At 40.3% G+C, this 71,861-nt stretch overlaps 5 protein-coding genes and 1 non-coding gene across 8 annotated transcripts; 4 read left to right on the forward strand and 2 right to left on the reverse strand.

Moving 5' to 3' along the window:
- The first annotated feature begins 3,967 nt into the window (after nucleotides 1-3,967).
- On the forward strand, nucleotides 3,968-6,210 carry LOC138881886 (uncharacterized). The gene is made up of 4 exons (XM_070162182.1): nucleotides 3,968-4,034; nucleotides 5,394-5,515; nucleotides 5,627-5,905; nucleotides 6,049-6,210. Exons 1-4 carry the CDS (start codon nucleotides 3,968-3,970, stop codon nucleotides 6,208-6,210), a joined length of 630 nt encoding a protein of 209 aa, XP_070018283.1.
- Nucleotides 6,211-17,474: 11,264 nt separating this feature from the next.
- Nucleotides 17,475-25,557, forward strand: LOC138881887 (uncharacterized). The gene is made up of 6 exons (XM_070162183.1): nucleotides 17,475-17,999; nucleotides 18,059-18,515; nucleotides 18,633-18,995; nucleotides 19,484-19,657; nucleotides 20,174-20,352; nucleotides 25,465-25,557. Exons 1-6 carry the CDS (start codon nucleotides 17,475-17,477, stop codon nucleotides 25,555-25,557), a joined length of 1,791 nt encoding a protein of 596 aa, XP_070018284.1.
- Nucleotides 25,406-25,512, forward strand: LOC138882427 (small nucleolar RNA R71). Its single transcript, XR_011404031.1, has one exon. It is a non-coding gene; the product is annotated as a small nucleolar RNA R71 (small nucleolar RNA).
- A 5,597-nt stretch (nucleotides 25,558-31,154) lies between the features above and the next one.
- LOC104221440 (zinc finger A20 and AN1 domain-containing stress-associated protein 8-like) lies at nucleotides 31,155-34,647 on the forward strand. 2 transcript variants are annotated; one of them, XM_009772511.2, is made up of 2 exons: nucleotides 31,155-31,349; nucleotides 33,799-34,647. In XM_009772511.2, the coding sequence occupies exon 2, from the start codon at nucleotides 33,812-33,814 to the stop codon at nucleotides 34,328-34,330; it is 519 nt and encodes a 172-aa protein (XP_009770813.1). In that variant the 5' UTR covers nucleotides 31,155-31,349; nucleotides 33,799-33,811; the 3' UTR covers nucleotides 34,331-34,647. The 2 variants fall into 2 exon arrangements, with proteins under 2 accessions (XP_009770813.1, XP_070018466.1); XM_070162365.1 differs by having other exon boundaries at nucleotides 31,211-31,349; nucleotides 33,784-34,647.
- A 1,318-nt stretch (nucleotides 34,648-35,965) lies between these two features.
- On the reverse strand, nucleotides 35,966-38,635 carry LOC104221441 (uncharacterized). Of its 2 annotated transcripts, XM_009772513.2 has the most exons (3): nucleotides 38,502-38,635; nucleotides 36,860-36,977; nucleotides 35,966-36,777 (listed from the first exon to the last, which is right to left on the reverse strand). In XM_009772513.2, the coding sequence occupies exons 2-3, from the start codon at nucleotides 36,881-36,883 to the stop codon at nucleotides 36,196-36,198; spliced, it is 606 nt and encodes a 201-aa protein (XP_009770815.1). In that variant the 5' UTR covers nucleotides 36,884-36,977; nucleotides 38,502-38,635; the 3' UTR covers nucleotides 35,966-36,195. The 2 variants fall into 2 exon arrangements, with proteins under 2 accessions (XP_009770815.1, XP_009770816.1); XM_009772514.2 differs by lacking the exon at nucleotides 36,860-36,977 and having other exon boundaries at nucleotides 38,502-38,624.
- A 5,139-nt stretch (nucleotides 38,636-43,774) lies between these two features.
- LOC138881888 (uncharacterized) lies at nucleotides 43,775-44,389 on the reverse strand. The gene has a single exon (XM_070162185.1). It carries the CDS (start codon nucleotides 44,387-44,389, stop codon nucleotides 43,775-43,777), a length of 615 nt encoding a protein of 204 aa, XP_070018286.1.
- Between the last annotated feature and the right edge of the window lie 27,472 nt (nucleotides 44,390-71,861).

The raw sequence follows: 71,861 nt of genomic DNA on the forward strand, positions 1-71,861 counted from the left end.
GGCAAAAGGTCCCAAGTGATGAATTTACGCTCATGTATCAATTTCCTCTCGGGCCACCATTCTCTGAACTTGTGGTAGGCGACCTCGCTCACAAATCTGTCCTGCCATGCCTCCGAATTTCTGGTTCTCTCTACCCCTCCTACTTGGGGCTCACCCCCTCCTACTTCTTCCCCTTCTTCTACGGGCCCCTCCCCGGATAGTGAAGCTGTAAGAGAGGTGGAATATTCATTGCCACTGCCTGCAGCTGAGCCCTCAGACGACTTAGAAGATATGTGCATTGATGCTTGGGCAGTGTGAGAGATCGGAGGTGTATCCCTCAACCTGTTCCTCTCTGGCCAGTCAGGAACATACTCTGGCATGGAGTCTGATGATGCCTCCCGGGAAGGCTCATATTCACTCCCAGATTGGTCAATAGCTCTATCAATAACCTTTATTAGCCTCTGGGTGTTTTTGATGTTTTGCCGAGCTTGCGAGGTCAATATTATCATGCCCCGTCCCCTACCCCAGGAGGACTCTCCTTTCCCTGATTGTTTATCGCCTTTGCCTTGTGATTTCACCATGATCTGCAAAGAGAATACAATTGAACTTTGTTAGTATCAGTAGAGTTAGTAAAGCACTTGCAGAAATAATGCAGACATTCAGAAGTTACAGACCGCGGACCGCACAAAATGCACTGTGGTCCGCACTGAGATGGGGTTCAGACTACCCACTCTCTGAATCTATACACCGTGGACTGCACAAAATTCATTGTGGTCTGCATTGAGGCACTGCGGACCGCACAAAATCCATTGCGACCACGGTCCTCAATTATCAGCTTTCAGAACTTCTACCACCGTGGTCCGCACAAAATAGTATTGCGGACCGCACAAAGGCACCGCGGACCGCACAAAATCCACCGCGGTCTGCGGTGAGTACCTAACAACAACACCAACCTAAGGTTCAAGTTTTACACATTTTTAGTCCAATGTTTCACCCATTATTGAGTCCCTAAGTGTTGGATCGGTGTTTTAACTAATTAGTCCTAATTAAACAGGATTAAACAAACCTATGCTACAAAATTGATAGAAAAATGAGAAGAAAAGGATGAACAACTAAGAAAAATAAAAGCTAAAAGAAAATGACAAAATTAAACAACTAAGAAGGAATTAAAGTTACCAGATGTGAGATGCAAACTTGATTAATTGAGACTTAGCTGTTGAATTCGTGCAATTAGAGTGATGAACAATAATTTTTAAGCTTTGAGAGTAAAAAGGTCAAAAAGTTCAAAATGAGGACCTCAGTTCCTATTTATAGAAAAAGGACCTGGGCTCATCTCACTACTCATGGTGGACCGCACAAAATGGCTCCGTGGTCCGCGGTGCTCAGCAACAAATGGCACTGGGGAAAAGTCCACTGCGGACTGCAAGAAATGCAATGTTGCCGCAGTGGTCCACCGCGGACCGCATAAAATGCATTGCGGCCGCGGTGGCGAACTTTAGAGACTCCCCATTTCTGACCAAATACTCTGCGATCCACATTGAATTGTTGCCCCCACAAAGAGCCTTTGCAGCTGCACAAAATGAAGTGCGATCTGCATTGCAAACTTTAGAGAGTGATCATTTTTCCAAACTTGGTCCTGCACTGCATCAAAACAATCCTACAACATCTCACAACCAGTCAGTCCAAAAATAAATCCTATACTACAAAGAGAATCAAAGAAAAACAAAAAGAAAGACACTTGGGTTGCCTCCCAAGAAGCGCCTGATTTAACGTCGTGACACGACGTAGGTTACCATCAAATCATTTTAGATGAAGAAGTGCCAACACGTTGGTTGTCATCAATCTTGCCCAGGTAGTGCTTGACCCTATTCCCATTAACTCTGAAAACCTCCCCATTTCTGTTCTTCAAGTCAAGTGCACCAAACAGAGTCACAAACACCACTTCAAAAGGTCCACTCCATTTCGACTTAAGCTTTCCCGAAAACAGACGTAACCTAGAATTGAACAAGAGAACCAAATCACCCACCTTGAACTCCTTGCCACGAGCATATTTATCATGAAGGTACTTTATCTTGTCCTTGTACAAGGACGAACTGGAGTAATCATGGAATCAGAATTCATCAAGTTCATTAAGCTTCTCCACTCGAAGATTTGCTGCCACATCCCATTCAAAATTCAGCTTCCTCAAAGCCCACATGGCATTGTGCTCTAACTCAACCGGTAGATGGCAAGCTTCCCCAAACACCAATCGATACAGAGACATACTAATCAGAGTCTTGTAAGCAGTCCTATAAGCCCATAAAGCATCATCCAACTTCTTTGACCAAGGTCCTATTTGCATTGACTGTCTTTGACAATATACTCTTTATTTCCCTGTTTGAGACTTCAACTTGGCCACTCGCTTGAGGATGATAAGGAGTATAAACTTATTGACACCATATTTTGCAAGCAAAGTATCAAAAGCTCTATTGCAAAAATAAAACCCCCTATCACTTATGATTACACGAGGAGTGCCAAACCTTGTAAAAATGCTCTTCTTGAGAAACACAACAACACTCTGGGCCTCATTGTTGGGTAAAGCCACGGCTTCAACTCACTTTGAAACATAGTCAACCGCTACAAGAATATATGTGTTCCCACACGAGCTAACAAACGGGCCCATAAAATCAATGCCTCATACATCAAAAATATCAACTTCAAGGATGGTATTGACAGGCATCTCATCTTTCTTCGAAATTCCACCCGCTCTTTGACATTCGTCACACCTCTTCACAAGTTCACTTGCATCTTTATGCAAAGTTGGCCAATAAAACCCACAACTAAGAACTTTTGAAGCCGTCCTCACCCCACCATGATGGCCACCATAGGGAGAGGAATGACAAGCCTCTAAGATACTCAATTGCTCCTCCTTTGGGACACACCTTCGGATCACACCATCCGTGCAAATCTTGAACAAGTACGGCTCATCCCAATAGAAATCCAAACTATCCCATTTGAGCTTCTTCCTTTGGTTAGAAGAGAGCTCATAAGGGATTATACCAGTCATAAGGAAATTAGCAACGTCTGTAAACCGTGGCATACCATTCACCGACACCGAAAGGAGTTGTTCGTCGGAAAATGAATCATTGATCTCTAGGCCATCACAAGGCCTCCCCTCCTCCTCTAAACGGGACAAGTGGTCCATCACTTGGTTTTCACTACCCTTTTGGCCCACAATCTCCAAATCAAACTCTTGAAGTAGCAAGACCCATCGTATTAGTCTAGCTTTGGAATCCTTCTTCGTCATCAAGTACAGGAGTGTGGCATGATCGGTATGGACTATGACCTTGGCACGCATAATATATGGCCGAAATTTCTCCATCGCGAACATAATAGCTAAAAGCTCTTTCTCGGTCGCTGTGTAGTTCACTTGAGCGTCATTCATTGTCTTGCTCGCATAGTACACCGGATGAAACATTTTGTTCATTCTTTGACAAAAACCGCCCTAACCGCAACATCGCTCGCATCACACATAAGCTCAAAAGTCAAGCTCTAATTAGGTACGGTAATGATAGGAGCGATGGTCAACTTGTGCTTGAGAAGTTCAAAGGCTTGCATACATCTTTCATTGAACACGAACTTGGCATCTTTTTCCAATAACTTGCATAAGGGATTCACTACCTTCGAAAAGTCTTTGATAAATCTCCGGTAGAACCCTGCATGCCCAAGAAATCTTTGAACTACCTTGACAGAGGTAGGGGGAGGGAGCCTTGAAATCATATCAATTTTAACTTTGTCCACCTCTATACCATGCTTTGAAATTTTATGCCCAAGAACTATGCCCTCTTCCACCATGAAGTGGCATTTCTCCCAATTAAGAACAAAATTGGTTTCTTCACAACGGGCCAACACTCTATCAAGATTATTCAAACATTCCTCAAATGAATCACCCACAACACTAAAGTCGTCCATGAACACCTCCAATATATCTTCCACCTTATCGGTGAAAATGGAATACACGCTGGAATGTAGCCGGTGCATTACACAACCTAAAATGCATCCGAGAAAAAGCAAAGGTACAGATGAATGTGTCCGAGGATGCTCTTAGGTTGAGACTTTTCCCATTCTCACTTCAGGGGAAAGCATTAGATTGGTTCAAAAGACTCCCTAACCATTCCATCACAACTTAGGATGAGTTGGCGGATAAATTCATTTCTAATTCTTTTCACCCGAGCATATGGTGACACTTCGAGATGAGATATTGGATTTCAAGCAAGAGCCCACGGAACCTTTGCATGAGATTTGGGGGCAGTACAGAACGATGGTGAAGGAATGCCCCAATAATGATATGACTGACGCTATGATCCAACAAACTTTCTACCGGGGCATTAGTACAACAAATCAATGTATAGTGAACCAACTTGTCGGGGGAAACTTTATGAAGTTGTCATATGATGAGGCATGTGATATACTTGATGAGATGGCTGACACTTCTTCTGCATGGCAAAGTAGAGCCAATGTACCTCAAGGAGACCCTACGGTTATTCATTTGCACAAGGAATTACATGACCATGGGCAAACTATAGCGGAGTTGACAACTACTATGAATCAATTGGCTAAGGCACAGTTACAAAAAGTCCAAAATCCTCGCCAAGTGAATGCCATGGAGGGTGCTAATATGCTTGTCAACAAGAGAAGGCAAAGAAGGCAACAAAACCAAGGGAATTCTGAGCAATTTGATGATGTATGTGATGGTTTTCAAAATGATGGTTATGATGACCAAAGTGAAGAGGTTCAATATGTAAACAACTATCAAGGCCAACGGGGCAACTCTTCCAACCAACAACAGTGGAAACCTCAAGGCAATTGGGGCAATCAATAACAAAACAGTGGCAGTTGGGGGAACAACAACCAAAACAATAACTGGGGCAACCAAAACAACAATCAAGGCAACCAAGGGAATTGGAATAGTAATAACAATAATTGGGGTGGCAATAATAATTAAGGAGGATGGAACAATGGAAACCAAGGAAACCGGGGGCAAGGCTTTCAAAGGCCCCCAATGTACCAACAACCGAACAATCCACCACCATTTCCATCTCAAGGTCCTAGTTCTTCGGGTAATGATATGGGTAGAATTGAAATGATGTTCGAGCAGATGATGAAGAGGAATGCGGATTCTGATGCACAGTTAGCTTCTCACAACACCTCTATCTGAAACGTGGAGGTGCAATTAGGCCAAATCTCCCAGTCATTGAATACTCGCCCGAAAGGTGATCTACCAAGTGATACGGTAGTGAACCCAAAGGGTGGGAACAATCATGTTATGGCGGTTACAACAAAAAGTGGGAGAGGCGGTGATGTGAATGCCTCTAAGCAAAAACAAGTCGTGGATGATGATGTTGAGTTGCAAGATGACGAAGTCCCTTTGGTAGTTGAAGATGTGGTTGATGAAAATGTGAACAATGAAGTGAGGATTAATATTCAAGAAGTCAAGGTGGAAACTCAAAATGATGTGAACCCGTCTAGGGAACACATAATTGACATGCCGGAGCTGGTTGTGCCAAAAGCCAAGGCTCCTTTGCCAAGGCCACCTTTACCTTATCCTCAAAGGCTCGCAAAGCAGAAAAATGATAATCAGTTTAAAAAGTTCATTGATATGATGAAGAGCTTATCTATTAATGTACCATTGGTGAAGGCACTTGAACAAATGTCAGGTTATGCAAAATTTATAAAAGACTTGGTTACAAAGATGCGTTCTATGGATTGTGAAACTATGAAGATGACTCACCAAGTTAGTGCTCTAGTGCATTCAATAACCCTGAAGCTTGAAGATCTTGGTGCTTTCACCATTCCTTGCACCATTGGGAGTGCGGATTTTGCCAAGGCTCTATGTGACTTGGGAGCTAGTATCGATTTTAACCCTTCTCGATTTTCAAAACTTTGGGTATCGGGCAACCTAGGCCAACCTCAATGAGACTTCAAATGGCGGATCGATCGATGTAGCGACCTTTGGGCATTATTGATGACATGCTTGTTCGAGTGGAAAAATTCATATTGCCAGCCAACTTTGTAATTTTGGATTGTGAGGTGGACTATGAGGTTCCTATTATCTTGGGAAGGCCTTTCCTTGCAACGGGGAAAGCATTGGCTGATGTTGAAGCGGGTGAGCTCACTTTCCGAGTGGGAGATGAAAAGGTCGTCTTTCATGTGTGCAAATCTATGAAGCATCCCAATGGTACTGAAGTGTGATCTTTTGTTGACCTCGTCACAGCAGTGATAATTGATGACACCAGTGCAATGATCAATGTGGAGGACCCATTGGAAGCCGTATTGTTAAATCTTGATGTCAATGAGGATGCAAGTCGAGTGGAGTGCGTGAATGCTTTACATGGAATGGGCTCTTATTATTATGAGCCTAGAAAATTGTCTTTGGATCTTGAAAACCGAAAAACTCCACCAATAAAACCATCAATTGAGGAGCCACCAGTGTTGGAGTTGAAATCACTTCCTCCACACCTCAGGTATGAATTCTTAGGCTCAAATTCTACTGTACCATTTATTCTTTCTTTTTTCCTAACTAACATGCAGGTCGAGGCCACTTTGGCGGTGCTTCAAAAGTGGAAAAGGGCAATTGGATAGACTTTGGCTGACATTCGGGGAATAAGCCCCGCATTCTGTATGCATAAAATTATCTTGGAGGATGATGCAAAGCCTTCCTTGGAGAATCAAAGAAAATTGAACGAGACAATGCAAGAAGTGGTGAAGAAAGAAGTGATCAAGTGGTTGGATGCCAGTGTTGTGTACCCCATATACAATAGCTCATGGACTTCTCCGGTGCAATGTGCACCTAAAAAGGGTGGTATGACTGTGGTAACAAATGATAACAATGAACTTATTCCCACTCAGACAATTACCGGATGGAGGGTATGTATGGACTACCGAAAGCTAAACAAGGTGACCCGAAAGGATCATTTCCCATTTCCATTCCTTGACCAAATGCTTGATCATCTTGCAGGGCGTGCTTTTTATTGATTTTTGGATGGATACTCGGGGTATAATCAAATCTTGATTGCTTCGGAAGATCAGGAAAAGACCATATTCACTTGTCCGTATGGCACATTTGCTTTCTCTAGGATGCCGTTCGGGTTGTGTAATGCTCCAACGACCTTCTAACGATGCATGATGGCTATTTTCGCCGACATGGTAGAAGATATCTTGGAGGTCTTCATGGATGATTTCAGTGTGGTTGGTGATTCCTTTGAAGAGTGTTTGAGAAATTTGGATAGAGTATTAGCCCGATGTGAAGACACAAATCTCGTGCTTAATTGGAAAAAATGCCATTTCATGGTGGAGGAAGGCATAGTGTTGGGCCACATGATTTCAAACCGTGGAATTGAAGTTGACAAAGGCAAGATAGAGGTAATTTCAAGGATTCCTCCCCCCATTTCCGTCAAGGGGGTGAGGAGTTTTCTTGGGCACGCGGGGTTCTACCGGAGGTTTATAAAAGATTTTTCAAAGGTGGTAAACCCCTTGTGCAAGCTACTAGAAAAGGATGCAAAGTTTGTGTTCGATGAGGGATGTATGCAAGCATTTGAGCTTCTCAAGCTTAAGTTGACCACTACCCTAATCATTACCGCACCAAATTGGAGCTTGCATTTCGAGCTCATGTGTGACGCAAGTGACGTTGCGGTTGGGGATGTCTTGGGTCAAAAGGTTAACAAAATGTTTCATCTGATGTACTACGCAAGCAAGACCATGAATGAGGCTCAAGGAACTACACAGTTACAGAGAAAGAGTTGTTGGCTATAGTGTTTGCAATGGAAAAGTTTCGGTCGTATCTTATGGGGGCCAAAGTCATAGTGCACACCGATCATGCCGCTCTTAGGTATTTGATGACAAAGAAAGACTCCAAGGAAAGATTGATGCGATGGGTGCTATTACTTCAAGAGTTTGATCTAGAAATTGTGGATCGGAAGGGTAGTGAGAACCAAGTGGCGGCAGATCAGCTGCCTTTAGACTTGTTGCTTGAGGACCCAATGCTAGTAGCTCACCCACAGCCAGAGCAGACTCAGAGGCCTCTGAAGAGGAGGAGGAGGATTCCTAAAGCTGATAATGCTATCATCCAGTTGGCGGACCCACCGGAGACTTCCTCCAATCAGCCACAAGATGTACCAGTTCCAGAGCCTGTCGAGGTCCAGGCCTAGGTCCCAGTAGTAGAGGAGCAGACCACCGGGAACCAGTCTGAGGTTCCCGAGCACACAGAGGACCCAGGGACCACCCATGATGCTATGCAGACAGATAAGGCTTAGGGAGTCTTTTATATCCTTTTTCTCTATCTTTTTTGTGCTTATTTAGACTAGTTGGAATTGGGGACAATGCCATCTTTCATTTGAGGGGGTAGGCCCTACTATTCATTTGATGGATGACTATATATATACTAATACATTTTTATGCTTTCTTGATTTTTCATCTTTGGTCTGTATATAATTTGATATTTAGTCACATTTATTGCACTTTTATTTTACTTTGGGTCTGTATATAAAGTTATATCACATTATATATATTCATCCCATCCGTTGTATATTCAAATCCCTTTTTGTATATATTCATTCTATTTTCTGCAAAAAATTTCGTTGTTAGCTTCTTATTTACGTTCGTAGCCTTTTGTTTTGTTTTGGATGTTTTCAATAAGCCTTTGGTTTTTTTAATGCCACGGTTCTTTCTAAAGGTGGAGTGTTGTGTGAACCGGGTGGCTCTTCCCAATGATGGATGGCGTGACAAACTTCTTAAGGGTTTGAGTCTGTTTCCCTTTTTGTTTTTAGTAGTTTGTAGTTAAGGATACCTCAAGCAAAGCTTCACTTGGGCGTAGCACATTTGCCTTTGATCTCATGATCAAAAACAAGTTGTTGTATTTAGGATGGTAAAAGTCATGACCTTGAGATCTTGTGTTGACCAATAATCATCAAATGGTTTTTCGGGACTATTGTGAGCGCAAATCGTATCTAAGGTTGTTGTGGTCCCCCTACTCTATGTCTTTAGTAATCCCTTAGCTTGTGTGGTGAGTAATTGAATAGCGAGTCCAAGTCCCGAGCCGTTAGTCTAAAACTTGCCCTGAATGTTTGTTGAGGCGAAATCATAAGTGAATTTTGACTTGAGACGTGATTATAGGCTCTCCTTGATCCAAATGATAGTTTGAACAATTCCATAGCCTACCAATGATATGATCCCTAGTTAACCTTTTGAGCCTTAGACCTTTTTCTTTCAAGAACCATGATACAAGCCTATATGCGTTCTAAAAGATATCCTCTCTTGGCACCCGATCTTTCCTTTAGCATATGGCAAAAGTATAATTTTGGGGGGGGGGAGATGAGGATTACAACAAAGTGGTAAAAGGGCACAAAAATGAAGAAAAGAAAAGGCAATGAAAAAGAAAGAAAAGGAAAAAGACAAAAAAAAAGAATGTTCAAAGTGAAAAAGAATAAAAAGGGATTCAAGAAAAAGCAAAAAATGAAAGGTGTGGAAAGTTTAGAAAGGAGAAAAAGGTTTGAAATGCATAAGATAGAGTGACAGTATGTCTCTCTAACCCCTTAAAAAGAAGTGAAATGACTTAAAGAGTCAAGAGAATGTGTGCCAAATGAATCAAAAGAAGTGTTTACGGGAAGATGGAACCTACTTAGACCAAAACATGTCCTACCCTGAAACCAAAGCCTTCACAATATCTCCAAAAAATCCCTATATGATCTTGAGTTGAATGAAGCTTACATTAGTGGATACTCACATAAGAGGCAAGCATATGGTACTTAGAGCCGGACTTGTGACTTTTTCTTGAGAAAGATGAGTGAATTTCCATTAGCCTCATTTTGCGTGCCAATATTCTAAAGGTGAGGTTTGCTTAGGGAGAGTTGAGGATGTGTGAGTTTGGGTTCCACAATGACCAAAGTAATTGAGAGAGTTCTTTGATGTGTTGAGTCAACTCTTGAAGCTCTTGTGTCGCACTTGATCCATGGTTTTTCAAAGGTTAAATGTTGCTATTGACTCATTTGTATTGAGGGCAATTGTTAATCTCAATTGATACTAGTAAGGTTGCTTTAGGATAGCTGAAATTTTTTTGGATTTTCCCTTAAGGGGTGGGTCTTATTTTGTTTGCTTGAGGACAAGCAAAAGCTTAAGTTTGGGGGAGTTGATAACTAGAGATTTTGACGCATTTTATACTCCTTCTTGCTTACGCTTTGATTATAAATTCATACAAAATAGTCCCAAAAGGCTCATAAGTTGTGCTTGATTGCAGGTTTGATCAATAAAGTGACAAAATATCAAAGAGTAGCTCAAAAGGATTGAAACTTGCATAAGTACCAAAGACAAGACAAACTCAGGAAAAACAGGCCTAGTGCAATCGCACTACACTTTGTGCGGTCCACACTAGGGAGGTTCAGAGAGATGGTACTTCAGGCATTAAGGTAGTGCGGCCGTAGAAGGTTTTGTGTGGTCCGCACTGAAGGCAATGCGGCCACACTACCATTCTGTGCGGTCCGCAGAGCCAAGGTTCAGAAAGGGTGAAGTTGGAGCTTTCAAGCCTGGGCGGTCCGCGGTCCAGTTTGTGCGGACCGCACTAGAAGCCTCCGCGGCCGCGGTCCATTCTGTGGAGTCCGCGGAGCCTGAGTTTAGAGAACCAAGTTTTCAATTTCAAGAGCCTAATGCGGCCGCACACCATTTTATGCAGTCCGCACTGACCCCGCAGGGGCATTTTTGTCCAGTTTTTTCATCTTAGTATAAATAGAATATTTTTCCATTTTTAGGGTATCAGACATTTTAGAATAGCTGTTGTTCTTGTGGGAACATATTTTGTAGCCATTTTGGGCATTTTTACTTACTTTTTATCATTGAATCTTTGTATTTAGCTTAGTAATTAATTACTATGTGTTCATCTTCATCTATTTCTCTGTTTTTCTCTTCAAGTATGAGTAGCTAGACCCATTAGCTAGGGTTGTGGCTCAACCCTAGTGTGGGAAATTGATGGGTGTTACAATTTAGGGCTAGATTGACTATGGGTGTTTGCTATTTGGGTCAATTTCATGGTTTAATTACTGAATTAGTGGTTGCAAACACTAGTTGTGCTAAGTTGACTTGGGCTCTTCTTGGAATGGATTCAAGAGAATTGATAGTCCCAATTAAAGGGTTAAACTTCGAGAGAGTAATACCCGACTTGAACCCTAGTTTCTTGAGCAATTATGCATACTCAATTGCTCTTGAGAAAGTCAATTGGGCAAAATTATTCTTTCTACCGAGAGGTGTGAGAGTGGGTAATATTGAGCAACGTTTATAACATATTCCCCAATCATGTCAATCGTGTCTTAGACACAATTACCTGTCAATTGGCCACCTAGGCGAAAGTTACTACCCTATTGCCTTTTAGAATGTTTGAACAACTTGTAGCATTTTACTCTTAGCTTAATCTAGTTGCAATTATAATTTGTAGTTTGATAATAGTAGAATTATAAAAGAAAATCCAAAAATGAATAGAAGTGCAATTTGGAACCAATACGCAATCCCAACCTAAATAGATACTCAATTCCAATTCTAGCTCTCTGTGGAAATCGATCCCGACCCAAAATCGGGTAAAAGCTATTGCGACCCTCTCTCGCTACTTATTAGTGGTGCGGAGTAGGCAGCGATCAGTGGTCGAAGCAGCTTTTACCCAAGAAGGTCGGGATTGATTTCCACAGGGAGCTAGAAATAGGAATTGAGTTTCTATCTAAATTGGAGATGCCTAATTGCTCTTAATTGCACTTCTAATCATAGTTGGTTTTGATATTACTTCTAAATTTTTACTAATAAGATGCTAAATTAAGCTAAGAGTAAGATACTTGAAGGGTTGTCTAAATAGTTAAAAGGCACTATGGAAGTGACTTTCTCCTAGATGGATACTTGACGGGTTCTCGAGTCTAAGGATAGGTTGTCATGTTGGGAATTACGATATAACCATTGCATGATACTTCTCACTCTATACCTCTCGGTGGTTTGAGTGATTTTGCCCTAATTGACTTTCTCAAGACCAATTGGGTATGATAATTTGTGCAAGCAATTTAGGTTCAAGTCGGATATTACTATATCTAGGTTTAACCTTTTAATTGGGGCTCTCAATCTCTTGAATACGCCCTAATTCCTTGTTGGGCTAATTTTCCTAGACTCAAGTTCTCTTTCTCAAGAAGAACCCAAGTCAAATAGGCACAAATTAGTGTTTTGCAACCACTAATTCAACATTAAAACCATAAATTAGTCCAAATATCAAACACCCATATCCATTCAAGCCTTAAAACACAAGACCCATCAAATACCAACACTAGGGTTGAGCCACAACCCTAGCTAATGGGTCTAGCTACTCATGATAATAGAAGAAAACAATGAAATAGATGAAGAAAAACACATAATATTTAATTACAAGCTAAAACTTGAAGATTCAATGATGAAACTATTATAAAATTACTCAAAATGGATAAGGAACACTGTTCACGAGCGCAGCTGCTAGTTAGAATACAACTAATCACCTAAAAATGGAAAAAGAAACTATTTATACTAGGCCAAATTTTCTGGACAAAAATACCCCTGCTGGGGTAGTGCGGACCGCACAAAATCGAGTGCGGCCGCAACGAGGCTTCTTAGTTTAAAAGTCTGCTCTCTGAACTTGGCCACCGCGGGCCGCACAAAATGCACCGCGGCTGCGGTGGCTTCTTTTGTGGTCAGCATAAAAAAGACCGCGGACCGCTTTGGCAATTAGCTCCAAATCTTCAACTCTCTGAACTCTTCCTTTGTGGACCGCACAATATCAAGTGCGACCGCGGTGAGTCCATTGTGGTCCACATGAAATGCTTTGCGGTCACATTGCTTGAATGTCTGAAATGAGCACCTTTCTGAACTTTCTCATTGCGGACCGCACAGAATGGAGTGCGGTCGCAGTGGACCTGTTGCATTGTGCTTGGACTTGTTCTTGGTACTTAAGCATGTTTTACTCCTTTTTGAGCTGGTTTTGACGAATTGTCACCTTGTTGACCAAACACTGTAAACAAGTACATCATGTAAGCCTTTGGGACTATTTTGTACACATTTTTAATCAAAACTCAAGTAAGAAGGAGTGTAAAATGCCTCATAATCCCTCGTTATCACTGTCCTCACTCCCCCGAAGTGCCCACCACATGGTGATGCATGACAAGCTTGCAAAATAGAAGACTGGTCTATCTTAGGAATACATCTACGGATCATGTTATCAACACAAATCCTGAACAGATAAGGCTCATCCCAATAATGCATACGACAATCATGAAAGAACTTTTTCTTTCTCAACCACACCGTCTCACTTTCTCAACCACATCTTCCCTGTTGGTGTTTTCTTGTGTACCGTCACCTCAGTTAAACCTGCTGAATCATCTATCTCAATGGGTACTGGCACCAGTGTCTCAGTCGGCCTGCTTTCGCGAACAATTTCTTGCTTCAAATCTAAGTCCCTACCATTTCGGAGACTCACTTCTATCAGCTGCTTCGGGCCTTGCTCTTTTGGATTGATTTGGGTGTCTGTAGGTTACGTCCCACGAGGATGATTATTTAGGGTCATGGAAATCTGTCCTAATTAGATCTCAATATTTTTAATCAATGACTCATGTGAGTCTACTCTGTCAGCTAGCTTTCCAGTGGACCCAATCACTTGTTGCATCATACCCTTGAGTTTAGAAAACCCATCTTTATGTCTCACAATCTATTATTGTGGAGGTTGTTGATAAGCTTGCTGCTGATTTTGCTGGATGTACCCTTGTTGCCTTTGGTAAGGCACCATTTGCCGCTGTGGTCGCATAATACCATGATTATTGTTGTTATTGTACTGTTGTTGAGCTGGTATATATTATTGATTTTGCTGACCCCAATTCTGACCACCTGGTCTCGGTCCCCCGTAGTTAGCACATAATTCATGTTCTCCTGATATTGTTGATTATCACTTTCATCACTCCATGAGCAGACATATGGCTGATTAATGCATGATGTGCATAGACCCTCATTAGTTGCATCAACTATGTGTACCTTCTGCTTCTGGCCTAATTCTTCCATCTTTTTGGTGAGGATGCTCATTTGTGTCATCAAAGTAGCCATATTTTCAGCTATGGAATTAGCTGGGTCTAGAGCCACTGAGTGAACCACTGGAGTGATTGGAGCGTTCCTTGTTGTCCATTCTGAGTTTTGTGCCATCTTGTCAAGCAAGATCTTTCTCTCTCTGAATGTATTGCTAAAAAATGCTCCACCTATTGAAGCATCAACATTATATTTCAAAGTATCTACTAAACCCATGTAAAATCTCTGCCTCAACATCTGCTCCGGAATACCATTGTGACGACCCGACCCGTCGTCTCATGAGTTACCGCCCCGTTTTCCCCATTTTTATGCTTCTTCATGTTTCGTTATTGGTATTCGGTGTTAGAGTTAAATCAGATTGGCTTTGATAGGAAATGAGACACTTAGTCTCTTTAAGGAAGGCTTGTTTTGGAAAAAGTCAATCGGATGTTGACTATTGAGTTAGAGGGCTCGGATTTGATTTTCGGTGATTCGGTTAGCTTTGGGGGATGATATGTGGCTTAGGAGTGTGATCAGAATTTATTTTGGAGGTCCGGAGTAGAATTAGGCTTGAATTGGCAAAGTTAGTATTTTGGCGAATTCCGGTTGGCAGGTGAGATTTTGATACAGGGGTTGGAATGGAATTCCGAGAGTTGCAGTAGCTTTGTTAGGTGATTTTGGATGTGTGTGCAAAATTTCAGATCATTCGGAAATGTTTTGGTCGGTTTTTTGATCAAATGCGTATTTCAGAAGTTTTTAAGAAATTAGGCTTGAATTCGATGAGTTTTGGGTAATTTAATGTTGTTTGAGGTGTTTTGATGATTGGAAGAGGTTTGAATAATGTTATGAATTATGTTGGCATGTTTGGTCGGGGTCTCATGAGGCTCGAATAAGTTTTGGAAGAGTTTTGGAAGATTTTTGCCGTTTGAGCATAAGCCTGTAATGATTCAAAGGTCCATTTTTAGTTCTAGAGATCCAAATTTTATTTTAAGATTTCCAGAATTTAAATAATGAATTATAGGAGTGATCTGGAAAGTTTGGTCTAATTTCATCAAGTCGCGATTGAGTTTTTGACACGAAACATAAGTTAATTATTTAACGAGCGAAATGGATATCGCACTGAGCAAAAGAGCTCCGAATTGAGTTTCGACTGAAGGACTATGTTTGTATCATTATTTGTGACTTATAGGAACAAGAATCATCGAATTCCGAGTTCGTATGATGGAGTTAGAGCCATTTTAGTAAAAAGAAAAGTGCTGCAATTTCTTTGGCTGCTGCTGTATTTTTTTTAGCAGCGTGAACAGTAACTGCGCGGGTGAAAAGTAACTGCACGCGTGAACAGTAACCGCACGCGTGAACAGTACTTCCAAAAAATTCTGGGCAGTGCGTTTATAAAATACTTCATCCGCGATTTTGGGTCGTTTTTCCTCCATGGTTGATCATTTTGAGAGCTTCTTGGTGGAGATTAAAGAGAGATTCAAGGGGGAATGACTTGAGGTAAGTTTCTTGGACTTAGAACTCGTTTTTATTGTGAATTCCACCTAGAGATTCATGAAATATAAGCCTACAAATCAAGAACTAGGGCTTCAATTTTGAAACCAAACAATTAGGATTTGATGGGTCATTTGAACTCGGATTTGGGAGTTCTTGGTATGTATAGACTCATGGCGAGACAAGGAATCCGGTGATATTAATTTTATGATTTTTCGAGACGTGGGCCCGGGGCTCGGGTTTTGTCAAATTCGTGAATTTTGATATTTTTCGATTGCTTTCGATTGGGTATTGTCTCTTTAGCATAATGCGACATATTCGTTGTGATTTTGGGCAGATTCGTCGCACGAGGAGGGTAATTTGAGAGGCAAGGGCATAGCGAGCTAGACTTTGACCGTCTTGAGGTGAGTAATTGATGTAAATGATGTCCTGAGGGTTTGAAACCCCGGAATTTCACATCGTAACGCTATATTGAGGTGACTTGCACGCCGGATAACGGGCGTGGGGTAGAGCACCATTGGGGATTGTGACTTGGTCCGTCCCGAGAGATGTTTTTACCGTGTTTTCTACTTGAACTAAATTGAGAATCATCCTTACTTGGATTTAATTGTTACATTTGGGCTTCTTGCCAATTATTTGAATCCTTCAGGGATTGATATCACTGCTTTCGCATATTTTGCATATCATTTGACCTCAGTCCAAGGTTTTAAATATTGTTTTGCAAACTCAGTCATCTTTCTAAGATTTAAAAACTTAAATGATATTTCTAAATGATATTTCGGGCTGAGACTACTGTTTTACAAATGCCCAAGGGGCTTATGATGGTTTCTGGACTGAGCATGGATCGGGCTGCGCGCCGCAGCAGTATAACATTGATATTGAGGCCGAGATCCTGGTTGAGTACATTGATATTGAGGCCGAGAGCCTGGTTGATTATACTGATATTGATATGAGGTTGAGGGCCTAGATTTGATGCCACGAGATGGCTTGATATTGCGCTTGGGTTGTAGGAGCCCCTCCGGAGTCTGCACACACCCCCAGTGAGCGTCGTCGATGATAAATAAATGGATGGCTCGGGCTGTACGCCGCAGTGGGTACTAGAGTGTACCATCATATGCATTGCATTGCACTCATGCATTTGTTTTTGTCGATTATACCTGTCTCAGTATTTGGTACTCTGATTTAATTGACTTGTTGCTTCACTATTTGTTGTTCTAAACTGCCAGTTATAGTTTACTTTGTATTTTTCCATGATTTCTTATTCTCGGCCTTTATTTATGTTTATTACTCACTGGGTCGGAGTACTCACATTACTCTCTGCACCTTGCGTGCAGATCCAGGTACACCACAAGCTGAGTGAGGATTTGTTTAGCTGAACAGCAGTATCCGGGAGTATTGAGGTAGCTACATGGCATTCACAGCCTTGATCTCTCCCCTCTATCTCTATCTTTTATTCCGCATTTTTCCCAGACAAACTTGTAAAAGGTGAATATTCTGTATTAGAGGCTCATATTCGTGACACCGGATTCTATTGGGCTATGATGTGGTATTTTAATTGAACTTCCGTAGATTTTATTATTAATTATACACTTGAATGTAATAACTTAGTAAATTCTCTGTGATATTTATCTATAATCTGAATAAGAATTTGGGTTAATGTTGTTGAATGGTCGGGCTTGCCTAGCAGTGTGTCGGGCGCCATCATGACCGGGGTTGGGGTCGTGACAGGTTGGTATCAGAGCCTAGGTTAATTGGTCTCGCGAGTTATGAGCTGGTTTAGTAGAGTCTCGCGGATTGGTGCAGAGACGTCTGTATTTATCCTCGAGAGGCTGCAGAACCTTTAGGAAAACTTCATATTCTTGAAATTCTTGTCGTGCGACTTTGTTGATCCGAACACTAAAAATTTCTATCATTCTATTCTCTCGCAGATGGCGAGGACTCGTGCTACTGGACGAGGCGAACGACCACCAGTTCCACCCACTGATGCCACCAGAGGCTGTGGACGCGGTCGTGGGCGTGGCAGAGGTAGAGTAGCGCGGGCAGCACCTGTTAATCCACCAACTGCCCTAGTTCCAGATCAGGCTCCAGCAGTTGTACCAGTTCAAGCACCAGCTATGCCTATTGTGATTCAGGGTCTTCAGGAGCCCTTGGCTCAGATTTTGACAGTTTGCACTGGCCTAGATCAGGCGGTCTCATCCACTACAACCGCAACTACTTCACAGGCCAGGGAAGGCACCCAGACTCCTATTAATCGCATAGCTGAGCAGGTTGTGCAGGGATTGCAGACACTGGAAGTTGTTCCAGCTCAGCCGGTTGCACCAGTTCAAAACCTTGTGGTCCCAGCTATGCCAGACGATGAGCAGCGTCGTCTCGAGAGATTTGGTAGGCTCCAGCCTCCGACATTCAGTGGTGCAGAGGGCGAGGATGCCAGGGTTTTCTCGACAAGTGTCAGCGTATGCTTCACACCGCAGGGATTTTGGAGTCGAGTGGTGTATCTTTTACTACATTTCAGTTCCAGGGAGCTGCATTTACCTGGTGGGAATATTTTGAGAGGCGTAGACATGTTGGTGCAGCGCCCCTTACTTGGCAGCAGTTCTCCACTCTATTTCTGGAGAAGTATGTACCTCAGTCCCGCAGAGAGGAGCTGCGTAGGCAGTTTGAGTGGTTGACTCAGGGAGATATGTCCGTGACCCGGTACGAGATGAGATTTTCACAGTTGGCTCGTCATGCTACTTGGATGATTCCGACGGATCGTGAGAGGATCCGAAGATTCGTGGATGGTCTTAACCACTCTCTCCATATTTTGATGACTAGAGCGAGAGTATTGGGTGTTTCGTTCGAGGGTGTGGTTGACATTGCTCGTGATATTGAGATAGTTCGCCGCAAAGAGAGAGAGGAGAGGGAGGCCAAGAGGCCCAGAGGTTCAAGCAATTTCAGTGGTGCTCCGTTTAGGGGCCAGTTCCAGCGTGGTAGAGGTCGTTCCTTCAGACCTCCCCAGCCGGCCCGTCCAGAGTATAGTAGGACATCTTCAGACCGTGGTCATCAGGGATTTCAGTAGGGCCAGTCTTTACTTAATGCTCTCCCAGCTCAGAGCTCATCCTATGCCCCTTCAGTTCAGGGTTCATCTGCGCCAAGTGCATCGGCTGGTCATTCAGGTGCGAAAGGTTCCCTCCAGTTCGCTTCTCCAGTACCTGGTAGTTGCTACGAGTGCGGAGAGTTTGGTCATATAAAGAGGCAGTGTCCTCGACTTCGTGGTGGTCAGTTTCAGCAGAGGGGCCAACCTTCATCTTCTGCTCCAGTTTCTTCAGCACCCGCCCAGTTAGCTAGGGGTGGAGGTCAGGCATCCAGGGGTCGCCCCATAGGGGGAGGTCGATCAGGCAGTGGCCAAGCTCATTTCTATGCTATTCCAGGCAGGACAGATGCTATTGCTTCACATGCTGTCATTACAGGTAATTTTCCAGTCTGCCACAGAGATGCCTCTGTATTATTCGATCCCGGATCCACCTATTCTTATGTGTCCTCATATTTTGCTCATCATTTGGGTACGACCCGAGTGTATCTTGTTTTACCTGTGCACGTATCTACCCCGGTAGGCGATACTATTATTGTAGACCATGTGTATCGGTCTTGTATTGTGACTATTAGGGGTCTGGAGACCCGAGTTGATTTATTGTTGTTGAGCATGGTAGATTTTGATGTTATTCTGGGCATGGATTGGCTATCTCCGTGTCATGCTATTCTAGACTGTCATGCTAAGACAGTTACTTTGGCTATTCTGGGTGTTCCGAGGATCGAGTGGCATGGTATGACTAATTATGTTCCTAGCAGAGTAATTTCCTTCTTGAAAGCCTAGCGTATGGTTGGTAAGGGTTGTCTATCATATCTACCTTTTGTGCGAGATTTGGAGCTGAGACTCCTAGTATTGATTCTGTCCCAGTTGTGAGGGATTTTCCTGAAGTATTTCCTGCAGACCTGCCGGGCATGCCGCCGGACAAGGATATCGATTTTGGCATTGACTTGGTGCTGGGAACCCAGCCCATTTCTATTCCTCCATATCGTATGGCACCAGCAGAGTTGAAAGAATTTAAGGAACATCTTCAGGAGCTCCTAGGCAAGGGGTTCATTCGGCCTAGTGTGTCACCGTGGGGTGCGCCAGTTTTGTTTGTGAAGAAGAAAAATGGCACAATGAGAATGTGCATTGACTACAGGCAGTTAAATAAGGTAACAGTGAAGAACAAATATCCTTTACCTCATATTGATGACTTGTTTGATCAGCTTCAGGGAGTGAGGGTGTTTTCAAAAATTGATCTCCATTCAGGCTATCACCAGTTAAAAATCAGGGACTCGGATATTCTTAAGACAGCTTTCAGGACTAGATATGGTCACTATGAGTTTCTAGTCATGTCTTTCGGGCTGACCAATGCCCCAGCAACGTTCATGCATTTGATGAACAGTGTATTTCGGCCTTATCTGGATTCTTTTGTTATTGTATTTATTGATGACATTCTGGTGTACTCGCGTAGCCAGGAGGAGCACGCCAAGCATTTGCGTGTAGTGTTGCAGAGATTGAAGGAGGAGAAGCTTTATGCAAAATTCTCTAAGTGTGAATTTTGGCTAAGTTCTGTAGCATTCTTGGGACATATAGTGTCCAGCGATGGTATTCAGGTTGATCCAAAGAAGATAGAAGCAGTGCAGAGTTGGTCTCGACCGTCCTCAGCCATAGAGATCCGTAGTTTTCTCGGATTAGTAGGCTATTATCGTCGGTTTGTTCAGGGGTTTTCATCCATTGCGTCGCCCTTGACCAAGGTGACTCAGAAAGGTGCTCCATTTGTATGGTCAAACGAGTGTGAGGAGAGCTTTCAGAAGCTCAAGACAGTTTTGACCACAACTCCAATATTGGTTTTACCATCAGCTATAGGTTCATATATTGTATATTGCGATGCTTCGAGAGTTGGGATTGGCTGTGTGTTGATGCAGGAGGGTAGAGTTATTTCTTATGTTTCTCGTCAGTTAAAGACCCATGAGAAGAACTACCATGTTCATGACCTAGAGTTGGCTGCTATAGTTCATGTCTTGAAGATTTGGAGGCAATATTTATATGGCATATCTTGCAAGGTATTCACTGATCATCGCAGTCTTCAGCATTTGTTTAAGCAAAAAGACCTTAATTTGAGGCAGCGGAGGTGGCTTGAGTTGCTAAAAGATTATGACATCACTATTTTGTATCATCCGGGAAAGGCCAATGTAGTGGCAAATGCCTTGAGCCGAAAGGCAGTCAGTATGGGGAGTTTGGCGTACATTCCAGTTGGGGAGAGGCCCTTTGCAGTTGATGTTTAAACCTTGGCTAATCGGTTTGTGAGACTGGACATTTCTGAGCCCAGCCGGGTGTTGGCTTGTGTGGTTTCTCGGTCTTCCTTATATGATCGCATTAGAGAACGCCAGTATGATGATCCGCATTTGCTTGTCCTTAAGGACAGAGTTCAGCATGATGATGCCAGGGATGTGACTATAGATGATGATGGCGTATTGAGGATGCAGGGCCGTATATGTGTGCCCAATGTAGATGGGCTTAGAGAGTTAATTCTGGAGGAGGCCCACAGCTTGCGGTATTCTATTCATCCGGGTGCTGTGAAGATGTATCAGGACTTGAGACAGAACTATTGGTGGAGAAGAATGAAGAAAGATATTGTAGGTTATGTAGCTCGGTGTCTCAACTGTCAGCAGGTGAAATATGAGCATCAGAGACCGGGTGGTTTGCTTCAGCGGATGATTATCCCAGAATGGAAGTGGGAGAGAGTTACCATGGATTTTGTGAGTGGTCTTCCTCGGACTTTGAAGAAATTTGATTCTATTTGGGTGATTGTGGATCAGCTAACCAAGTCCGCGCACTTCATTCCGGTGTGTACTACTTATTCTTCGAGCGGTTGGCAAGGATATTTATCTGAGAGATTGTGCGATTGCACGGTGTTCCAGTTTCCATTATCTCAGATAGAGGTACTCAATTTACTTCCCAGTTTTGGAGGACTTTTCAGCGAGAGTTGGGTACCCAGGTGGAGTTGAGCACAACATTTCATCCTCAGACGAATGGACAGTCCGAGCGTACTATTAAGATATTGGAGGATATGTTGCGTGCCTGTATGATTGATTTCGGAGGTTCTTGGGATGAGTTTCTGCCGCTTGCAGAGTTTGCCTACAACAACAGCTATCAGTCCAGCATTCAGATGGCACCGTATGAGTCTTTGTATGGGAGGTGGTGTAGATCTCCAATTGGTTGGTTCGAGCCCGGCGAGGCTAGGCTATTGGGGACAGATTTGGTTCATGATGCCTTAGAGAAGGTGAAAGTGATTCAGGAGAGGCTTCGTACAGCGTAGTCGCGTCAGAAGAGTTATGCGGACCGGAAAGTTCGAGATGTGTCCTACATGGTTGGTGAGAAGGTCTTGCTGAAGGTTTCGCCCATGAAGGGTGTTATGAGATTTGGAAAGAAAGGAAAGTTGAGTCCACGATTCATTGGTCCTTTTGAGGTACTTAGGAGGATTGGGGAGGTGGTCTATATGCTTGCTTTGCCACCAAGCTTGTCGAGTGTGCATCCGGTATTTCATGTTTCTATGCTCCGGAAGTATGTTGGGGACCCGTCCCATGTTTTGGATTTCAGTACGGTTCAGTTGGATGGTGATTTGACCTTTGATGTGGAGCCAGTGGCTATTTTGGGTCGTCAGGTTCGGAAATTGAGGTCAAAAGATATATCTTCTGTAAAAGTGTAGTGGAGAGGTCGGCCCGTGGAGGAAGCTACCTGGGAGACCGAGTGGGAGATGCGGAGCAGATATTCTCACCTGTTTGAGGCTTCAGGTATGTTTCTTGACTCGCTCGAGGACGAGCGTTTGTTTAAATTGGGGAGGATGTGATGACCCGGCCCGTCGTCTCATGAGTTACCGCCCTGTTTCCCCCATTTTTATGCTTCTTCATGTTTCGTTATCGGTATTCGGTGTTAGAGTTAAATCAGATTGGCTTTGATAGGAAATGAGACACTTAGTCTCTTTAAGGAAGGCTTGCTTTGGAAAAAGTCAACCGGATGTTGACTACTGAGTTAGAGGGCTCGGATGTGATTTTCGGTGATTCGGTTAGCTTCGGGGGATGATATGTGGCTTAGGAATGTGATCGGAATTTATTTTGGAGGTCCGGAGTAGAATTAGGCTTGAATTGGCGAAGTTAGTATTTTGGCGAATTCCGGTTGGCAGGTGAAATTTTGATACGGGGTCGGAATGGAATTCTGAGAGTTGCAGTAGTTTCGTTAGGTGATTTTGGATGTGTGTGCAAAATTTCAGATCATTCAGAGGTGTTTTGGTCGGGTTTTTGATCAAATGCGTATTTCGGAAGTTTTTAAGAAATTAGGCTTGAATTCGATGCGTTTTGGGTAATTTAATGTTGTTTTAGGTGTTTTGATGATTGGAAGAGGTTTGAATAATGTTATGAATTATGTTTGCATGTTTGGTCGGGGTCCCATGAGGCTCGGATAAGTTTTGGAAGAGTTTTTGGAAGATTTTTGTCGTTTGAGCATAAGCATGTAATGATCCAAAGGTCCATTTTTAGTTCTAGAGATCGAAATTTTATTTCGAGATTTCCAGAATTTAAATAATGAATTATAGGAGTGATCTGGAAAGTTTGGTCTAATTTCATCAAGTCGCGATTGGGTTTTTGACACGAAACATGAGTTAATTGTTTAACGAGCGAAATGGATATCGTACTAAGCAAACGAGCTCCGAATTGAGTTTCGATTGAAGGACTATTTTCGTATCATTATTTTTGACTTATAGGAACAAGAATCATCGAATTCCGAGTTGCGTATGATGGAGTTAGAGCCATTTTAGTAAAAAGAAAAGTGCTGCAATTTCTTTGGCTACTGCTGTATTTTTTTAGTAGCGTGAATAGTAACCACGCGTGAACAGTAACCACGCGGGTGAACAGCGACCACGCACGTGAATAGTAACCGCACGCGTGAATAGTACTTCCAAAAAATTCTGGACAGTGAGTTTATAAAACACTTCATCCGCGATTTTGGGTCATTTTTCCTCCATGGTTGATCATTTTGAGAGCTTCTTGGTGGAGATTAAAGAGGGATTCAAAGGGGAGTGACTTGAGGTAAATTTCTTGGACTAAGAACTCATTTTTATTGTGAATTCCACCTAGAGATTCATGAAATATAAGCCTACAAATCAAGAACTAGGGCTTGAATTTTGAAACCAAACAATTAGGATTTGATGGGTCATTTGAACTCGGATTTGGGAGTTCTTGGTATGTATAGACTCGTGGAGAGACAAGGAATCCGGTGATGTTAATTTTCTGATTTTTCGAGACGTGGGCTCGGGGCTCGGGTTTTGTCAAATTCGTGAATTTTGATATTTTTCGATTGCTTTCGATTGGGTATTGTCTCTTTAGCATAATACGACATATTCGTTGTGATTTTGGGCAGATTCGTCGCACGAGGAGGGTAATTTGAGAGGCAAGGGCATAGCGAGCTAGACTTTGACCGTCTTGAGGTGAGTAATTGATGTAAATGATGTCCTGAGGGTTTGAAACCCCGGAATTTCACATCGTAACGCTATATTGAGGTGACTTGCACGCCGGATAACGAGCGTGGGGTAGAGCACCATTGGGGATTGTGACTTGGTCTATCCCGAGAGATGTTTGTACCGTGTTTTCTACTTGAACTAAATTGAGAATCATCCTTACTTAGATTTAATTGTTACATTTGGGCTTCTTGCCAATTATTTGAATCCTTCAGGGATTGATATCACTGCTTTCGCATATTTTGCATATCATTTGACCTCAGTCCAAGGTTTTAAATACTGTTTTGCAAACTCAGCCATCTTTCTAAGATTTGAAAACTTAAATGATATTTCTAAATGATATTTCGGGCTGAGAACTACTGTTTTACAAATGCCCAAGGGGATTATGATAGTTTCTGGACTGAGCATGGATCGGGCTGCGCGCCGCAGCAGTATTACATTGATATTGAGGCCGAGAGCCTGGTTGATTATACCGAGATTGATATGAGGCCAAGAGCCTGGTTGATTATACTGAGATTGATATGAGGCCGAGGGCCTAGATTTGATGCCACGAGATGGCTTGATATTGCGCTTGGGCTGTAGGAGCCCCTCCGGAGTCTGCACACACCCCTAGTGAGCGCCGTCGACGATAAATAAATGGATGGCTCGGGCTGCACGCCGCACTGGGTACTAGAGTGTACCATCATATGCATTGCATTGCACTCATACATTTGTTTTTATCGATTATACCTGTCTCAGTATTTGGTACTCTGATTTAATTGACTTGTTGCTTCACTATTTGTTGTTCTAAACTGCCAGTTATAGTTTACTTTGTATTTTTCCATTTTCTTATTCTCAACCTTTATTTATGTTTATTACTCACTGGGTCGGAGTAATCACATCACTCCCTGCACCTTGCGTGCAGATCCAAGTACACCACAGGCTGAGTGAGGATTTGTTTAGCTGAACAGCAGTATCCGGGAGTATTGAGGTAGCTGCATGGCATTCGCAGCCTTGATCTATCCCCTCTATCTCTATCTTTTATTCCGCATTTTTCCTAGACAGACTTGTAATAGGTGGATATTCTGTATTAGAGGCTCATATTCGTGACACCGGATTCTATTGGGCTATGGTGTGGTATTTTAATTGAACTTCCGTAGATTTTATTATTAATTATACACTTGAATGTAATAACTTAGTAAATTCTCGGTGATATTTATCTATAATCTGAATAAGAATTTGGGTTAATGTTGTTGAATGGTCGGGCTTTCCTAGTAGTATGTTGGGCGCCATCATGACCGGGGTTAGGGTCGTGACAACCATGATGTGGACATGTAACTAGGAGACCCTTGAATCTCTCCCACGTTTCATGCAGCATCTCAGTGGGTCTTTATTTGAAGCTCAATATCTCATCAATTTGTTGAGCAGTCTTGTTGGGTGGATGAAATTTGCTCAAAATATTGCTTGACTAATTCCTCCCAAGTAGTGATGGAGTTGATAGGGAGTGAATTAAGTCAAGTTTGGGCTGCTCCTGTCACTGAGAATGGAAACAACTACAAACGTATTGCTTCCGGTGTCACACTGTGTTGTCTATGCATGGCACAGATTGAGAGAAAGTTCTTTAGATGCTGTTGAGGGTCTTCAACGTATGACCTAGAGAATAGTCCCTTGTTCTGCAACAGATGTAGCATGTTGTTTGTGATCTGAAATGAGTCTACTTGTATCCGAGGGACTACAATAGCAGTTGCTAAGTTGTCAATTGTGGGTTGTGCCCAGTCATATAGTGTTGCTTCTGGCACAAGAGGTGCCACACCCCAATTGATTGGGTCATTTGCGTTGTTTCTATTGTTTGGGTCATTCACGTTGTCCCTGTTTCCCATGTCCGGTTCAATTCTTTCGGTTGAGTTTTGTTGTTGTTTGTCTTTCCTGTTTACATGGTTCAATTCCTTGAACACCTTCTCAGGATCTGATAATGCTTTGAACAATTCTCCAATTCTTGAGGAGTTTCTAGGCATGCACCTGTGACAACCACGACTACAAACGTTAGAATTTCAATGATCGGTTTAAATTGAAGAAAATTGACTACACTAAAAATTTCTGCACTTATTTTTAACTGCAATCAATAACACCGTTAATTTTCCGGCAACGACGCCAAAATTTGATCACGCCCAACTATGCCTTATAAAAAGGACAAAGCGGTCATTGCAAATATATTCCGGTTAACAAGTCCGGAGTTGAATCTCATAGGGAATTAACCTATCAATCACAACTATTGAACTCACAGAAATTCACGTATTCAATCTTCAGAAATATTTGATTAACAATTTGGGTGTTTATTAACTAAATATTATGTAATAAAAATGTAGTAAATTAAGACTAGCTATAGACTGATTGTAAGCAAGAATGAGAATGGTCTAAGGTTATGATTTCCCCTCTTGTCGGAATCCTTTCTGCTATGTTTGCTATAAATTTGCCTAAGTCTTCTATATCGATCATGAGCACTCTGATTGTCGTAACTCTCTCCCAAGTAATTACAACAATATACTAGATATATTCTCCCGAATTACGCTAGCTGGCTGTATTTACAGCTCACTTAGATCACACCCAAGGTTTCGTTATCCCTAATCCCACCTTTAAACCTTTCGTATTGATCCCTCATATACGTTAGGAGCGGTGTTGTTCAATAACTACCTAAATATACACACTATCCCAAGTAATGCATACTAAATAGGCACAGTCGATTGAGGGACCTTCAATCAACAACAATCACAATATAGTTGAACAAACAGAGAAATTATTAAGGCAAATCTATATTAGCATATCATAAATTCATCCTCCAAGAGGTTCCATCGAAACCCTAGATTAAATGTTTAACTATGCATAATCGTTTTCACAATCACAACAATAGCATTCATCATTAATGATCAAAACAAGAGGAAGAAAGGTAAAACTCTATGCCGAATCTTCCGCCTTGCCTCTTCTTGCCTTCAATAATCCTTCAAAAACCTTGATACCCTCTCTTTGCGCGACCTGGGCTTCTCATATGTTAAGGAGAGTTGCCCCCGAAGTTACGAAATTACCCCTGAAAATAATGTTCCTCGAGGTGACGAGCGCGACCGCGCTTGGGCCGCGTATATCGCGTTCTATCCTGTCTGACGAGCGCGGCTGGAGCGCGCCCGCGCTAATGAAGTTCAGCTATTTTCTATTTTTTTCCTTCTTCTTTTACGCACATTCACCTCCGATTGGCTTTCCTTGCTCCAAATTAGCTCCAAACATTGTTCAATGTCCTCATAATCAAGACTTGCTCCTGCAAAGCACAAAATTCATAATTAGAGCTATTTGTTGTCATTTAATCTTCATATAACAATAAAGCATAGCTAAGTTGGAGCGTAAATGGTCACTAAACTATATGCATATAGCCTATTATCAGAATAAAATATTGATCCCAATTTCCAATTAGTTTTAAAGGCAAAATTTGGCCTACTGGACAAACAGGGACACAATTTAAAAAGTAGCCTCGGTAAAGGCCATATTATGCAAACTTGCTAGAGCATTAGTGATACTAGATAGCAATATTGGTGGAAGGCCCGTTTGGACTTCAAATGGCTCAATTCAATTCGGGGCTTTTGTATCTATACTCGATTTTAGGATCACAATAGAACCTATATTCACTTTGCAAAAAAATTTGCAAGCCTGCCCACTTTACGATCAATTTCAGACTTGTCGGGTCTGAAGTTAAAAAAAATTAGTCTGAAGTGAAAAAATTACACTTCAGATGCACTTAAGGCCAGATAGGTCTGAAGTCCAACCAATGGTTTCATGCACTTAAGGCCAATAAGCTTGAAGTGAAAAATTGCACTTCAAATGGACGTAAGGCCAAAAGGTCTTAAGTGCAACAAACGTTTTCCTATACTTAAGGCCAATATGTCTGAAGTGAAAAATTGCACTTCAGATGGACGTAAGGCCAAAAGGTCTTAAGTGCAACAAACGTTTTCCTACACTTAAGGCCAATAAGTCTGAAGTGAAAAATTGCACTTCAGATGCATTTAAGGCAAATAAGTCTGAAGTGTAACCAATGGTTTCATGCACCTAAGGCCAATAAGTCTGAAGTGAAAAATTGCACTTCAGATGCACTTAAGGCCAAAAGGTCTGAAGTGCAACCAACGTTTTCATGCACTTAAGGCAAATAAGTCTGAAGTATAACCAATGATTTCATGAACTTAAGGCCAATAAGTCTGAAGTGAAAAATTACACTTCAGATGTACTTAAGGCCAAAAGGTCTGAAGTGCAACAGACGTTTTCCTACACTTAAAGCAAATAAGCCTGAAGTAAAAAACTGCACTTCAGATGCACTTAAAGCCAAGTGCAACCAACGTTTTCATGCACTTAAAGCCAAATAGGTCTGAAGTGCAAATTGCCGAGAAACGAAAATTTATTCTTCGAATTTTGACAATTCAATATATGATTTAATAGCTAAATCTACTCCAAATGAGCTCAAATTTGAAATATAACCTCCAAATATCATCAAGAACAAACCTTAATTCATCAATTTGTCAAAACAACAATAAATCTAACGAACTCATTTCACAATTAAGAAAAAGAAGAGCAAGAAACCCTAAGCAATAGTAAAAAATAAAGCGCAACAACAGATCATCACGATAAAATATCATAAACTACCTTAAAATATATTTACAAACAAAATAAAATCACTGTCATCCGAAGAAGAAGAAGGAGGAGGAGGAGGAGGAGAAAAAGGTTGAAGCTGTTTAATAAGTGAGTTCAAGTTAAATGAGAGCGACCAAATATGGCGCTAGTACAATTTTTCCATTCATTCCCCAAATTTTGAGTTTCCTAATTTACAAATTAGACCTCGCTAAAGATTAAAAAGTTTGTAGCGAAAGGGTCTTAGTATGACTAACGAGACATAATTGACTAAAGTAGGTTTTGTAGATTGATGTGATTTTATTAATACCATAATATTGCAATTATTAACATCATTCAAAACTTGATAAAAATGTGAACGAATATGGGAATGCAAAATAATGTATCTATTAAGAGTTGGTCTTAATATATTTTGTTCTAAGCTCTTTGATATGGCAAACCACTCTATTGAATCAAAATGCATTTAATGGACCACCAACCGTTGTTGGGGATGAATATGATCCTTTAATTCTTGACTAGAGGCCTTTAATTCTAGCTTTGGAAAATTAAGATAACATAAAAAAAATCCTACTGTTACGTAATTGGAACAGGGAATCCTAAAACTAAATTATCTAAACAACTATACTTCCTCCGGTCCACTATAAGTGATCAATTTGCTTTTTTATTTTGGTCCAAAATAAGTGTCAATTTATATAATCAAGAAAAAATTCAATTTATTTTTTCAAAATTGTCATTATGCACGTATTCCTAAAAAGTTATTTACTCCTCACATTTGAGAAGAGAGTAAGTGTTACGATAACTATGGCACAACATTTAATGAAGGGTAGTTTAGTCACACAAATTATTTTCGTCTAAAATTTAGTATTTCCTTAATGGATATGTTTAAAGCAAATTGATCACTTATCGTGGACCGGAGGGAGTATTATGCATGAAAGCATGCTCAAATTGAGAACTAACCTTACTAGCTGCATTAAGCTTCTTGATTTTGTCACACTTTAGAATTTGTGACAATTAAAATGGGAATTAAGTAGGCTTGAAATGGCAGTGAAGCTTTCCTTCTTTCAGTTTTCATTTTTGTCTTTTCTTTGACTCTTTAGTTGTTCATGTGCTCCAGCATTTGTACTGGGCTACTGTTTACCCTAAAAAACGTATAATAATTTAATTTGTAAGTAGTTTTAAGGATACACAGATTAGTTCGATACAAACGATAAATTGTGTTAGATTAAATAGGTAAAATAAATTATCAAACCACATAGAAGGGAGGATGATTCTGGACTCGACGACAGCCTTAATGAAATATCCGTCCCCCATTCCGAATTTAGAATGAACAAGAACAAAAACTTTGAGTAGCAGAGAAAATAATAGTTTATTGCCTTGGTATGCGTGTGTTACAGAGTGTTCAATGTATAATCAGACTCCCCTTTTTGTAGTAGGGGAGTTTCACCCTTTTATAAAATGTAAAAAATCTTTTGTATAACTAATCACCGGTTCTTTATCGATGCGTGCCGAGATTTACGCCGTGATATCCGGCCGGTCACGAATATTACGGCCTTCTGTTGGTCGTGCTTGATTTTCTGGTAATGTTCTCCGAAGCCTTTGAAGTTCAAACCGGGCTTGGGGTCATGGCTCCGATATTCCCGAAAGCAGTCATTCTAGCGAGACTCCGGATTAAGGGTTTCTTGCCTCGATTCTAGCTCCTTGCCTTCTCGTTTCTTGCTCCGTTTACTTCATCGAAAATCGAAGCGTACCATGAGCTCGATTTTACCCCTACGTATTGTGCATTATTTTCCTTCCTTAAGCAAAATAACACATTTTCAAATTTAGTATTTGAGCAACAGATATTACCCCATGTCTATATAGTTGAACAAAACAAGAGTTGACTAATTACTTTAAATAAACACGTATATATAATAATATATTTGGACCAACTAATTGAAGTTTTTACGTACACCTTTGCTTCTGGTTTTTGATACACAATGACAGTCACATTCAAAGTTGGCATAATCCGAAATAATAAAAATTTATTTACACTGAGTGTTTACATTAAATTAATAATAACATGACATATGTTTGAGCAAAAATTTCTTACTCAATTATAATTAATGTATTTTTACCTCTTAATTCACTAAATCATACTAATAAGTTAATATGATTTGACAGAAACATCCCATGCGAACAAGTTTTTATAGCATCCCAATTCTGGTAAGAACTCGAACCTTTTTACATCCTCCAAAGTATAAATTTTTCATCTTCCCTTAATGGGAAGTTTTTGAGGAAGAAAATGATAAAAATGCATTTAAATATACTTTTTTTTATTACTATTTTCTGAAATAAGGAGGGCAAAGTAAAAAAATAAAAGTAAAATAAAATTAAAGGAGGAAGACAAATAGGAATCGAACACGACGCAGCAAATCAGCAAAGAACGTTCGTTGGCAGAGAAGCAAAGAAAAAGACTTTCCTTTTCCTTTGAGAAGAGGGCAAAAAAGAAAGAAAACAAAAAGGTCCAAAGCCAAAGGCAAAATAATAAATAAAGAAAACATTTTCCAAATTTCATTCATCACAACAACAACAACAACAACAAAAAATTTCTCTCTTCAGGTCAGTTTCAAAGATCTCATTTTTTTCCTGCTTTTTGATGTTTAATTTATTTTTTCCCCTTTATTTTGATAGATCTATGGATTGTTTCGAGAATTAGGTATTATTTTTTTTTATTGTTGTAATTATGGAATTAATTGTTCTGTGAGTTGATTTGTTTGTTGTTTAGAGATCAGCTTTGCTGGGTTAATTTTATTTTGTGGGGTTTATATCTTTTTGTTTTTGTTGAATCTTTATAGAGAATTATTTGATATTATGGTGGGTAAAATAATTGTCTTTTTGTGGTTTTATGAGAAGGGTATCACATAGACTACTGAAAAATTGAGTCTTTGGAGTTACAATAAGAAAAAATATTGCGTCTTTGGAGCTACAATTACAAAAAAAAAAAAAAAAAAAAAAATTGTCTCTTTGGAGTTACAGTTACAAAAAATTGAGTTTTTGGAGTTGTTTTATTCATAATAATTAGGTATCTTTAAGGATATTGAACTCTTCTGAAACCCCTTTTTGTTTACTTGGGTGTTACCTTGTTTGTTATGTATTTTGGGATGGAAAAAATGGTGCTTTTTGCATTTGTCTTAAATGATGTTGAAGTTTTATGAGTAACCTTTTGATTCCTTCGGTTTTATGTTGCTTGTACATGCCGTGGAGATGGAGATTGCTTGTGGTTGTGTATTGGAAGCTAGAATTTGGCATATTAACTCTGAAAGTAAAGCCAAGTTGTTGTTTTTGGCTTTCTACTTTGATAGGTTTTGCTGTTACAACATATTTTTTGTCAAATTGAACATGTGAGATGAGTCTGAACGTTTTAAAAGACGGTGTTCAAAGAACGTTTGAGTATAAGTGTGATAATGTTGCTTGTTTTGCATTAGCATAGTTGTGAATTTGATCCAGTTTAAGTTTACACCAGAAAGTTTTTGGCTTTTGCGACTTCTGTTGTGCCGATCTTGCACTTTGCTAAATTTTGCTAGTCAGTTTCTTTTGATTTTTACAAGGTTTTCTGTTGGTTGTATCTGATGCACCTGACTGTGTTCTCTTTATCTTGTGTTCTTATGTTGTGCGAAGAAGCGCTCCTTCTGAGGATTAGTTGAATAATCTTGTTTAGACATAGTGTAGTTACCTAATTTTGGTAAGATTTATGCTTGTTTTTGTAGCTGGCAGAGCGGAGGAACTTTTTTCTTCTTCTTTTACATTGTTCTTTTCTCTGAAAAGGAAGGTGCAGGAAGCTTAGTTGTTTAATTGAAGAGGTGAAGTGAGTTTAGATGGGATCGTGCTGCCTAAATGCAGACAACTAAAATCTAGGTTCAGTCTGTCAGTGATGTAACACGTTGATTTAAAGTGTTATGAGACTGTTATAGGGCAGTGTTATCAAAGGTGCGCTTAAGCTTGAGAGTGTTATAGGGCAGTGTTATCAAATGCGTGCTTAAGCCCTGCAGCGAGGCTCAAAACATGTTATAAGGCAGTGTTATCAAGGCTCGCTTAGCGGGCCCTTCAGTGTTGTCATCAAGGCTCTAACACATACTTTTCCTGCCAATGAGCATAATCCTGAAGAAGCGACACTAAACAATTCATATTTTACTTTATCATAAATTTTCTTCAGTTTCTTTGTCAATATATTTGGTATTCATGCTTCTAGATATTAGTCTTGGACTACACATACATATTTGTCATTTTTTTCCATTTACGCTTTTCTTTATTAAAGCCCACGCTTTATTTGCGCTTTGGGCTTAAAACCCCAACAGATCTTAGAGCTTTTTTGCGCTTTTCGCCTTTGATAACACTGTTATAGGGTAGGAAGATACTTAACAAAGTGAAAGCAAGTCCTATGGAACAATTGTGAGACAAGAAATATTATATGGGTGTGAATGTTAGGTCTCCAACGCAGCACATATCTACAAGATGAATGTCATACAAAGTGTGGAAGTTTAGGTGGATCTACAAGCATATAAAATTTGACAAGATCAAGGATGATTAAACGAAAAAGATTATAGATGATCACATCCTATATAGGGTGCAAATAGTGCGTCTACAGGATAAGGTGAGATAAGGTCATCATTCAGCGAGATGGTTTGGTCCTGTCGACTGTCGTAGATCGACCTTTCATATGCACTGCTCTGTAAGTGTGACAATTTGATGAAAATCACTTGGAGAGAAGCTGCCTCAAAAGCTAAGGATAGGGCACAACAGATGCAAAGGCTGATCTATATAAGCAATACCAACTAGTTGGATTAAGACTTAATTATTGTTACACTTAAGTTAGAGTGTTAGATCAAGTGTTCATTAGGTGCTCTTTTACTTCGGTTAGAAACTCATATATCCGTGTTAGGATACATGTGAGATCAAGGAAAATTTGGTTTCAGAAAACCTCGAATTTGTCTTGAAATACAATTGTTTTCCGTTCAGGATTAAGGTGTAGTTTCTTGTTAATGTTTATCTGTAGATGAATCTTTTGCAGGAAAGTTGACGATATGGAGCATGACGAGACAGGATGCCAATCCCATCCAGAAGGCCCTATCTTGTGCATTAACAACTGTGGTTTCTTTGGAAGTGCTGCAAACATGAATATGTGCTCCAAGTGTTACAAGGACACTATTTTGAAACAGGAACAAGCAAAGCTTGCAGCGACATCTATTGAAAACCTTGTAAATGGATCAAATGCTAGTGAGAAGGGGCCAGTTGTTGTTGACTCTGTAGACATGCAACCTGCCGTGCTGGAAACAAAATCTGTTGTCGCTTTGTCATCACCTCCATCTTCAAGTGCCGGTGAAGCTGCTGAATTGAAGACTAAGGTGGGTCCTAGTCGGTGCAGCTCTTGCAAGAAAAAGGTTGGTTTGACTGGATTCAAATGCCGCTGTGGGAACCTTTACTGTGGATCACACCGCTACTCAGACAAACATGACTGCCAGTTTGACTACCGCTCTGCTGGTCGCGATGCTATTGCAAAGGCCAATCCTGTTGTGAAGGCTGAAAAACTTGACAAGATCTAGAATGGGTTGTTGGTCTCAAATTTCGTGCTTTCCTTTTAGTTCAAAAGAGGACTTACTCTGATTGCTCATCACAGGAAATTTGAAAAACATCTCCAGGCGGAAGAACTCCTATTCATTGTCATAGGTAGGATTTGTTTGTTGACTCCAGTTTCAAGTCTTTGTATGTACTGGTTTGGTCAATATGAATTAGGTTTGTTATGTGTCATTCTTGTTCACATGGCTAACATCCATGGAAATTGTAATTTGGCATTGTAAATTATTCGCATGGATCTTCTATCTGGCTTCACTTGTTCCAATGTGTAGTGTGTTATCTCTAACTTACCTTGCTTTCTTGGTGTTCTGCGTCGCTTTTATGCGTTTAATAGACTTGTTTTACTGCTGGATTTACCTATAGTGTTGTTGAAGTATTTGTGTTTATGTGTGGCATTGTTTTGGGCTATAATCATGTTTCGTGAGTGCACATGAGTTTGAATAAGCTTGCTTTTCAGTTAGTTGTTTGTTTAAACTGACGGCTAGTAGCTAATTTCACGGCACGAACCCGTAACCTTGTTGTGTGAGCTGATTTTTTCTTGGATTCTGGCGAGTGACAGTTCAGTAGTCAAACTACTGTGGAGGTGAAAAGCTGAAATAATCAATACTTAGAACTTAAATGAATGGATCAGTTGCACATTTCATGTATCTATGGTTAAGTGATAAAATTGCAACAAGAGACATATTTTGGATCATTGGTTAGGTGTAAATACCGGATTCATGTACAATTTTTCCGTAAAAATAGCACGGGCTAGTCAATTTTCGTACTGGTCATTCAAAAATAATCAGTATTTGCAAAGTCATGGAAAAATAACCACTATTTTGCTGCAACACAGAAAGTTCCAGCATAATATACTGGAGATCGGTGCACCTGTGTATGAACTTCCAACATATTATGCTAGAACTCCAACACGAGGAAATTTCCAGCATAATATACTGAAGATTGGAGCACCTATGTGTGAATTTTCAGCATATTATGTTGGACCGGTAGTTCCAATATAACTATGCTGGAACTCCAGTATAATATTCTGGAGTTCTAGTATATTATGTTAGAGCATTTTCCGGATTTTGAACAATGTTTTCGTTCAGATTCATCTTTACATAAAAAGTGGCTAAATTTCGATTACTTTTGAAACTGTGGCTATTTTTGAATAACCAATTGTAAATCTGACTATTATTGAATTTCTCCCAATTTATTTTTTCCATTATAATATCCCCTCAAATAACTTTACCTGTGTGAGTTTGCTCCCAGTGCCGGTAAAGTAAGAAAGGACACGATTGGCTGACATTCATCTTAAAACTGGTCAATTTATGATGAATTCTTAATACCTCCTCTAGTCTTTCACAATATTTTAGATGATTATGCTCCGCACCTTCAAGCCAGACATACAACAAATGTATATCTTCAAGTTGATTTCTAATCACACTATCAAATGTAGTTCAAGGATTACAACAACGCAAATGTAGTTCAAGGATTACAACAACGATAACATACCCATTGTAATCCTGCTTGGTGGGTGTGAGGAGGGTAGTGTGTATGCAAACCTTACCCTTACCTTTGTGGGGATAGAGAGGCCGTTTCCAATAGACCATCGGCTCAGGGAGTTTGGGGATTGCCATATTATTATATGTAATGCTGTTTACAAATAGGTTCAAAAGATTGAACAAAAAATGATTGAACCAAAAAAGAAACTCCTTGTGTTGCCAACAAGAACTTGCAAAACTCATTGGCCAACAAATGTTTCACCAAAAAATCTCACCTCTCATCTCTAAAGTGAGCAAATCCTAAATACTACTCACAGAAGAAGACTAACTAAAGCTATTCAAGAACATGGTCACACTGAAATGCCACTGGATTCAGCTTCTAAGTACTTGCACATCCGTTCCATAACATCTCTACCTTTCGCACTGTTTGCCTGGAACTTCTCCACGCATTTCTGCTCGATTTTCTCTGCCATAGAAGCCAGTGCTGACAAGGGCTTAATCTTAATACTGGTTTCCTGCTTGCAGACAGTCCATAACTTTGGGTTCTCAGGATGCGGATCGTATCTTATTTTCTCCTCCACCTCAATAAAGTTCTCGAGACTGATGTTTCGAGTAGAGAGTTGCATTGACCGAGATTGTGCATCTACAACAGTTGATTCAACACAGTGGCAGATATCTTGACCAATGATCTTGCGAATAAACCATGGCCCTGGTGCATGTATAGTGATGGCACGAATTGTGTAGAGCTTTCCAGAGCTGGGGTCAAGCTTGTGATTCAACGTATCAACCTCGAGGATGTGGGATAGGGCGCGCTTGTTCTCAGGATAAGCAAACTTGCGCCACGATGCAGAAGTCACTCGTTCCCATGGATGCCTGTAAATATGCTCTTGTGAATATGCTCTGACCATCTTGTTTCTCTTGGTGTTTGAAACCTGAAAAAGCAAGTAATCAGCAAGTCAATTAAATTCAAAATTTTGTCGCAGAATGGATTTGGCTGCACACTAATCAATATACCTTTTGCTTCAAAGCACATCTCATGCCATTTAGAAGCACAAACAGAGCAAATCAGAATAATTTCAGATTAAGAAGGGTCCTTAGAAGGTTTTTGAAGCTAACCTATTGTACCATCAAACTGCAATAACATAAATGAGATCAAATTCGAAACATAAAACCAAACTCAGGAAGAACTTCAGAGTGTTTGTTACAACAGCTGAACAATAGAACACACACAAATGTTTGAGCAAATTACTAGGAAACATCTCTATTAAGATTAACGCCTCTAAATTAAAGCATGCAAAAAAAAAAAAAAAAAAAAAAGTGAAAATAAACAAATGTTCCAATAACTTGAATTACTGAGAGCACAAACCAATGATCAAATTCAAACTATACTTTTCTTCAAGAACTTCACACCTATCGCTAATGAACTTGCAGAAACATGAATTCAAGCTAATTTTTTTCAATAATTTCAACAAAACAGCTGAAGCCGCCACATATTACAATGATAAATGAAACTTCAAACAACAGTTTTCGAGCAACTTACAGACCAATTGAATTGTAAGAATAACAATCAAAGATCAAATTTCAACAGAAACCCAAAAGGGTTCTTCAAGAATCTTCACACCCATCACATTCATAGAAACACAAATCCAATTTTTCCATGAAGCTCAGGTATAGCTGGACCATCCACATATTTGTAAATATAAATAATGCTTTTAGGGGTTTTGAAGCTACCTTTATAACTCATCAAAGTGAAATAACACCAATCACATTTCATATTCAAACAGACACCTCATAAGGGCGATCCTCAAAATTATTCACAGCATCATCATTAATCCATTTGAAGGGGAGCCTTGGAGCAACGGTAAAGTTGTCCACGTGTGATCTATAGGTCACGGGTTCGAACTGTATAAGCAGCGCATTAGGATAGGCTGACTACATCACAACCTTGGGGTGCGGCCCTTCCCTGCGTGAACGTGGGATATTTTGTGCATCGGGCTGCCCCCTTTTTTTTTTATCATCATTAATTTATTAAGAGAAAAACACCAATTTTTCAAGGATTTCATTGCAAAAGCTAAAAGTTTGAACATTATTCATCTGCATTCTGCTTAACACCTCAAATATAAATTAGCCACAAATGTCCATAAGACTTGAAAATCATTTAGCAGCTACCCATAAACCATATCACAACAACACAAATCCATACCAAAAAAAAATATTTAAAAAAATAATTTTTTTAAAAAGAATCAAGCACAAACCTCAAAAGGACCTTTAAGAATTTTCACACTCATTACTCATCCACTAACAAAAAAGACAACTTTATACCATTTCTCTCAATAATTCCAATACAGCAGCTGAAGCACACAATTTTTTGGAAAAAAAAAAAAAACATAAACCTCAGAAGGGTCATTAAGAATTTTCACGTCCATTACTAATCAACTCACAGAAAAGGTAATTTCTTACCAATTCTGTCAAGAATTTCAATGCAGCAGCTGAAGCATACAATTGAAACGAATCAAACATAAAATTCAAAAGGAGACAAATTCAAATCAATTCTTACTATAATTTCAATGCAACAGCTGAAGCAAACAATTGATACAAACATATATCGACAATTCAAAACAAATAATCAATTTAAATTTTTAAAAAATGGGCTAACCGATGTTTGAATATGAGAAACGAGCAGATCAACTTTCTTGTTGCACAAGTTGTAAAGCCGCCTTATTTATAAAAAGAAAAAGGAGACGGTTTGTGACACCGGAGTATGTGCACCGACGAGAATTATCCAATAGAATACGGACACGTGTGGCGGTTAAAAAGATCCTACTCCATACTGAAAAATGATGTTTAAATTTTTCTGATTTTCGATCTCAATTAAATATACCTATGTTATCCTTTTAACGTAAAAATTAGATAATTAGAAACTATTATAAATGCAATAAATATTTTAATGTTTTATAATAAAATAATTTTTATTGGGTAATAATACAACAATAACCTAGTAAAATCCCACATCTGAGGAATCTGCGGAGCGTAGTGTGTACGCAGACCTTACCTACCCCGATGGAGTAGTGTTTGACCCAAAGATATTAAAACTTTTTTGATTAAAATAACTAATAATAAGGATGAGGCCAATCTTAGTCAAGCACAATAAAATCTAGATCAAATGATGGAATGAGTAAACAGGATGAAAGATATAATAAGTCTATTCAAATTCAATAATAAAAGATCATAAATGTGAATACTTAAATGCATAAGTAGAACCGTTACAGATGCAATCGGTGTAAGGGAGAATAAGTGTGGGATGATTGGAGAACCTTAGGATCTTTTCTGATAAACAAGACCGCTCTTTATTTCAATCTCAGATCCTTCCTCCACAAAGTGTTCTCCCCTCTCCTATTTATAAGGGACAATCTCCCAAAAACCCCTAAAAAGTACAACATAGAGAATATTCGAAAGGCATATTCTTACTGTCTCCCACTAGATGGGCACTGTCGTGGACGTTATGCATCGACTGACAGCCCTCAGTCGTTACCTTTCACTACGAAAACCATCAGACGGTGCATCACGATAACCTCGTTCCTCATCCTACTCGGTAATGGTCGTGGTGGCCAAATTCGGACCCATACAGTTAGTCCCTCCGCTTGTTGAGGTCGTGGCACCGTGCGTCCTTGATAAGCGGACGCCGCTCATTCCCGCGGAGAAATTTAGCGGTTAGATTGTAATGGTTTGATCAAATAACGAAAGAGCGGCATAATCTACGGTATTCCGGCTAGCGTAGTATATTAGGAAATGACTTCACTCTCACGTGCATCATCATTGCGCGTCTTCCCGAGGCAGAGACCAATTGGCTTGTCGCTTCGATTTTGGTGCCACTGGCAGCCTTTTGCTTCGATTCTGGCGTCATCCAAACCTTATAAATAGATGAAGGTTTGGTTCTTTCAAGAACTTTCGATCATTTCCTTTCTAGTATATGTGTTATCTTATTTGGCCATCTCTTCTCGTATTTTCAGCTCTAATTTCGTGATTTTTCTCTTCACCTTCTTCCGTTCATCGTTCTTTTGTTTTATCAATATACCCTCTGACATCGAGATGCCTAGAACACATCGTTCCCTCGAAGATATTTCTGACGCCTCCCCACTTTCTATAGCACCTCCCCTTGGTGGTGAGAATGTGACGGTAGAGGAAGGGGACAGCCTCCCCACCATAGAGGAGATACTACCAAGAAACCCCATGTCTCGGAATGATTTCCTTAAAGAGCCTGTTCATTCTCCTGCTCCGGTGATTTCTGAGACCGAGCAGGCTCACATAGATGACCTTCGATCTACGTATAACATTCCCTCCCGTGTTGAGATGGTTCCGGCTGGGAGGGACCTCATGGAAGTCTATAGACTAGGGTATTGTGCTTTTTAAAAATATCCCATCGATTCTATCGGTTCTATGGTGTCTGCCTAGCACAGCTCTCTCCGTATACATACAAGATATTTTTAGTATTGACGAAGTACACGGAGTTAACGGGGTGGGAAGTTGACCTTCGCCACCTCTTGTATCTGTTTTCCTCTAGTTTTCACATGGGCACCATGATTCATTTGAGACATCGTGGTACCAAGGGGTTGGTGGTCAGAACAGATGATCGTACGAGCCATAAATTTTGGCATAAATACTTCTTCGTTAAAACCGAGCATCTTATGTCGGACTCTGCTGGATTCCCTGAGCGGTGGAATAACAATCGTAGGTATTGGTACTTGTTATCTACTTTTGTCCTTTCCAACTTGGTATTCATTTGTAACTTTCTTTTGCAGTTGCAAGGCGTACACCCCGTCCCATCGTCAATATAGAGGACTGGGTGGGTCGTTTGTTGCCTTACGTAGTGGAAACTCGAGATTGGCCTTCTTTCATTAAACGTTTTAGGCCGAAGGCTCCATCCGATAAATGTTATCTTTTGTTTTAACCTTTGGCTATTTGTCGTTGTTTATTAATACGACCCCTCGTGGTGACAAGTCGTAGGGCTTCTAGGAAGAGGGCCACAGTCCCTGCCTTTCGCCAGGCCATCGCATTGGCGGGGATGCAATTTACGTTGGAGGAGTCCATTCGAGGGGTTCGTGCTCAGCCTATACGGGTGAAAGACTCATCTCGGGATATGGTTGTAAGGGATGAGATCACTTCTAGACCGGCATATCATCTCGTAGATGAGTCCTGTATGGGGATTAATCTCCGTCGAGAAAAAAGAGGAGGGTAGAACTCGGGAAGGACGTTGCCATTGATGTTGGTAAGAGTGGAACTGGTGCGTCGGAGACTGCACCTATGCCCGTTTTTATGGCGCACGTCATTTTGGTGGGGAGATCCCCTCAGACGGAAGGAGTATACCAAGGAGGGGGGTCTGTGCGTTTCGCCGAGGTTGGTGCATCATCCGCCATTAGAGGAGGGGTACACGTCGGGGGCGACGGCTTGGGTTCAGACGTCGACCCAGGAAATGTACGAGAGTTCTTGGAGCGTCACACTCATGTAGAGGTTAGAACGGAGGGTTCTGATCGGCACATAGTCGTTCCTAGGGACTACGACTTGTTGTCGAACTGCGACCAAGTGGCGTCGGTATTTGCCCCTTTATGTGTTGCTCCTGAGAATGCGACACTTAAAGCGATGAGTGATGCAGAGTTGTCACGGAGCATCTCTGGCATGGCTCTATGGGTAAATGCTTTTCTTTTTCTTTTTGTCGTTGGATCTATTTTGCATCCTTAGCCCATTTTTTTGTTTTGACTTTGTTTTTTATATTAGACCCTCATCATGGAGATCGAGCGTGAACATCGGGAAAGGCGGAGGACGACCGTCTATGGGAAGATGCCCTCCAAATACCAAAGAATACCGCACCAAGCATCGTGCGATGGCCGACATCTTCACTCAGGATCGCGACTTTCAGCTATTCCGCGATGGGCTTAAGCAAAAGGAGGATCAACTGGCGCATAAGGTTGAAGAACTAAAAGAACGAGATGAGGACCTTATGAAGGCTATTGCCCATTGTAGTGAACTCGAGGCAGCTCTTAAGATCAGCGAAGACGAGATCGAGCTGAGTAAGGGAGTGATGGCCGAAAATGCCGATTTCCAAGTAAAGGTGGACAATTTTACCGCTGAGCTTGACAGGAAGGCGTCGGAGGTCGTTGACCTTAAGGGTGAGTTGATTACTAATGCTGACGAGTTGGCTCACACCGAAAGGGATAAGGAAACTGCCATATCTGAAGCAACAACTTTGGAAGACGCCCTCCGTGTTTGTAGGTTGGAGCGGGACAAGGAGGTGGAGGCATTTGTGCTTAAGGTAGAGAGATTTGAGGGGAGTATTCAAGATCTGGAGACGGAATTGTCCGCATTAAACAAACAAGTTGTTGCTTTGAAAGCGGAGGACGTACGACGACAGTCGCAGCCTTCTACTTCCCATGCTTCGACCGACTCTATCGTGCCTCGAGATTTATATGAGCTATGGGTTCAAGCCGAAGCCTAGCTTGACGTATATAAGTCTCTTCACACTGATGGGAAAATATCTGAGGTAGAACTCCGAGGGGTGTGTATTAAAGCGTGTGTCGCTCGAAAGGCGTGTGGTTATGACCCCGTTACGCCTAGTGGAGACGATGTCGATTTTAACGATGAAGACAAGCTCGCCTCTGATTCTTGGTACAATGAGGAGTATGCCACGGGGGGGTGATACGTCATAGGACTTGGCTGTATTCATTTTGCTTTGCCATTTTTGTGGGGGCGTTCTTGAGCCCTTTGTAAAAAACTTTTGTAATACAACAACTGTAATAGAGCAATTACTTTTTATTGTGTACCTCTGAATTGTTTTCTTGTCGTGTTTGTTTATTTGGCGACGTCCTTTGTCGTAGTCATGCTTATTTTGAGTTGTCAAAATGTTACCTATTGCGTTTCGAGCGATATTGCTCTTATGTCAAGCTTTTTCCTTTGATAACGTCTTTAGCCATAGGGATGTTGCTTTCGAGCTAATGTCGGAGTGTTATCCCATCGTGGTTCAAGCGATGTCGAACTCATTTCTATGGTGGTAGCCTTAGCCGTGGGGTGTCATTTTGACTTAATGTTGAAATGTTAACCCATCGTAGTTTGAATGGTATCGAACTCTTTCGTGGCGATGGCCTTAGCCATGGGGTGTTATTTAGACTTAATGTCAAAATGTTAACCCATCGTGGTTCGAATGGTATCGAACTCTTTCGTGGCGATGGCCTTAGCCATGTGGTGTTATTTTGACCTAATGTCGAAATGTTAACCCGTCGTGGTTCGAATGGTATCGAACTCTTTCGTGGCGATGGCCTTAGCCATGGGGTATTATTTTGACTTAATGTCGAAATGTTAACCCGTCGTGGTTCGAATGGTATCGAACTCTTTCGTGGCGATGGCCTTAGTCATGGGGTGTTATTTCGACTTAATGTCGAAATGTTAACCCGTCGTGGTTCGAATGATATCGAACTCTTTCGTGGCGATGGCCTTAGCCATGGGGTGTTATTTCGACTTAATGTCGAAATGTTAACCCGTCGTATTTTCCAAAGGGTGGTAAAGGGTAACATACCTTCTTTTATTCACCGGAGTGTCGTGTATGCTTGTTTCATTCATACATTGGAGATACTTGTCGATTTTATACATTCATTGGAGTAATTTCATTCGTGCATTGGAGATACATATGGATTTTGTATATTCATCAGAGTAATTTCATTCATGAGTTGGAGATACATGTTGATTTTGTGCATTTAATGGAGTAATATCCTTGTATCTAGTTCTTTCATTGCTCGGCCTGGAGATGCCATCGGCAGGCTGGGCGATGAATTATACTTTGAACATCGAGACGCCCCCTTGTCGCCTCGTTAAAAATCTCCCCGCGAAAACCCGATTGGGAAAAAACCTGGATGAGGGAAAAAGAGTACGACTTAGGTGGCGTCACTTTTCAGAAGTGAAAAAATATTTGAGGTGGGTGACATTCCAGTTGTTTTGTAGTAGTTTTCCTTCCATTGTTTCTAACTGAAATGCTCCTTTGCTCGCTGTTGCTGTGATTTTATACGGCCCGTTCCAGTTTGTTCCCAATTTTCCTTCATTTGGGTCTTTTGTTGCTTGTGTTTTGGCCTTGAGGACGTAGTCCCTGATGCTGAGTGGTCGTACTTTAGCCTTCTTATTGTAGTAACTTTCCGCTTGTTGCTTTTGGGATATCATTCTTTTGTGAGCCATGTCCCTCCGTTCTTCTGCCTCGTCCAGGTCGTGTATTCTGTTTTCGTCGTTATTCGGTCCACTCTCATTGGAATATCTCAGGCTGGGTTCTCCGACCTCAACAGGTATGACGGCATTGGTACCATACACCAGCAAATATGGTATCTCACTTGTGCTGGTTTTTGGCGTGGTACGGTATGCCCATAACACCCTGGTAACAGTTCTAGCCATAGCCCTTTGGCGTCCTCGAGCTTTTTCTTTAATATATTCAATATTGTTTTGTTGGAGGATTCCGCTTGACCGCTGCCGGCGGGATGATATGGCGTGGAGAATATCCGCTTGATGTGCCATTTTTCGAAGAATTCAGTCGTCTTTTTCCCGATGAACTGAGGTCCATTCTCACAACTGGTTTCTTTGGGGATGCCGAAGCGGCATATAATGTTTTTCTTGATGAATGCGATGACTTCCTGTTCGCGTATTTGGGCAAATGCCCCTGCTTCCACCCATTTGGAAAAGTAATCAGCTAAAACCAGAAGGAAGCGTATCTTACCTCGCCTTGCTGGGAGGGCTCCAACGATATCCATCCCCCATTTTATAAACGGCCATGGAGAAGTGACGGAGTGCAGGAGTTCGCCCGCCTGGTGTATCATAGGTGTGTATTTCTGGCATTGCTCACATTTCTTGACATAATCTGCGGCCTCTTTTTTCATAGTGGACCAGTAGTATCCTGCACGAATTAGGCATCTAACGAGGGCCTGGTTGCCTGCATGGGCACCGTAGTGGACCTTGTGTACCTCTTCGAGAACACGCCTTGTTTGATTTGGTCCAAGGCATTTGGCCAAAGGGCCGCCGAACGTCCTTTTGTAAAGGTCGTGGTTTATGAGGCTGTACCTGGTGGCTTGTATTTGAAGCTTTTTGGCTTCTTTTTTATCTTGTGGGAGCGTTCCCTCCTACAAATATGATATTATGAGGTTATGCCAGTCCCAAGTTAAATTTATAGAATGTACCTCGACTTGGTCTATTGATGAGTGGAAGAGGGTAACCACGTTCTCCTTGGTGATATTTTAAGTTGTTGCTGCCAGCTTGGCGAGACCGTCTGCTTCGATATTTTGCGCTCGTGGTATTTGGTCGAGTCGGCATTCGTCGAATTCTGGGAGCAGCTTGTGGATTTCGGTCTGGTATTTCTGTAGCCTCTGCTCCTTGATCTGGAAAGTCCTAGTAACTTGGTTTACGATAAGTTGAGAGTCGCAGCGGAGGATGACTCGTTGTGCACCATATTTGAGGGCCAGTTTCAGTCCTGCAATTACGGCCTCATACTCGGCCTCATTGTTAGTCATTTCAGGGCACTGTATGGATTGGCGAATCACTTCGCCCATTGGGACTTTGAGTACGAGTCCCAATCCAGATCCCAGCGTGTTGGATGTGGTGTCGGTGTAGAGGACCCAGAGGTCGGGTTGCCCAGGGGAGGTGCAAAACGCTTCTTGCTCGACCTCATACATTATTTATGCACTGAAGTCAGTGACAAAGTCAGTGAGTACTTGTAATTTTATCGCAGTTCGCAGTTGATATGTTATATCGTGTTCGCTCAATTATATATTTTCCATTTGGCCAATCTACCTGACAACTCATGTTTGTGTAGGATGCTCCTGAGGGGAAAAGTCGTCACCACCTGTATGGGGTGACAGTGAAAATATGATCTGAGCTTTTGTGAAGCTACAACCAATGCCAGAGCCAATTTTTCGAGGTGGGGGTACCTCGTTTCGGCGTCAACTAAAGTTTTGCTGATATAGTAAATCAAAGATTGCGTACCTTTGCTTTCATGGACCAAAACCGCGCTTACCGCGACTTCGGAGACGGCTAGGTAGACAAGAAGGTATTTGCCTGGATCTGCTTTGGCGAGTAATGATGGTGATGACAAGTAGGTTTTCAATTTTCTCAGGGCATCGACACACTCTGAATTCTACTGGAGCCCGTTGTCTTTCTTTAGCATACTGAAAAATTTATGACACCTGTCTGACGACCGTGAGATGAACCTTGACAGGGTGGCTATCCGACCTATTAGTTTTTGTACCTGTTTTTTTACTAGTTAACATTTTCGGTATTCCTTCGATGGCCTTAATCTAATCTTGGTTGACCGCGATGCCTCTTTGCGATACTAGGAAACCGAGGTTACGCCGAAGGCGTATTTTACAGGGTTTAGTTTCATGTCGTATTGCCTTAATATGTCGAAGGCTTCCTTCAGGTGATCAATATGATCTTTTTTCCTTTTCGACTTAACCAGCATGTCGTCGATGTAGACTTCCATTGTTTTGCCGAGTTGGGCTTTGAACATCTTGGTGACCGATCTCTGGTACGTCGCCCCTGCATTCTTTAGTCCGAACGGCATGACCTTATAGCAATATGTTCCTTGGTGAGTGATGAAAGTACTTTTCTCCTGGTCTTCTTCCTCCATGAGGATCTGGTTGTAACCTGAGTAGGCATCTAAGAAGCTTAGCAACTTTTGTCCTGCTGTTGCGTTGATGAACTGGTCGATGTGTAGCAACGGAAAAGAGTCTTTTGGGCATGCCTTGTTTAGGTCCATGAAATCTACACACATCCGCCACTTTCCATTTTTCTTCTTTATCATGACCACATTGGCGACCCACTGGGGATATTTTGACTCTCGGACGGAGCCATTTACGAGCAACTTATCGACTTCTTCGCTTACGGCTTTGTTGATTGCGTCGTTGAACTTCCTTCTTATTTGCCGTACTGGCGGGTAGAAGGGGTCAACATTTAGTTTGTGCGTGGTGATGTCTTTCGGGATACCTGGCATATCTGCATGGGAGAAGGCAAACAAATCGGCATTGTCAGTTATAATTTACGAAACTTACCTAGTTCCGAAAGGTTGTGACCGATATAAGCCTTTTTCGTGTTGTCATTGTCGTCTAGTAGGATGAGATCAAGATCCTCTATTGTTGACTCGAATGCTTCCACGATGTCGGGATCCTTGATAACGTTCGTACCTCAAGTTTGGTTCCCGACATCGCTCTGATTGTTATGCTTCCGTACTTTCCCCTTTTAGTTGTTGGGTATGGGTGCAATCCTGGGTGATGCGATAGCATTCCTATGCGGTGCATTATTCGCCCTGGATGCTGAATACCCCCCATGGAGTAGGAAACTTGGTTGCTTGATAGAGACTGGACGGGACTGCCCACATGACGTGTATCCACGGGCGCCCTATGATAGTATTGTAGGTTATATCTTGGTCTATGATGTGAAATGTCGTTTCCAGGGTGACTCCTCCAACTAGGACGGGTAGCACTATCTCCCCAGAAGTCCGCTCGACTGCATTATTAAAACCTATTAGTGTTATGCAATGCAGTATTTTTTTATCTTCGAGTCTCATTTGTACGAGGATTCGAGGATGGATAATACACGCACCGCTCCTGTTATCTACCATTATTCTTTTTACATCAGTATCTACATTACGTAAAGTGATAACAAGAGCATCATAGTGAGGGAAAGACAAACCATCGGTATCCAACTTATCGAAGAAGATACTATCTTCGAGGTCACCATACCGTTCATGAGTGATCGACCATTTGAGTTTATGTGTGGTGGTGAACTTTACATGATTGATTGTTGTGTCATCGCCCCCCGCCGAGGATCATCTGTATAGTGCGAGTGGGAGAAGGCGGTTTTGGAGGTCCCTGGGAATGCTCACGTCCGCGGGTAAAGTTAGCCCGTCCTCGATCGCTCAATAATTCTTTTAGGCGTCACTTATTTAGCATTCTCAGTACCTCCTACCGTAGTCCTATGCAATCTTCGATTTTGTGACCCCTTTCCTGGTGGAATTCACAGAGAGCGTTCGACTTCTGAGTGCTTGGGTCGAACTTTATCTTTTGCAGTCATTGTACCTTGGTACCAAGTTTCTGTAGTGCGTACACTATTTCTGAAGAAGAGACACAAAAATTATGAGCAGATAGGAGCGGAGACATACTTTTCTCATGTCGATGTGGCGCTGTATGTCGAGAAGAAGCATCTGTGTGCTGCGGAGGAGGCGAGATGGATGTCCTGACGTAGGGTTGATGCCTTTCTTATCCAAGACGGGGCCCATACTGATCTCTTCGACTGTCGTTGCAACGATCCTTCCTTGCTTTAGTTTGAACTGACGCCAACCGTTAGATCGAACCGTTGAGGTCGTCCTCGTCGGCTCTTTCCTCAACGCAGTAGGCATTATGGATTTCTTCCCAAATGGTTTGGAGGTATTTCATGAGCCTACTTAACAATTTTCTTGTCGCTCTAAACCCGTTCCTGTTTAGTCCATTCTGGAAGGCTGCTACCGCTATTCCCTCTAACACATTTGGCAATCTCATTCTCACCCTGTTGAACCGAGCTAAAAAGTCCTTGAGTCCCTCGCCGTGCATCTGCCTAACAGCAAATATGTCGTTTACTCTAGCTTCTGCCTTTTTGGCTCCTGCATGGGCGGTGACAAACTTGTCTACCGTTTCTTCGAACATTGCTATCGATCGTGCTAGTAGTTCGGAGTACCAGGTCAGGGCTCCCCCTGTTAGGGTTTCGCCGAACTTTTTTAATAGCATCGATGGTACCTGTTCTTTAGAAAGATCGTTACCTTTTACGGCCGTGACGTAGTAGATGATATGATCCTCTAGATCGGTAGTACCGTCATATATTTTTAGGGATGGTGGCATTTTGAAAGTTTTTGGAATGGCGTAGGGGGTCGCTTCTTCATTGTGTGGTTGCTCGATGAATCGACCAACGTCCCGTTTTGGAAACAACTTTGGGGCACCCGGTATTGTTTCAACCCTCTCTTGGTTCTCTTTCATCTGGTTGCGAAGTGCCTTGTTCTCATTTTCCTTCTCCTCCATTTTCTTTATAACGACTGCGAGCGTGTCATTACCTGCGTCAACAACAATATGAGTGTTACTTGTACGGGGGATATCTTGCTTATCAGCGATCATCGTGACATCTACATGTGCGATATCTCTGTTATCCCTTTGGGCAGGTTTATCAAGTATGTTGTTCAGAGTACTTGTTAGCCATTCTTCCCGCAGTCTTCTCACTGCCGGTGGTGCTTCTCCTATTGTAGATGTGGAGGCTTCCTTCTCGCGCGAAGCAGTTACGCTTTCGTGCGGGGGAGGTGAAGCGTCTCCCCTGGGTGTGATGTTTGGGGTCCCATTTTCGTTATCTTCCCTGCTATCTTCGTTGATAGTCTTCAGGAGGTTGGTGTGACACCTACTATTGCTTTTTGCCTTATATCTTCTTTCCCTGCCATTGTTAGTTTGTGTAAAGCTAGGAAGAGGTGACTATCCCTTTCTATGATCTAGATGAAACTAAAATCTAAACTGAAGAAATCCCCACAGACGGCGTCAAATTGTTTGACCCAAAGATGTCAAAACCTTTTTGATTAAAACAACTAATAATAAGGATGAGGTCAATCTTAGTCAAGCACAATAAAATCTAGATCAAATGATGGAATGAGTAAACAAGATGAAAGATATAATAAGCCTATTCAAATCCAATAAAAGCTCATAAATGTGAATACTTAAATGCATAAGTAGAATTGTCACATATGCAATCATGTAAGGGAGAATAAGTGTGGGATGATTGGAGAATCTTAGGATCTTCTCTGATAAACACGACTGCTCTTTATTTCAATCTCATTTCCTTCCTCCACAAAGTGTTCTCCCCTCTCCTATTTATAAGGGATAATCTCCCAAAAACCCCTAAAAAGTATAACATAGAGAATATTCGAAAGGCATATTCTTACTGTCTCCCACTAGACGGGCACTATCGTGGACGTTATGCATCGACTGACCGCCCTCAGTCGTTACCTTTCACTACGACGACCATCAGACAGTGCATCACGATAACCTCGTTCCTCATCCTACTCGGTAGTGGTCGTGGTGGCCAAATTTGGACCCATACAAGTAGAGATGTTGCTTCCGATAGACCATCGGTTCAAGAAAACGAACATGAATTATTATTGGGTAATAATAATAATAAAAGCTATTTAAATCATACCTAAAATGATTTTTTTGATTCTCAAATAATAAGCGTATCATAGAAAATAAAATATTGCTAAAGTGAAACGCGATATATGGAAGAAAAAGAAAATGTAATTTCATTGTGTCTGATTGAGACATCTTAGTTGACTCCCGTGTTTAATTTCAAAGGAGAGGCATAATTTTAGTCAAAACTATTGTGCCGATTAACTAAAAACAATACGGATAAATAATCAACTACTTCATACGAAAATATAATTTTCCTTATTCTAATACCATTTTAGTTAGGTACAAGATTTTGAGACATTCAGGAACACAGCTTAACCAATAATCAATATATATATATAACACCACTTATCCAAACATTCATTACTTTAATTTTTTTTTTTTTTTGGCTCTATTGCTGCAACTATGCCTGTTTGAGTCGAAAGTTTTTCGAAAACAGCTTTTCGCGCAAGATAGAGATAAGATATGTCTACCTATTACCTTCTTCAGATCTCACTTGTGATATTTTATGGGTTTGTTGCTGCTGTATAATTTTTGTATCCCACCGTGAAGTATTTCGAAAAATAATTAAAAAGCTTTAGCGTAATTGTTTGGTTAAATCTTTTCAAAAAATATTCTTTTGAGGGGAAATCTAAAAGTAATTTTGAATCATACACCTTAGACAACCTTCCAAAACTTTACACCTACCAATAAATGTTTTCTTGCTCTACAACACAAATAATAACTTTTTATACGGAAATATCCACTAGAATTAAATATGTTTTTGCTATCTTCGTATAAATTTAAAACTAGTATGCCCACTCTTGCTACTGAATTGGGGGAGTAAAAATGATACAATCATCCACAAATAATACTCATTTGAATACTAAAATTCAAAATTTGTAAATAGATAACAACCAATATTCCATATTGAACTCTTATTGTCAAAATTCAGGTCATATAATTAAACACTTGTTTGAGGAATATATCAAATAAAATAATTATAGTCGTCAATTTCTTTTAAGTAAAACTCAAACCAAATACAACTTCAAAAACCTTTTTTTTTTTAACTTCAATTAAATGTTGTCCAAATGAAAGCTAAATAATTAGATACTACTCCCTCGGTTTCAATTTAAATGAGTTAGTTTGACTCAGTACGGAATTTAAAAAAAAAAAAAAAAAACTTGTGGCTTCAAAAGCTTAAGGATAAAAGCTTCCCATCTATATATATATATTAAAGCAAGAAAATTACCATATATAATTGTATTGTGGTTAAGCCAAGTAGCAAGCTAATAAATGCAAATAGTATATGGTAACTTTATTCTCTCTCTCTCTCTCTCTCTATATATATATATATATATATAAAACTGAATTTGAATTAAAGAATAATTCTGAATTTATAGATAAAGTTTTTAAATTTGAATTAATATTAAAAAAGAAATTTATCTTTTTTTGGTCAAATTATCATACTTAATTCGGTTAATGATCATATGCAATCATGCTAGGAACTTTTGTTATCTTTTCCGATTATTTAAATGCTACTGTGCTTGTGGAAAAAATTTATTCCATATAACTGGTATTACATGAAATATATATATATATATATTTAAATGTAAATAAATTATTTCAAAATGGGATTATTTTTTAAAATATAATGTAACTTAAAAATAAAAGGATAAGATATTTTTGTATTTTAGTAGAGTTTTTAAATTATTATAATAGAAGTCATATCATGGACAAAATCAAGAAATCGAAATCTTGTGGAATATTTATATAAATATCTGGTCAGATTTATAGTTTACTTTTAATAGCTAATATTCATAGATGATACACTGACAACACACGATTATACATATATTATAGATGGATTATGTATAAATTACACATTCTTTAATTTTTTAATTTAAGTGATAAGGCAAACACTTATTTAGGTTGATTAGATAAATCCAAAAGAAAAAAATGGAAGAATTTCAACTAAAGACTAAAAATATAAATAAAATTCTTATGTAGACAATTTCTATTTAAACTCATCCTTTTACAGAGAAATAAATTAATTTTTTGTAAAAACAAAAAAAAAGACATAAAAAATAAGATAAAAGAAAATAAATAAAGAAAAAATGTATGAAAAATCTAATAACTAGAAATCAATATTACTACTATTAATAAAGGGGAATCGAGAGGAGCTTCTGGTCAAAGTGAAATGACTGAACAATCCTGGTATTTTAGTTTATTCCATAACACGTGTCATTCACATCACTGAGTCATTAGGTCCCACTTGACTTTTTCAGACACGTACAGTTGCATGCTTTATGGCTATTTACTATCTCACCATGTGGGCCCTCCTTATCAGAGTAACTTTTAGCATTGTTGACTCAACTTTTCGTGTGCACTATTTTTACAAATTCATATTGCACTCATAAATAGTTATCAAAACAAATATATAGTCAGCAAAAAGAATCTAAAACGAGAATGCATTTGATTTTGTTAGGAAATTTGGTGACATTAATTACTAAGACTCTAGAGCTCTATTTGGTTTTAATATATCTGATAGTATATCCTTACAAGTTTGCCATGAAATTAGAAAAAGAAATTCTCTACTTTTATACTAAGTAAGTTATAGTGGTACTTAATAGTTTTATCCACATTAAATGTGTTCACTCAAAATAATTTACTATCTCTTCACATAAATACTCCTAACACATACTCCAACACTATTTACTCCAAGAGCAATGTAGGGAAAAAAATAACTAATTCATTCTTGAAATCTGAAAAAATCACTTATTTTAGACCACAAAAAAGACTAAAAAATTAGTTATTTTGGAACGGAGAGAGTAACATAATATATAGGCGTAATGGCTTCCTGGCCACTTAAACTTGTAGGGCTTTTGAAAGCCGATACACGAACTTTGGATTTTCCCATTTGAACACTCCAACTTGACAAAATGGGTAACAATAAACACATTCACTAGAGCGTGTATATCAATTGCGCTGACATGTACAACACATCATGCTAAGCTATTTATTACTTGCCATGTATTATTTGTGGATCCCATTTTTTAATACAAAATCAGAAAAAAAAATTACAAATACAAAAAGGAAAAAAAACGCCTGAAACATAGTTCGATAATTCCACCGTGGGAATCGTCCCCTCCGACGAGCAGCAGAACTCCGGCGAGGCAAAAATGAACGCGCAAGGTGTTCCAGGTATCCAAATTGGAAAAGAAAGGTACCAAAATGTTCGCTTTGATGAAGAGAATACTCTTACACTTCCAATTTCATATAGGTACCAACCAATTCCTCCAATTTTACAATCCAAAAGCTCAGGCAGTCCGATTGAGCAAGGTATTCGACGAAATGCCCCTATCAATTCTGGGTCAATTGGAGCCCAATTTCCAATTGGAATCCCTTCTACTATACCATGGATACTCTATGCAAAGATTCAGCTCAATCCATTCAAGAAATCAACTATCACCACCAAGTTGAAAATTCAAAACTTCACTAGTTGGTCGGGCAAGGTGATCGGCCAAACCAAAGGACTCAAAACCAATGCCAAACTACTCCTGCTCCTCAGGAGAAGGTTTCCAAACCTTCAAACCAGACCTTACATAGGCCAAATCTTTCAAATATCCAAAATGGTCATTCTGCACACTGTTCATATAATAGTGTTCGGCCAAATGCCTATGCACCCTCCAATTCTACTCAGCCTCTTTCACTAGGATTCTGAACTTACATGCTCTGTGTCACGACCCGAAATTTCTACCCTCGGGAGTCGTGATGGCGCCTACTCGTAGAAGCTAGGGAAGCCACAAACTTAGAAATCTTTAACTCTTCTGTTTTTTTACAACGTATATTAACAAGTGGTAAACATCTAAATGACAATGGAATATGAGATTTAAGCGGAAGTCTTAAATAAATATAAAACCAAAATGTTTCGAAGGTCAACGCATGCCTCTTCCCAGAAACTGGTGTCACAATATCCACGGACTACTAAAAGTACTACATACAACAGTTTGAAGGAAAAATAACATTGTTTGTCTCGGATACATGAGATAACAGAACATAATAAAAGATAGAGGAGATGTCGGGCCTGCGGACGCCTGCAAGGCTACCTCGGCACCTCGGTAGACTGAAGGTTAACTCCCCTACTGCTGCTAATCAAGTGTCGCTCCGATATCTGTACAGAGTACAGAGTGTAGTATCAGCACAACCGACCCCATGTGCTAGTAAGTGTCTGGCCTAACCTCGGCGAGGTAGTGACGAGGCTAGGACCAGACTCCAGATAAACCTGTGCAGTTATATAATATGTGGCGGAAAATAAATAGGAATGAGCAGTTTAAAATGGGAGGGGGTACATGTTTTGGGGGAAACAGATCAAGCCCAACAAATTAATAAATATGAAAGGACAGCTCAATATCTACAACGATACAATAACAATACTGTTGTGGCGCAACCCGATCCCTTATCAGTTAACATTGTTGGGGCGTGCAACCCGATCCACATATATATAGCTGTTGCGATCTGCAACCCGATCCAATATAATATCTGTTGCGGCGTGCAACCTGATCCGATATAATATTTGTTGTAGCGTGCAACCCGATCCAATATAATATCTGTTGCGGTGTGCAATCCGATCCAATATAATATCTGTTGCGGCGTGCAACCCATTCCAACTATACAGTCACCAATAATCATGATTAACCGCCCCGGCAAGGGATCAATAATAGACTACACTATCCCGGCAAGGGAACTCAACAGTACAAGTATATACATCTCGGAAACGGAGAATCAACTATAACCAATCTTAACTCAACTCCTACTCATCTCAAAGACCACCATTTCTCAATCATAAGTAGATTCCACGATAAACAAACTAATCTTTGCTCAATATCAAGGATTTACTATTTCAACCATAGTAGCATTCAAGAATATAACAAGTATCAATCTAAGACTCACGGTCATGCTTGACACCAACGTATAGATACTCGTCGCCATGCCTATACGTCGTACTCAATAAGAAGCAAATAGCAAATAGGACTCAACTCTTAATCCCTCAAGCTAAGGTAAGACCGAACACTTACCTCGATGTTACGAACGCAATTCAAACCACAACTATCGCTTTACCTCTTGAATCAACCACCAATTCGCTCGTATCTAGCCACAAGTTACTTAATTATATTAATAAATGCTAAATGAATCAATCTGAATGCATGAAAAATGGATTTTCCAAAGTTTTACCCAAAAGTAAAAATCACCCCCGGGCCCACGTCGTCAAAACCCGAGGCTCGAACCAATACCCGATCACCCATTCCCCCACGAACTCAAATATATAATTTTTTTTAAAATCGGACCTCAAATCGAGGTCCAAATCCCCAATTTGAAAAACCTAGGTTATACCCAATTTCCCCCATGAAAATCATTGATTTGAAGTTGAAATCATGTTAAAAGACGTTTATGATTGAAGAAAACTAGTTAAAAATGACTTACAATTGATTTGGAGAAGAAAGGTTGTTTGAAAAATCGCCTCTTATGTTTTTGGGGTTTTGAAAAATGAAAATAACTGGAAATCCCGTCTATTTATTCCCCTCTCAGACCTCCTGTGCGAACCGCACAAAATGGGTTGCGGCCGCACAAGCCTTCCTGAGGTACTGCGGTTCAGTGCCCTGTGCGGACCGCACAAAATGGACCGCGGCCGCACAGGTCTCCATCGCGGACCGCAAGAAATCGAGCGTGGCCGCGAAGGCTTGGCCTTGCTCACCACGGACTGCACAAATCCCACCGCGGTCGTGGAGTCCCCACCGCGGCCACGAAGCTTCCACTGCGGACCGCGGGACCTGGCTTCAGAGACCTGCAACTTCTATGAATCTGCAACTTTTTCCTAAGTGTAAAAACATCCTGAAACTCACCCGAGCCCTCGGGGCTCCAAACCAAATGTCATACTAACTCAAAGATATCATATGGACTTACTCGTGCAGTCACATCATCAAAATAACATCATGAACATCAAATTAAATCTCGAGATCAATGAAATTTCCTCAAAACTTCTTTAAACATCAATTTTGCAATTTAGATCCGAATTACGTCATATGACATCCGTTTTTTACCAAATTCCAAAAAAATGTCGTAAATCATATATAAGACATGTACTGGGCGCCGGAACCAAAATACGGGCCCGATACCATCATGTTCTAATCAAATTTCATTTCAAATTTCCTTAAACAATTTCAAAAAACAATTTTCTTTGAATCTTTTCTCGAGCTCGGGACCTCGGAATTTGATTCCAGGCATACGCCCAAGTCCCATATTTTCCTACGGACCTTCAGGGACCATCAAATCACAGATATGGGTCCGTTTACACAAAATGTTGACCGAAGTCAAATTAACTCATTTTATAACCACATTTTATCATTTTTCACAGAATTTCATATTTAAGCTTTTCGACTACGCGCCCGGACTGCACACGCAAATCGAGATGACTCTAAATGAGGTTTTCAAGGCCTCTGAATAAAGAATTTTATTTTAAACAAGTGATGACCTTTTGGGTCCTCACATTCTTCACCTCTAAAACAATTGTTCGTCCTCGAACGGACATAAGAAGGAAGTACCTGAGTCGGGGAAAAGATGGGGATAACAGCTCCGCATATCGGGCTCAGACTCCCAGGTCGATGTCTCAGGAGGCTGACCTATCCACTGAACACGACCAGAAGGAAAACTCTTCGACCTCAACTGGCGAACCTGCCGGTCTAGAATAGCCGCCGGCTCCTCCTTGTAAGATAAGTCCTTGTCCAACTGAACAGTGCTGAAATCTAACACGTGGGATGGATCGCCGTGATATTTCCTAAGCATGGACACATGAAACACTGGATGCACAGCTGATAAGCTTGGCGGCAATGCAAGTCTGTAAGCATCCTCTCCCACTCGATCCAGAATCTTAAACGGGCCAATGAATCTAGGGCTAAGCTTGCCCTTCTTCCCAAATCTCATCATGCCCTTCATAGGCGACACTCAGAGCAATACCCGCTCACCGACCATAAAAGCCACATCTCGAACCTTGCGGTCTGCATAACTCTTTTGCCTGGACTGAGCTGTACGAAGCCTATCTTGAATAATCCTGACCTTATCCAAGGCTTCCTGAGCCAAATCCGTACCCAACAACCGAGCCTCTCCCGGCTCAAACCATCCAACCGGAGACCGACACTGTCTACCATATAACGCCTCATAAGGAGCCTTCTGGATACTTGACTGGTAGTTGTTGTTGTAGGCAAACTTTGTTATAGGCAAAAACTGATCCCACAAGCCTCCAAAGTCAATGACACAAGCTCGAAGCAAATCCTCCAAAATCTGAATAGTCCGCTCGGACTGCCCGTCTGTCTGAGGATGAAATGTTGTGCTCAACTCAACCTACGTACCCAACCCTCGCTGAACTGCTCTCCTGAAACGCGAGGTAATCTACGTACCTCGGTCCAAAATGATAGATACAGGCACACCATGAAGACGAACAATCTCCCGGATATAGATCTCAGCTAACCTCTCGGATGAATAGGAGACTACCACAGAAATGAGATGCGTTGACTTGGTTAGCCTATCAGCAATGACCCATACTGCATCGAACTTCTTCCGAGTCTGCGGGAGTCCAGTAATGAAGTCCATAGTGATCCGCTCCCACTTCCACTCGGGAAGATCAATCCTCTGAAATAACCCACCAGGCCTCTGATGCTCGTACTTGACCTGCTGACAATTCAAATAACGAGCCACATATGCTACGATATCCTTCTTCATTCTCCGCCACCAATAATGCTGCCACAAATACTGATACATCTTTGTGGCGCCCGGATGAATAGAGTACCGGGAGCTATGGGCCTCCTCTAAAATCAACTCCCGAAGCCCATCCACATTTGGCACACACACTCGACCCTGCAATCTCAAAACTCCATCATTATCTAGGGTAACCTGCTTGGCACCTTCGCGCTGCACTGTGTCTCTAAGGACACACAAATGTGGATCATCATACTACCGATCACGAATACGCTCCAATAAAGAAGAACGAGCGACCGTGCAAGCTAATACCCGACTAGGCTTAGAAATATCCAACCTCACAAACCGATTGGCCAAGGCCTGAACATCCAAAACAAGTGGCCTCTCACCGACCGGAATATAAGCAAGACTGCCCATACTGGCTGACTTCCTACTCAAGGCATCGGCCACCACATTGGCCTTTCCCGGATGATAGAAGATGGTGATATCATATTTAACAACTCCAACCACCTCCTCTGCCTCAAATTCAACTCCTTTTGTTTGAACAAATACTGAAGACTCTTGTGATCTGTGAACACCTCACATGTCACGCCATACAGATAATGCCTCCAATCTTCAACGCGTGAACAATGGCTGCCAACTCCAAATCATGAACAAGATATTTCTTCTCATGAATCTTCAACTGCCGCGAAGCATAGGCAATGACCTTGCCATCCTGCATCAATACTGCACCAAGTCCAATGCGAGATGCATCACAATAGACTGTATAAGGCCCTGAACCTGTGGGCAAAACCAACATTAGTGTCGTAGTCAGAGCTGTCTTGAGCTTATGAAGCTCGCCTCACACTCATCCTACCATCTGAACTAGGCACCCTTTTGGGTCAACCTGGTCATCGGGGCTGCAATGGATGAAAACCCCCCACGAACCGACGATAGTAGTCTGCCAACCCCAAGAAACTCCGAATCTCTATAGCTGATGTTGGTCTGGGCCAGTTCTTGACTACCTCAATCTTCTTCGGATCAACCTGAATAGACTCTGCTGATACAACATGACCCAGAAATGGAACTGAACTCAACCAGAACTCACACTTCGAGAACTTAGCATATAACTAACTATCCCTCAGAGTCCGAAGAACCACTCTGAGATGCTGCTCGTGCTCCTCCTGGCTGCGGGAATATATCAAAATATCATCAATGAATACTATCATGAACGAGTCCAAATAAGTCCTGAACACTCGGTTCATCAAATCCATAAAAGTTGTTGGGGCATTTGTCAACCCGAATGACATCACCAAGAACTCATAATGCCCGTACCGAGCGCGGAAAGCTGTCTTAGGGACATCGGATTCCCTCCTCAGTTGATGATAGCCAGATCTTAAATCAATCTTCGAAAGTACCTTGGCACCCTGAAGCTGATCAAACAAATCATCAATCCTCGGCAATGGATACTTATTCTTGATTGTAACCTTGTTCAACTGCTGGTAATCAATACACATTCTCATCGACCAATCCTTCTTCTTAACAAACAATACCGGCGCACCCCAAGGTGAAACACTGGGCCTAATGAAACCCTTCTCAAGCAAGTCTTGCAACTGTTCCTTCAACTCTTTCAAATCAGGCGGGGCCATACGATACTGCGATATAGAAATGGGCTGAGTGCCAGGAGCCAAATCAATGCAAAAATCAATATCCTTGTCGGGTGGCATACCCGGCAAGTCTGAAGGGAATACCTCAGGAAACTCATGAACAATGGGCACATAATCAATAGAGGGAACCTCAGCACTAGGATCATGAACATATGCCAAATAGGCCAAACATCCCTTCTCGACCATGCGCCCGAGCCTTCACATAAGAGATAACACTACGGGTAGAATGACCAGGAGTCCCTCTCCACTCTAAACGAGGCATACTCGGTAAAGCTAAGGTCACAGTCTTGGCATGACAGTCCAAGATAGCGTGGTAAGGTGATAATTAGTCCATCCCCAATATAACATCGAAATCGACCATGTCTAAAAGCAACAAATTTATAGGAGTCTCAAGACCCCCAATCACCACAATACAAGAACGATGGACTCGATCAACTACAATAGAATCACTCACCGGTGTAGACACATAAACGGGAATGCTCAATGAATCACTAGGCATAACCAGATATGGTGCAAAGTAAGATGACACATACGAGTAGGTGGACCCTAGATCAAATAACACTGAAGCATCTCTATCACAAACCAGAATAGTACCTGTGATAACCGCATCTGAAGCCTCAGCCTCGGGCCTGGCTGGAAAAGAATAACATCGGGGCTGGGCCCCACCACCCTGGGCTCCATCTCTAGGACAGCCTACAGCTGGCTGGCCTCTACCTCTAGCGGCTTGAGCTCCACCTCTAAATTCTCTACCTCCACCTCTAGCACCTCTACCCCCACCTCTAGCTGGCTGGGTGGTCTGTGGAACACCTAGTGCCTAAACCATAGCACGAGGATCCTGCTGCTGCGACTGAGTACCCATTAACCTCGAACAAGTCCTCCTAATATGACCATACTCACCACACCCAAAACATCCACGTGAGTGTTGTGGATGAGGAAATTGAGACTGACCCTGGCGACCCGAATGACCACCCCGAAAACTCTGGAGAGGTGGTGCACTGATAGGATCCGGTGGTGCACTGTAGGACTGCTGATCGGAATACTGTATCTGCGGACCACGGCTACCTAAAGTGTCGTGAGAGACCTGAAGAGCTAACTGAAAGGTCCTAGGAGGATGTCCTCTACCTTATGAATCTCTGCCTCCAAACGAGGCACCACTGAATCTACCTGAATGATGGGGCCTCTTATCCGACTTATGACCACCTCCCTGCGACAGGACCATCTCCACTCTACGGGCCACATTGGTCGCCTCCTGAAAAGTGATCTCACTCCTAGCCTCCCTAGCCATCTGAAGGCAAATCGGCTGAATAAGACCATCAATAAACCTCATCACCCTCTCTCTCTCTCTCTCTCGGTAGGAAGTATGACAAGAGCATGGCGAGCTAAGTCGATGAACCTGGTCTCATACTGGGTAACCGTCATGGAACCCTACTGGAGGCGCTCAAACTTCCTCTGATAAGCCTCTCACTGAGTAATGGGGAGGAACTTCTCCAAAAAGAGCTGTGTGAACTGCTACCAAGTCAAGGCCGGCGATTCGGCTGGTCTAGCTAAGCAATAATCCCTCCACCAAGTCTTGGCGGATCCAGATAAGCGAAATGTAGCAAAATCAACCTCATTGGTCTCAACAATACCCATGTTCCTGAGAACCTCGTGGCAGTTGTCTAGATAATCCTGGGGATCCTCAGTAGATGCACCGTTGAAAGTGAAAGTGAAGAGCTTGGTGAACCTATCCAGCCTCCACAAAGCATCGGTAGACATAGCCACTCCATCATCGGTCTGAGCTACCACACCTGGTTGAACTGCTCTACCTGGATGAATCGCTGGAGTCTGAATCTGAGGAGCTACTTGCTCCGGAGTGTGAGTAGCAGAAGTCTGGGCCCCTCCTCCAGCCTGAGAGACGGCTGGTGCTATAGGAAGCAAGCCCGCTCGGGTGACACTCTCCATGAGGCCCACTAATCGGACAAGAGCATCTTGAAGGACTGGGGTAGCAATAAACCCCTCTGGGACCTGAGCTGGGCTCACCGAAGCTGCTGGGGCCGGAACCTCGTCATCAAAGTCAACCTGAGGCTCCACTACTGGGGCTGCTGCTCGAGGCCGAGCTCTACCCCTACCTCGGCCTCTGGCACGGCCTAGGCCTCTGCCCCTCGTGGGAACTACTGCTGGGGGATCGAGCTGCTGAGCGATAGATGAGGAAGTGCATGTTCTCGCCATCTGCGAAAGAACATAGTAGAAGTTCAATTAGCATTGAGAAACAAAACCGCACGACGAGAAAGAACAAGTGTGAAATTTTCCTAACTCTGTAACCTCTAGGGGATAAATACAGACGTCTCCGTATCGATCCCTCAGACTTTACTGAGCTTGTCCATGAATTGTGAGACCTATGTAACCTAGAGCTCTGATACCAACTTGTCACGACCCGAAATTTCCACCCTCGGGAGTCGTGATGGCGCCTACTCGTAGAAGCTAGGCAAGCCACGAACTTAGAAATCTTTAACTCTTCTGTTTTAATTTTTTTTACAACTTATATTAACAAGTGGTAAACATCTAAATGACAACGGAATATGAGATTTAAGCGGAAGACTTAAATAAATATAAAACCAAAATGTTTCGAAGGTCAACACATGCCTCTACCCAGAAACTGGTGTCACAATATCCCTACTAAGAGTACTACATACAACAGTTTGAAGGAAAAATAGAACTGTTTTATCGGATACATGAGATAACAGAACATAATAAAAAATAGAGGAGACGCCGGGCCTGCGGACGCCTGCAAGGCTACCTCGGCGTCTCGGTGGACTGAAGGCTGACTCCCCTACTGCTGTTGATCAAGTGCCGCTCCGATATCTGCACAGAGTGTAGAGTGTAGTATCAGCACAACCGATCTCATGTGCTGGTAAGTGTCTGGCCTAACCTCGACGAGGTAGTGACGAGGCTAGGACCAGACTCCAGATAAACCTGTGCAGTTATATAATATATGGCAGAAAATAAACAGGAATGAGTAGTTTAAAATGGGAAGGGGTACATGCTTCGGGGGAAACATATCAAGACCAACAAAAACTTAATAAATATGAAAGGACAACTCAATATCTACAATGATACAATAACAATACTATTACGGCGCGCAACCCGATCCCTTATCATTTAACATTGTTGCAGCGTGCAACCCGATCCACATATATATAGCTTTTGCGGCGAGCAACCCGATCTAATATAATATTCGTTACGGCGTGCAACCCGATCTAATATAATATCTGTTGCAGCGTGCAACCCGATCCAATATAATATATGTTGCGGCGTGCAACCCGATCCAATATAATATCTATTGCGGCGTGCAACCTGTTCCAACTATACAGTCACCAATAATCATGATTAACCGTCCCGACAAGGGATCAACAATAGACTACACTATCCCGGCAAGAGAACTCAGCAGTACAAGTATATACATCCCGAAAAGGGAGAATCAACTATAACCAATCTTAACTCAACTCCTACTCGTCTCAAATACCACCATTTCTCAATCATAAGTAGATTCCACGACAAATAAACTAAGTCTTTGCTCAATATCAAGGATTTACTCACTATTTCAACCATAGTAACATTCAAGAATACAACAAGTATCAATCTAAGACTCATGGTCATGCTTGACACCAACGTATAGATACTCGTCACCATGCCTATACATCGTACTCAACAAGAAGCAAATAGCAAATAGGACTCAACTCTTAATCCCTCAAGCTAAGGTTAGACCAGACACTTACCTCGATGCCACGAACGCAATTCAAGCCTCAACTATCACTTTAACTCTTGAATCCACCACCAACTCGCTCGTATCTAACCACAAGTTACTTAATTATATTAATAAATGCTAAATGAATCAATTTGAAAGCATGAAAAATGGATTTTCCAAAGTTTTACCCAAAAGTCAAAATCACCCACAAGCTCACATGGTCAAAACTTGAGGTTTGAACTAAAACCCGATCACCCATTCCCCCACGAACTCAAATATATAATTTATTTTGAAATCGGACCTCAAATCGAGGTCCAAATCCCCAATTTGAAAAACCTAGGTTCTACCCAAAACACCCAATTTTCCCCATGAAAATCATTGATTTGAAGTTGAAATCATGTTAAAAGATGTTAATGATTGAAGAAAATTAGTTAAAAATGACTTACAATTGATTTGGAGAAGAAAGGTTGTTTGAAAAATCGCCTCTTATGTTTTTGGGGTTTTGAAAAATGAAAATAACTGGAAATCCTGTCTATTTATTCCCCTCTCAAACCCCCTGTGCAGACCGCACAAAATGGAATGCGGCCGCACAGGCCTTCCTGAGGTATTGCGGTCCAGTGCCCTGTGCGGGCCGCATGAAATGGACTGCGGCCGCACAGGTCTCCACTGCGGACCGCAAGAAATCGAGCGCGACCGCGAAGGCTTGGTCTTGCTCACCGCGGAGTCACGGAGTCCCCACCGCGGATCGCAAGACCTGGCTTCAGAGACCTGCAACTTCTATGAATCTGCAACTTTTTCGTGAATGTAAAAACATCCCGAACCCTCGGGGCTCCAAACCAAATGTCATACTAACTCAAAAACATCATATGGACTTACTCATGCGGTCACATCATCAAAATAACATCATGAACATCAAATTAAATCTCGAGATCAATGAAATTTTCTCAAAACTTCTTTAAACATCAATTTTGCAATTTAGATCCGAATCACGTCATATGACATCCCTTTTTCACCAAATTCCACAGAAATATCTTAAATCATATATAATACCTGTACGGGGCGCCGGAACCAAAATACGGGCCCGATACCATCATGTTCTAATCAAATTTTATTTCAAATTTCCTTAAACAATTTCAGAAAATAATTTTCTTTGAAAATTCTTTTCTCGGGCTCGGGATCTCGGAATTTGATTCCGGGAATACGCCCAAGTCCCATATTTTCCTACGGACCTTCCGGGACCATCAAATCACGGGTCCGGGTTCGTTTACCCAAAACATTGACCGAAGTCAAATTAACTCATTTTTAACCAAATTTTATTATTTTTCATAGAATTTCATATTTAAGCTTTTCGGCTACGCACCCGGACTGCGCACACAAATCGAGGTGACTCTAAATGAGGTTTTCAAGGCCTCAGAATAAAGAATGTTATTTTAAACAAGTGATGACCTTTTGGGTCCTCACACTCCGGCATGGTCTGGTGAAGTTTGTAGCATCACTTACTCATATGATAGCATCACTTAATCCATGGTGGACACCTGGGTAGATGAAAAAATTGGAAAAGTCTTTTTTTTCTTTTTTATTTATATTTTATTCTAATTCTAATTTTTTTAAGTAAAAATAATACTATTCACGCGTCTTAGGAGCGTGATTTGCACACAGTTTAGCTATGTCAGCTGTAGTGCTTCCACATAGGCATGGTCAATGGTCAAATATGTTTATTATTACCCATTTTGTCAAGCTGGAGTGTTCAAATGGGAAAATCCAAAGTTCGTGTATCGGCTTTCAAAAGCCCTACAAGTTTAAGTGGCTAGGAAGTCATTACGCCTAATGTATAATAAAAAGTGAAACTTACATACATGTCCCAAATAAATCTCAACTTACCAACATCTAGCCATTAATCATAGACTTACCAAAACTAGCCAACAAAAATTGAAAAACCTAATAATAGGGTACTTTCTCTCAAAGAATCACATGCAAAAATCATCTTCCATATTTTTAAGCGTGATTAGCAACACTAGATACAAGACGGAAAGGAAATTTTATGGATGAGGTAATAAATAAGATGATGAAATACAAAAAATATATACAATATTCCAAAAATCTAAACATAAAAGGAACTTTTTCAATGGGCATAGTTGAAATTTATTGAAAATATATAGATAAGTCAATATACAAAATTTGAGGAAGATTGGAGGTGATTTGGACTGGTTTTATATTGAAATTCGTAATTAAATCGAGTTCAAAAAAGTCTTCTGTTACACATGTATCAAACATATATCTCACACACAGGTATACATGAATATACATGCGATACACAATAGATACAAATATGATACATATGTGATACACAATGTGATACACATATCATTTTTTTCATGTTCAGTTTTTACCGAATTTTCAATTCAAACCACCTCAAAACTTCATCAAATCATCCCAAAATTGAGATTCAAGCTCCTTAAGTTGTGCTTAATCTATTTTAATAACACCCACTCAAAACAAAGCAACAATTTGATATTTTTTTGCTACAAATAGCATTTTGGCTAATTTGGCTAATACTAGTAATATATTATCAATTGGCCAATTTTTGTAATGAGCTACCTATAAATGGACATAGCCGGTAATTTCCCTAATTAAAAAGATAGCTTTCTTTATGTTGGGCCCGGGCAAAGCCCGGGCTATCCCTCCGCTAGTATCTATTAAATTAAGAAAGTTACCATATATAATTGCATTGTGGTTAAACCAAGTGGCAAGCTAATAACTGCAAATAGTATATGGTAAATATATATATATCTATATTTGACTATGTTATATATATATATATATAACTGAATTTGAATTAAAGAATAATTTTGAATTTATAGATAAAGTTTTTAAATTTGAATTAATATAAAAAAAAGAAATTTATCTTTTTTTGGTCAAGTTATCATACTTAATTCGGTTAATGATCATATGCAATCATACTAGGAACTTTTGTTATCTTTTTCGATTATTTAAATGCTACTGCGCCTGTGGAAAAAAAATTATTCCATATAACTGGTATGACATGAAGTATATATTTTTTTTAAATGTAAATAAATTATTTCAAAATGGGATTATTTTTTAAAATATAATGTACCTTAAAAAATAAAAGGATAAGATATTTTTGAATTTTAGTAGAGTTTTTAAATTATTATAATAGAAGTCATATCATGGACAAAATCAAGAAATCGAAATCTTATGGAATATTTACATAAATATCTGGCCAGATTTATTGTTTACTTTTTATAGCTAATATCCATAGATGATACACTGGCAACACACGATTATACACATATTATATATGGATTATGTATAAATTATACATTCTTCAAATTTTTAATTTAAGTGGTAAGGCAAGCACTTATTTAGGTTGATTAGATAAATCCAAAAGAAAAATATGGAAGAATTTCAACTAAAGACTAAATGTATAAATAAAGTTCTTATGTATACAATTTCTATTTAAACTCATCCTTTTCATAAAAAATAAGATAAAAGAAAATAAATAAAGAAAAAATGTATGAAAAATCTAATAACTAGAAATAAGAGATAATAACGAATTTCTTCTTCTGTTTCATCTATGTTATGTATAAAAAATTTGGAAGTTGATATCATTGATTTTAAATCTTTTTTTCAACTCAAATACATAGATTATAAGACAAGGATATTTTAAAATATTTTGTTTAGTTTACATTGTGTGTCTTTTTAAAAAATCACTATTACTAACAAACTGATATGATATTTGAATTTGAATATAAATGCAATTTGAGTAGTTTGCATTGAGGTTAAGCCAAGTATGGTGTCGAGAAAAACTACTTGGCAATTTCAAGATAATATATGCAATGTTATATAATAACAACCAACTAATTTAACATTTAATGATTCAAAGAACAATTACAGAGGCATATGTAGAGTGTTGACAACAGGTTCAATTGAACCCATAACTTTTGACGCTGAGCAAAACTTTATATGTAAAAAATTCTTAAAATTATAAAAATAGTAAATATGAACTCATAACTCTAAAAATATAATAGTTCAATGAATAAATCTTAAAAATTGAATCCATAAAGTATAAATCCTAGATTCACCTCTGTATATAGGATATTCCAAATTCAAAATCTGTGGCTAAAGATATCGATAAACTCAAAATAACGTCATATTGAAATAAAATCTCACCGGCTAAAAATCATTTAAATTCTTAGATAGCCGACTAAAGTAAATTTTAAATTAAGGATAACATCTTCACTTGCATATATATATATATATATAAAGTTTTAGAAATTGGAATGTCAAAATAGAAATATTTTTTGAAAGATAACAACATACCAAATAAGAGTTCAAGTCGTAGTAAAAGAGTCATGTCGTAACCAAAGAATCATTCATATTGTGTCAACACTTTGTGTTTCGACATAAATACAAGTTATTATTTTATTTTTTGGCTTTTTTTAGGTTCCAATGATACCAATGAGAATGTTAGGTGCAAAAATAAAATTATCACTACGAGATTTGAGAAAATATTAGTATTTTTTCATGTACTGTTTCGTAATTGATATCTAACGATTATCTAGAAGGTTTAAATTTTAAGGTTATTTACATATCATTCAAATAACTCGGATATTTAATATGGTTAATGTATTGGGAAAAAAATTACTGGCTAAATAATTTTTAAAACTTTTAGTTAGCCGACTAAAATGAGTTTTGAATTAAGGATAATATTTTCACTTACATTATTATAAAATAAATTATTATTTGAAAATAATATTTTAGAAACTGAAATTTTAAAATAGAAATAATTTTTGAAAGATATCAACGCACAAAATAAGAGTTCAAGTAGTAGTAAAAGAGTCAAGTCGTATCCAAAGAGTCTTTCATAGTCTCAACCTTTGATTGTTTTGTCATAAATATGAATTATTATTTTGCTTCCCAACTATTTTTAGGATCCAATGGCACAAACGTAAATGATATCAAAAAAGAAAAAATAGAATTATATCTAGGAAATTTGAAAAATGGTTAATCTTTTTTATGTAGTGTTTCTTAATTAATACTCGATGATTATCTATATTTAATAGAGAAAGTTTAAGTTTTAAGATTATTTACATATAATTCAAATAACTCAAATATATTATATGATTAGTGTCCGCACATTCGCGCAGGTGATAATACTAGTTAAGGGTAAAATGAATAATTTAAAGTTATTATTTTTAAATTTAGAAATATATTATTTATTTTGGAAATAATTTAAAATTGAGTATAAAATAAACTATGGCTAAAGTTATAAGTGGTGATTGGTGACCACTACCACTAGGTCCACCACTGACTGTGACATACAACCACATGAGGTTCGCCGTCATAATAGCAGAAGTACAACTAAAAATTCCAAAACTCAAAGTAAAGAAAAAACGAAAAAGACTTTCCACTAAATTATGGTAATAATTCCAATGACAACAATACCCTTGTATGCTTATCAAATTTACAACACAATACCCCCATCCCAATACAGAGAGAATAAATGAAGTAAAAACTACTACCTAAAATCAACCACCCACCCCCCAAATACCCACCCCCAAATACCCCCCCTCAGACCTTAAGAATTTTAGCAGCTCTAACAACAGGATTTTCCCTCGCAATCGCTTCACGACCAGCTGCTTTATAATCATAGCTACAGTCATGGCGATCGGAATACCGATGCTCCGAGCAGAAAACCTCGCCGCACCGGCAACGGAATCCGATCAATCCTACTTTCCTCCGGCATCCTATCCCGGAGCATCGATTTGCTTCCCTCGGCCTCTTAACCAACCGTCTAATCTCCTCCAGATCCGATTTTTCCGGCGATCTAGCTCCGGAGCTAGATCTCGAATCATCAGTTCCAGAGAAGTTTAGATCTGAGATTTCCGGCGCTCTAACGGAACTGGTCGACGGCGACGCCGGTTTTTGGTTGTCGGCGTGAGGTTGTGAGGATACTGGGAGATTTGGTAGAGGTATGGATTGTGGAACCTTCAGCTCGGTTTCTTCTTTTTCTCTCTTCTGCGCCATGATTTTTGAGAGAGAGATTTTGAGCTTTTTGCTCAATGGAAAAGATTGGAGTTGACGAAATGGAAATGGAAATGAAAATAGAGAATAGAGAGGAATGGGTGAGAGAGATAAGGCGTGTTTGGTTGGCGTGTTTGGTTGGCGTATTATAGATAAAAAATTAGATTAAGAAAGAGATAGTACAAAAATTCAATGTTCATATGCTACGCTTTTACTGACATACTTAAATTTAATCAATATTTAAGTTAAATCAATTACTTAATTTTCACGTCATAAATTAAATTGAAAATCTGTATCAACTTGGTCATGATTTAGTGATTTCGTGTGATTGTATAAAATAATTTAGCACACATAAAAAATGTATAATTTTAAATATATTATGACATTTCCATAACTATATATATGGCAATAAGTGTATAATGGAAGAATTGAAAGTTAAAAGTCATTCTCTTAGAACAAAAACTAATCTTATAAAATAAAATAAAACAGAAAAACGTTAAAGAGTTACGTATGTACAAAATATATCTTGCTTTTTTATTCTGATTTATGTTATAAAATAAAAACTGTAAAGTAAACAAACCGAAGACAAATTTAAAGAGATTGATATATTATTCAATTTCAAATTGATGTACATAATGAACCGAAATCTCCTCTATTTATAAAAAAAGGAAGCAGTTGTGGGGCTTTTCAGCTACTTGTAAGCTGTCTGCATGGGCTGCTCGCAACCTGCCTGATTAATAAGAAGTTATCGCAAGTCATTTCATTAAGTTGCTTGCAACCTGCCTGCATCAGCTGCTTGTAGATAAATTTCAATGGAGTACTAAATAGATAACTCTCCCCATTGGATGTTAATACTCCTCTGTAGATAATCTTTAATAAGAAAAATCCTGTGGGAAAAATCTTAGTGAAAGAAAAATAGTACACATATTCAGTAATACGCATTCCTAGTTGCCTCATTAAAAACCTTAGAGAAAACCTTTAGGAAAAACCTTAGCAAGGAAAAAAGAGTACAACGCGTATTTTGCTCCCCCTAATGAAAACCTTGTTTTAAATATTTGAGTATCCGCATGCCAATCTTGTATACCATCTTCTCAAAAGTTGAAGTTGGTGAAGATTTAGTGAATAAATTTGTCGGATTGTCACTTGAACGGATTTGTTGCACATCGATGTTATCATTCTTCTGGAGATCATGTATGAAGAATAACTTTGATGAAATGTGTTTCGTTCTATCTCCTTGGATAATTCCTCCCTTGTGATGATGGTCATCACTTACTTTTAAACTAAATTATGTGTTTCCGAGGCCGTGAAAAACCTCATTTATCATCATCTCGATTTGCGTGCGTAGTCCGGGCGCGTAGCCGAAAAAGCCTAAATGTGAAAATCTGTGAAAAATGAATAAATTTGATTTCGGTCAACGTTTTGGGTAAACGAACTCGGACCCATAATTTGACGGTCCCGGAGGGTCCGTAGGAAAATATGGGACTTGGACGTATGCCCGGAATCGAATTCCGATATCCTAAGCCCGAGAAATGAATTTTTTTAAAGAAAATTATTTTCTGAAATTCTTTAAAAGAATTTGAAATGAAATTTGATTAGAACATGATGGTATCGGGCCCGTATTTTGGTTCCGGCTCCCGGTACAGGTCTTATATATGATTTAAGACGATCCTGTAAAATTTGGTGAAAAATGGATGTCATTTGACGTGATTCGGACCTAAATCACAAAAGTTGATGTTTTACGAAGTTTGAGAAAAAAATTCTTTGATTTTGAGACTTAATTCGTTGTTATTGAGGTTATTTTGGCGATTTGATTGCACGGATAAATTCGTTGATGTCATTGAGTTAGTACGTATGTTTGGTTAGGAGCCCCGAGGGCTCGGGTGAGTTTTGGGTAGGTTCCGGGGTGTCTTAGGCTTAAACATGGCTATTGGAGGTCCAGAAAAAAAAACTACAACTCTCTGAACCTGCTAGTGCGGTCCGCACTGATTTTGTGTTGTCCGCACTGGAGGTTGTGCGGCCGTAGTGGATTTTGTGCGGTCCGCACAGAGAGTCTAAGAGGTTGTGCGGCCGCAGTTGATCTTGTGCGGTCCGCATAGGGAGTCTGAGAGGTTGTGTGCCGCAGTTGATTTTGTGCGGTCCGCATAGGGGGTCCGAGAGGAGTATATTAAGACTTTTCAGTTATTTTTCATTTTTCAAAACCCCAAAACATAAGAGGCGATTTTTTCAAATAACCTTTCTTCTCCAAAACATTGGTAAGTGATTTCTAACTCATTTTCTTCAATCATTAACATCTTTTCACATGATTTCAACTCACAATCAATGACTTTAATGAGGGAAATTGGGTGTTTTGGGTAGAACCTAGGTTTTTCAAAAATTATGGATTTGAACCTCGATTTGAGGTCCGATTTTAGAATAAATCATATATTTGGGTTCGTGGGAGAATGAGTAATCGAGTTTTGGTTCGAACCTCGAGTTTTGACCATATGGGCCCGGGGGCGATTTTTAACTTTTTGGGTAAAACTTTAGAAAACTCATTTTCATGCATTTCAATTGATACATTTAGTGTTTATTGATGTAATTAAGTAACTTGTGACTAGATACGAGCGAATTGATGGTAGAATCAAGGGGTAAAGCTATAATTGAATCGTGAATTGTGTTCATGG

This window comes from Nicotiana sylvestris, chromosome 11 (genome assembly GCF_000393655.2).
Source record: "Nicotiana sylvestris chromosome 11, ASM39365v2, whole genome shotgun sequence".
Lineage (NCBI taxonomy): Eukaryota > Viridiplantae > Streptophyta > Magnoliopsida > Solanales > Solanaceae > Nicotiana > Nicotiana sylvestris.

Excerpts from the sequence above, each read along its gene's own strand:
- LOC138881886 (XM_070162182.1), top strand. The coding sequence starts at position 3,968 with ATGGAATACACGCTGGAATGTAGCCGGTGCATTACACAACCTAAAATG. Across the intron at positions 4,035-5,393 it reads GCATCCGAGAAAAAGCAAAG|TTGAAGATGTGGTTGATGAA; the intron begins GTACAGATGAAT and ends TCCCTTTGGTAG. Across the intron at positions 5,516-5,626 it reads TAATTGACATGCCGGAGCTG|AGCTTATCTATTAATGTACC; the intron begins GTTGTGCCAAAA and ends GATATGATGAAG.
- LOC138881887 (XM_070162183.1), top strand. The coding sequence starts at position 17,475 with ATGGCGAGGACTCGTGCTACTGGACGAGGCGAACGACCACCAGTTCCA. Across the intron at positions 18,516-18,632 it reads TAGGGGCCAGTTCCAGCGTG|CTCAGAGCTCATCCTATGCC; the intron begins GTAGAGGTCGTT and ends ATGCTCTCCCAG. Across the intron at positions 19,658-20,173 it reads ACATCTTCAGGAGCTCCTAG|CATTCTTGGGACATATAGTG; the intron begins GCAAGGGGTTCA and ends TAAGTTCTGTAG.
- LOC104221440 (XM_009772511.2), top strand. The coding sequence starts at position 33,812 with ATGGAGCATGACGAGACAGGATGCCAATCCCATCCAGAAGGCCCTATC.
- LOC104221441 (XM_009772513.2), bottom strand. The coding sequence starts at position 36,883 with ATGAGATGTGCTTTGAAGCAAAAG. Across the intron at positions 36,778-36,859 it reads GATGTGCTTTGAAGCAAAAG|GTTTCAAACACCAAGAGAAA; the intron begins GTATATTGATTA and ends TTGCTTTTTCAG.
- LOC138881888 (XM_070162185.1), bottom strand. The coding sequence starts at position 44,389 with ATGGCACATCAAGCGGATATTCTCCACGCCATATCATCCCGCCGGCAG.